General features: G+C 30.4%; 2 protein-coding genes and 1 long non-coding RNA gene across 5 annotated transcripts; 2 read left to right on the top strand and 1 right to left on the bottom strand.

Annotated features, from left to right (window-relative positions):
* Positions 1-8,717: 8,717 nt before the first annotated feature.
* LOC148197910 (uncharacterized) lies at positions 8,718-11,192 on the bottom strand. Its single transcript, XR_015786566.1, has 3 exons — positions 11,032-11,192; positions 10,834-10,897; positions 8,718-8,948 (listed from the first exon to the last, which is right to left on the bottom strand). It is a non-coding gene; the product is annotated as an uncharacterized LOC148197910 (long non-coding RNA).
* Positions 11,193-33,147: 21,955 nt separating this feature from the next.
* LOC124834499 (stomatal closure-related actin-binding protein 3-like) lies at positions 33,148-41,666 on the top strand. 3 transcript variants are annotated; one of them, XM_047309201.2, is made up of 13 exons: positions 33,148-33,225; positions 34,964-35,263; positions 35,581-35,709; positions 35,962-36,054; positions 36,623-36,763; positions 37,272-37,340; positions 38,086-38,169; positions 38,571-38,751; positions 39,264-39,377; positions 39,534-39,592; positions 40,203-40,337; positions 40,640-40,789; positions 41,314-41,666. In XM_047309201.2, the coding sequence occupies exons 1-13, from the start codon at positions 33,163-33,165 to the stop codon at positions 41,344-41,346; spliced, it is 1,551 nt and encodes a 516-aa protein (XP_047165157.1). In that variant the 5' UTR covers positions 33,148-33,162; the 3' UTR covers positions 41,347-41,666. The 3 variants fall into 3 exon arrangements, with proteins under 3 accessions (XP_047165157.1, XP_047165158.1, XP_047165159.1); XM_047309202.2 differs by lacking the exon at positions 33,148-33,225 and adding an exon at positions 33,232-33,443; XM_047309203.2 differs by lacking the exon at positions 33,148-33,225 and adding an exon at positions 33,625-33,662.
* Positions 41,667-43,751: 2,085 nt separating this feature from the next.
* Positions 43,752-68,832, top strand: LOC124834503 (G2/mitotic-specific cyclin S13-6-like). Its single transcript, XM_088115675.1, has 15 exons — positions 43,752-44,098; positions 46,228-46,368; positions 46,522-46,677; positions 46,770-46,908; positions 47,152-47,212; positions 47,554-47,714; positions 55,786-55,807; positions 66,737-66,866; positions 66,953-67,028; positions 67,107-67,340; positions 67,424-67,549; positions 67,641-67,892; positions 67,994-68,146; positions 68,254-68,432; positions 68,539-68,832. Exons 1-15 carry the CDS (start codon positions 43,752-43,754, stop codon positions 68,699-68,701), a joined length of 2,340 nt encoding a protein of 779 aa, XP_087971801.1. The 3' UTR covers positions 68,702-68,832.
* Positions 68,833-72,089: the final 3,257 nt, after the last annotated feature.

Below are 72,089 nucleotides of genomic sequence, written 5' to 3'. Positions count from 1 at the left end.
TTGGCTGCAACATTAAAATCCGTACGAAACAAAGTGCTTTTACAGTACTGTTGGTTGGTAAATATTTAATTAGGTTGTTTACAAAAATTTTCTATGAATCCTTTTTAAATATGTTTTGTATTTATCTATACAACTTTTACGAAAGTGACTCGGCCTCTTTTGTTGACACATGAATAAATTAGACCATTTTAGTCTTTCATATTACAATTTTCAAAACTAATTCTGTCTCTTTTTTGACTCCGGTTAAAAGTAAGTGTATTTTGAACTTTCATTATCAACTTGAATTGCGGAAACTACTTTATTTTTGTGCAGAAGAAAAATAAAAGACCAAAGAAGGAATATACAAGCTTTGCGGGTAGAAGAAAAGGGTAGAAAACTAATATACTCGCACGTTTTTTTCTCAAAATATCTCTCTTGACTAGTATTGTCGTCTCAATTTTTATAAAGGTTTCCGGGTTAAAAAAAAAGGTATTTGGCCTCGATTATGCTCATAACGAGGTCAAATCCCCTGTCAAGCCAAATTTACTTTATGTTTCAGTTGTGCAGAGAAACCTAATGTAATTTTAAAAAAAAATTCTGAAATTGTATTTGGCTTTAGTTATAACCTTAATCGAAGTTGAATATTCTTTTCTGCTTCGATTTTGGTTATAATTGAAGCCTAATATGGCATTTTTTTAAAATATAATTTTTTTGTTTCATTCTATATATTAAATCTATACAAAATATTCACCATAGATACATAAAAGAAACAAACCAATTTATATATTCATCACATCTAGTCAGAATTTATATGCAAGTAAATGTGTTAAATGTTATCCTTATATTTGTGCTAAATCCTTAAGAATATGTTATTCTTATAACAAGTAAATGTGTTAAATATTATTGTATTATATATTTTGCACAAGCTTTCCTTAAATAATGGATGAACTTATCGCACTAGTACAAAAATCGCATACAACGTCGAATATTTTGGGCTTCTAACAACGAAATTTGCGAACGACGTCATATAAAGAGATGTTAAATTGACGTCGAATTTTGTCAATATACGATGTTAACTTAACGTCAAATCTTGTTAATATACGACGTTAATCATTTTTTTAATTGATTGTGATCCTTTTTTACAACTCTATGAGACCTAAAAAGCAGAAAAACAAAAAAATTAAGTTTTTGGTATTTTATAAAGCAAGAACTATGAACGTAGTATCAACAACAAACAACAATAACCAACAAAAAACAAGTTCAACCAAACAACAACAAACAAGTTCAACAAAAAAACAAAAAACAAGTTCAACAAAAAAATAAAAAACAAGTTCAACAAATAAGTTCTTCAAAACGAAAACGAAAACTAACATTCAAAAGGGGGGTTTTTCGGAATAAAGTGTCGTCACCGGTGACAGAGAAAGCAGAATGCGCCTATGAAGGACAAAAGCACGAAAATAATCGGTTAAAACAAACGAAAATCATACATAAAATGCATTTGTATCAAATGAAAGAAAGATTACATGTTATGGTCGTCAAACTTCGTTCGAGAAAAGTTTGAGAAGAGAAGAGGGTCTCGCGCTAAGTTAAAGTGAATGAATTTTCAATCTTCTGCTCAATTTTTTTATTAAATTCACTAACTTTTTGACGTCTAACACTGGGGTATTCAACGCTTTATATACTTTTACGTCGAATTACAATTCTAAACGATGTTTAATAATTGCATTTATTTACAAAAATGCTACCAGTTATTTTTAACGTTGTCTATTCAGTGTTGGACGTTGAACGTGTGACATTATACGTTATTTTTGTACTAGTGTCGGGAATTGGTGCATGACTCTTGAATTTATGCACAAAAGACAATAATTTCAATTAGTATATAAAATGACAAAGTTGCAAAGTATTTGATTAAATGCAACTATTACCGTTTCTCAACTAATTGTAATACGAGCATAAACAACGATTGTCATCCAATGCATTACATAGTAATTATACTCATATGAGTCAATTTTTTTGTTACACTATAACATATCTACACAGTTATAAATAATTGAGGAAGAAAAGAAATCAAACTATTATAAATATATGGACCAAAATATCAAACATTGAGGGACATCTGTAAAGAAAACCACAAGTAGTTGTAAATGATACCTGAATTGAAAATAACTTTATTGTTATATCTTAAAATGATGAATTATACTTATAAGTCAACAAACTACACTTCTGCAACAGTATAAGGAACAAAATATATTTGCTCCCCCCATGCAAAGTAGTTTATTGCATATGCTTGGATGTCATCAAATTTATTGCCTTCATGAGTGAATAGGGGACCTATGAAACTATATATATAATTTAATCTCGTATCGTTACTTACATCAAACATATACCTAAACATAAAACATTTATTTGATATAAGTAACTAGACAAATCAATTTAATATAAAGAATGGATCAGAGGCTTACATCATCCATAACTAAATAAGGGTAATATTCAAATCTTCTTTCCTTGACGTAAACTCTAAGATATCTTGTTTATACAAGTACAATTGGATGTTAGTGTCTCTCCTAAATACACTAGAATCTTATGGAATCGGCATCAGCTCATCAATTATTATGTCAGCAAGTTGGTGTAATGCACCAAGAGGATCGTCTACAAATAGAAAATTATTTAAGTATGAACATAAATAACATGTAAACTTAAAAATTGAGAAGTGTATGAGGGGTTTGGGAGTTTGTCCCAGGGTTCAAAAAATAGAACCAACCAAATCTCTAGGTTAGGCGAGGAAAAATTGAAATGCATGTGCCACAATATATACCTCATCTATTGGCACAAGAACTAAATCATCTAGTACAAGAATTTCCTCTTTCATAACCTTAATCTCATTGTCTGATAGCTTCAAACCATGAAGAATTGTGGTTGCCTCAAATACTATTCCATGGGCCACTAGTGTCGTCCTTGTATCATCCAAAACATATAACTAGCATGGACGAGTGTCGTTTATGTCATCCCCTGGTACGGGTAGACCTAAACAACTACCCTTTCTACTTCTACCTATTAGAGGCAATGTTAATGTTATATTATTAAAAAAAATCATTCAATTCATAACTTAACACAAAATGATTGTTAATTTTACCCGTGGCACAAAAGGTTTTGATGGATAGATACTTGCGGACATATTTCATAACTATCGAATTGTTGTTGGAATTGACACATAACCTTTTCAGTCAATTGCTTAATGACTTCATCATAGAGCTGTGCTATGATCTTCTTAATGATTTTCCACATCACCCTTTCTTCACACTCAACATTGTATGTGTATGGAGTCTAACGGGAGGAGCTTCCAAAATAATATTGAATGCCAACTCCTGATCCAACATGCACATGTTTAGGGTGCTTAGGCCATCCAATTACGGTAGCAAGAATGTCATGATGACCTTCTGGATTGAAGTTACCTTGGGAACTCTATTTAACCAAAGAGTCTTGTAACATAACAATAAAAATTTAACATCTAATATATATAAAACAATATTATTATTTAAAAAGAAAAGGTATATCTTACAATTCTTTTTAAGAATTTTTGTGCGATGTAATTAAGAAGTGTAGGAGCCCGATGATCGTAGACAAGATAACTTCCACAATAGGATGGTGGTGAAGGACGTTGTAGACAATCACCATCAAAAGGTGGTGACATGCTTCTGCCTTTTCCTTTATGATCTTCTCTTCAAGCTTTCTATACCTCCAAAAGATAATAAGTGTAGATTTTTATTTTGAGCACTTATCCCTTTTGCTTTTGTCTCTTTTCCTATAACATATAATGAATTGGTTCATATCATATAAAATTCAGTTAATGAATTAAGTTAACATGTACACAATTATCATTGGTGAAATGGATGATTTTAAATAAACTAACTTTCCATCCCTAGAATGTACGAATCTCAACAAATTGATGTAAGGTCTTTCATCAATTGCCTTGTATTTGATACATGAATTTTTATTCCTTTTTGTTCCAAAGATATATCTAAACGTTAATTTTGTCTTAAAATCACGAAATTTCTCGACGACCGAAAATAAACTTTTATTTCTAAGCGTTGTCACATTTGGAATATCAAATATCATTTATAATAAAAAAAAAATACACACCAATAATATTTAGAAAATTATTAATATAATCAAACTATAAATTATCTAATAGACGATCAAATGGAAAAAAAGATGAATAAAATCATTCACATGTTTTTCACTTTATAAACTTAATTTTTAGATAGTTTAATTATGTGAATGAACCAAGTTATTCTCTCTGTTTTTTTTGTTTTCTGTTGACAGAAGTGGCACTTAGCTAGGAAATAGGAACATGTGTTAACAAAAGTAACTTAATTGCATTTGTATTGTCTCTATCGAAATTCCTTGGGAGAGCACCATGAATTCATTAGGAAAAAGAGAAGAAAAACTAATGGGTAGGTAGATAAATAAACAAGACTGATTGAGGTGTGTCTACTAACCACCCATCTTTCCGTCTCGGTCAAACATTATTTTCAGAGAAGATCTTAACAATCAAATTACAATAAGGAACCACACTTAAAAAAAATGTGAACTTAATTCTTTTTTTTTCTTTGGTGATAAGCTATAGATGTATTTATTAATCATTTCACTTTTGTCAATGTTATGATTGTTGTTTTCTATTTTTCTATCTAACTAATAAAGTCATTCTTTTTTTTTAATTGTTCTTAATTTGTTGATTCAGTTCACTTTCTCATTGGAAAAAGGAGATTAAATAATTAAGAAGGAAGTCGATGAATTGGTTGATAAGGTAAATATAGAAAAAAAAAACGATCATATCATTCTATTAATAACAAAATCAAATATAAAGTAGTTAGATGAAAATAAATAAATATTTTTTAAAATGATTTTTTTTTAATAAAACTTCAATTAAAAATATAAATATTTATAAACTACTTAAAACTTAAACATATCTATTTAAAATATAGACTAAAAGGTTAATTTGATTAAAATTATCTTTCTCATTAGCTTGGCCTTGGCCTTTTCTAACGCACTTCATCCAAAACAAATGCCTTTATAATCACTTTTTCAGATTTAGTAATTAAAATTAACATCATTTCCTTACACCCACCCGATTGGCCACATATATGCCTAATACTTATTTGGAAAATGTTATTTGGACAACAAAAGTTTGACACAATTTTGACAACGGCGACGTGGCAGCTGTGCATTGGCTCAGTGAACCGGGGTGAGGGGTATTTTGGGTTTTTTCTGGTTTGTTTTCAATTCACTGAGCCAATGCACAGCTGCCACGTCGCCGTTGTCAAAATTGTGTCAAACTTTTGTTGTCCAAATAACATTTTCCTACTTATTTTATACATATTTAGGTTAATGAAAATGGATTAAATTATTTATTATATAATGAGGCAACAGATCCAACATCCTGACCTTGTGGGTTGCATGTGGGCCTAAGCATGGAACCACTTACTCTTCTGAAAAGACACTCCAATGACAGACACAACACTACAAGACATTATCATGTAGTTTCACTGTTTTATACACGCATTATGAAAAATAATTAAAATATTATTTTTACTTTTGTGTTTAATTTATTTCAGATTATCCTCAGAACATTCATTCTATTAATCAGACAATTAGTGATTAATTTTATTTATTTTATAAGAAAATGTTAAAGTGGAAAAAAATTGTAAATTAGTAAAATTAATGTTTTTAAAATTACTTTATCATTCTAGATTCAGATTCAATATAGTTAATGAAATTGTGGAGATTTTGTATAAAATCAAAGATATGTTTATGGATCAAATATGGTATAAATCTCACTGTCGAAATTGTATGAATTACAAATGATTTTTAATGCTATTGTTGTTGTGGCATTGCATTTGCCTTAAGTATTATGCTAAGGTGGATTGGTGTTGATTATGCCTTTTGTAGAAACATATTGTAGGGTCTCAGAAGTTCTTACTTTTTCCTTTAATGAACTCTAATTAGAAATCTTAAAAGGTATTATTAATTTAAATTTAGCATAATGACAACAAGATGTAAAACTTCTTATCTAAAGATTCTCTCTTAATTCTGTAGTCAATAACGTTATAAAAGTTATCTGAACATCTTTTTAGCATGAGAAAAAGATAAGTCTACAAACACCAAATTAGTACATATTTTGTTATTAATGAAAAATTTAGTATGATTGAGAGAAATTATAAATGTTGATTAAGAGTCTAAGAATAAAAAAGTAACAATATAAATGATTTTACTGTATTTAATTAGTAAATTTTCATCTCTTTTAACCTATTTATCTCGCACATTTTTGTTAACATATTCACATGATATTCAAATTTCTCAATTTTTACTATTGCTTCACACTACAGCTATAGGTTCATCCATCTAATTCTTTGTTTATGTTATAATATATTTATACAATTATTGTATTAAACCAAACACAAACAATAAAGTTGATAATACGTTTCATATCAATAAAGTTATAAAAATTGATAATACGTTTCATATCATATCAATAAAGTTGCAATAAGATATAAATCATTCAACTAATTTTGAAGACGTATATATATGATATTGATATTCTTGTAAAGTTTTACACATGTCATAATTTCTTTTACAGTAAATTTAATCATCAACAACAATTCTCATCATCACAATTAGTATGAGAACTTGATAGAGTCAAGATGACTTCATACCGGAATCCCAACACCAATGTATACAAATATGAGCATTTCTTCTTAAAAATATTCATATTCATATAATTCATCCAAAATATATCAATTCAATAATTCTAGGTATTTCTCAGTCACACAACACATTTTAATTTCAAAAACAACTAATTTATATCTTATTTTCCAAAAACAAAAAGTGTTATTTAGGTATTACGCTTTTTAGAGTTCGTCTATTAATCTTTACTTTGAGTTATCTCTTTCACCTAACAGTTTTAGAACTTCTAAATTATATTATTTTGATTCTTCAAACTAAGACTAAAAGTTTTAGTTTTGAGTTAAAATTAGGTTTAATGTCTCAATAGGTCCCTATTTTTGTTCAGAATTTGAAATAGGTCCCTTTATTTTTTGGCGTCTCAATTAGGTCCTTATTTTTGTTAATTTGATGCAAATAAATCCTTTCCGTCAATTTCATCAAACGACGTTAATGAATGTGTGACGTGGCCTTACACGTGTCAATATTGTCCTCAGGCCACGTCACATATTCATTAACGCCGTTTGATGAAATTGACGGAAAGGATTTATTTGCATCAAATTAACAAAAATAAGGACCTAATTGAGACGCCAAAAAATAAAGGGACCTATTTCAAATTCTGAACAAAAATAGGGACCTATTGAGACATTAAACCTTAAAATTATTATCACTAGGAACATAACATGCGGTGTTGTTGCATGTTATCTTTGCGAAGGGCAATTACAAGGAATAAGCTTAAAAAGTCTCGCATCAATTTAAAAGATTTTTCACTTTTCTAGCCAGGGTATTGCTCCCTCCACCACCCCATGTGCTCCCAACACCTCTCCACTTTTTTTTATTCCAAAAATATTCTACACCTCTCCACAATCTTATTGCAACGAGTTTCTTTCACTTCCATTTTTCCTCAACAATCTCTCTCTTTCTCTCTCCGCATTAGAGCATTCACATGGCAAGTATACTCGTTGAAATCAACAATGTCTTTGTCACCCTAAATTATAGTCTTTTATCTCTTGGAAAATTTCCAAATTATAACGCAATGATATCTGTCTAAAAATTTGTTTAATGTGCAAAATATCAAATAATCTCTGTTAACAACATAATTATAGAATTTGTCCTCTTAATTATATTTTTCATATCCATATTAGTTAGCACTTATTAAGGTTTTACTGTTAAAGAATCCACCACGAAAAGATTTTATACAAAAGTTTCAGAGAGCATGTTGCATAGCATTGGGTTTGGAGATATTTCCAAAGTCCTTAACTACTTTAAAAACACATATTAAGGTTTGGAGATAGCTCTTGATGCAGTATCTAGCAACTATGTTGCCTCTGCATCACATGCCACTAAAAAAGTTTTGAAAAATTCGATATTCATGCACGGACATTGATATGCGTGCACGGATGTTGATATCCGTTATTTGAAGGACAAAAATGAAATAGGGAGGTGTAGCGAGCAGTGGTGGTGGAGGAAGTAACTCTAGCCAATATACTAGTTATCCTTTTAACTCATTTTTATGGATGAACAAAATTCATTTTATGTACAAACACATCACATGAACACCTCATTAAATAAATAAATTTAAATAAAATAAAAATTACGCTAACAACATCTTACTAAATAAATAAATATAAAAAAAATAAATATAACTAAAAGTGAAGTTGTGCACACCTCACCAATAAAATAAATATGCAAATAAATTTAAAATTGCGGTTATAAACACTTACCAATTAAAATAAATATAAATAATAAAGACAAATAAATAAATAAAATAGATTATAAACACCCACTAAATAAAATAAATATAAATAATAAAGACAAGTAAATAAAAAAAATAAGGTTAAAAATATTTATTAAATAAAATAAATATTCAAATAAATGTAAATTAAAATGGAGATTTAAACATCTCACTAAATATGACATCCCAAAATATATAGCAATGTATATATGTAGAATGCATCGATTATAATAATAGAAAGCAGTTAAGAGTACACAATAGATAGGATTAAGGAGTACAATTATCTAAGTCTGGCTGGAAAGTTTTAAAACTTAAGTACAAGTTCATAATTCTCCAAAATACATGATTGAATAAAGGTTCAATGGTTTCCAAAATACAGATCATGATAAAATGAAGGCTAGAAGTCTTTCAAAATAAAGAGCTATTTAAATTAAGAGCTAGTAGAAATCCTAAGCATTAGGGGCTGGGTCTTCCTCAACTTCCAAAGCTTGCTCCAAAGGTACATCATCACCTACTGCTCACATCCAAAGGATTGGATGATCATCACAAAGGGGAAAGCAAACACATGAAACACATACAAATGCAAGGATGAGCTAGGTCTCAAACAATCATACAATTCATTTTCAATCAATCTAGCATTTCCCAGAATATCCATACACACATATACACCTTAGTCATCATAAACATAAGCATTTATTTCATAAAACTCATCAAGATAATCATCCTATCATGTTAAGACTCTAGACACGTCCGGACTTGGAATGAATGTAGAGCTGGGGCGGGTTGTGCACTTGTGGTGGCCCCTACTGCATTGCAAAGCCATTGCCGAGGGGTTTCACCCGACCACACACAAGGCTAGTCCGTTACCTCGGAATAGACCTTCAGTGATAGCGTCTACCCTAAGACCTCCCACTACTCTCACCACACGCGTCAATCCTCTCTAAGTGAGAATGAGAGACCGTTAGAGTGTTAGGGATAACCCCCATATGAAAGCCTCTTACATTCATTCAATACACTAAATGATCTCACCTAGAGATCTTACTTTCATATTCAATCCGACCACTTTAAATCATAGGATATACCTCTTGAATCAATAATTCCTCTCAAAGTTTCACACCAATCAAGACTTTTGATCATTTCATAATTCCTTTGAACCAAAATCAAACCAAAATATACACGCTAAAGTTGCCACCAAGTAATATAGTTCTACAATCCCAAAATAAATAATAGTTCATCATTTCTCTATGAATGCCTAAGGCTACATTACAACCATTTATACTTCTATCATTAATCAGCAAGGATGACCCTAGTACAATAATATGTCTAATAGCTTCTTCCTTTCAATATTTAAAGTTAATAAAATTAACAAAAAGTGAAACTATCTACATGCTCACACTAAAATATTTAAAGTCATACGTCAATAAAATTAAAAGGCCTCTGGAATGTAATTTCTAATACACCAAAAATATATTTTCTTAAACCATCATGGCTTAAATAAAATATGTTAATTAAATTTTTATGATTTAAGTTTACGTAAACAATTTCCAACAAAGAAGACTAACGTATTAAAGTAACTAAATTTGATATTTAACAAATTATTATTAAAAACAAATACCCTCACGACCCTCCCATATCCTTCTTTTTATAACTTATCCAATTCTTTAAAACCACCAATTTATACTTACGAGAATGCTACAGAGATCTCATTTCCAATCATTTATAAACAAAAATATAAGGTTGTCTACCACTAGCTTCTTATTTTCGTACCTAGTGAAAATTTCCTGTACTCACTATTTTACTCTAAATTCTATACCACTTAACTTTATCTCTATCTCTACCTTTTCTAAAAGTAATAAACCATATTCATGCTTATGCAACTATTCAAAAATTCCGAAATAAATCTCTTAGTCAATACATCTTCTATAGGCAAATAAACTAGATGAAAACCACACATTACTTATTACATCCAGGTTCAACCAGCATTTATTTTTAAAGAGAAACAACATCTTCAAAAGTGAAAATACAGTACCAAGACTGCTGCAATCAGAATATTCAAGCTTAAACTAATTGCTTTTTAGTAAGATTCAACAACATTTTCTGGTGCAGAAATTTTAAGACAGCAACATTTTTTTTCTGCAGAATTTTAATTTAACATAGCAAGAAGTTTGCAGAATTTATAACAGCTAACAACATGCCTTTTTGACAGCAATAAGAAATGATTTAGGTGCAATACAACATCCAAACAGCAAGGTTTTCTTGTGCAGAAACAATAATTAAAATAATGTGGAAGAAAGAAATAATTAAACATAGGCATTCTTTCACAATTTCTACAAAATCCATCTCATGCATACAAGGATTTCACAAGGCATAAATAAAAAGAAAAACTCAGCTCCCTTTACCTTAAATTTCCAGCATTTAAACTCAAGAGGAAATCCAAAGACACTTTAGAAAAATTGACAGCACCTATATTTCACCAAATGGTGATAGAAATTAGTCTCTAAAATAAGCTTAGGGTTAAGATTTTGGGGAAAAATCACAAGTGAACTACATGCAGCAAAATTTGCTACATGATCACAGTTCAAAAAGGGGAACGTTACTTATCCTACGAAATCGCAAATGCAATCGGTGAAAATTGGAGCCCTTGATGCAAAGATCGCCTAGACGTCTGCGGAATGGGAATCCAGTGACTCAATGGAGGGGAAATCTAGAGAGAAGAATGTGTTTTGGAGAGGACAATGTTAGAGAGATGTTTGAAGGAGAGAAAATGAAATCTAAGTTTCTGAAAATGTCTTCAGAAACTGTTTTTAAATTTTATTTATTTATTATTTTTTTTAAGGTTATTACACTAAATAAAATAAAAATTAATAAAGATAAATTAAAAATAGGTTAAAAACATTTCACCAAATAAAATAAATATACAAATAAATGTAAATAAAAAAAAAGTTATAAAAACCTCCCTAAATAAAATAAGTAAACTAATAAATGTAAATAAAATGATGTTATACATACCTCATTAAATAAAATACATATAGATAATAATGACTCATAAATAGAAAATATAGTGAAGAAGATCTTACTAATTAAAATAAACAACAAAATAAATATAATTGAATAATCTAAAAATAGTAATAATTTTATATATGTTTTCCTTATCCCAAAACAATTTGTCCAAACAAAACTAGATTAAATAATTTCTTCAAACTACTTAAAATATTGACCAATAATTATTTTTTTAATTAAAAAAAATAAAAATGAAAAAAATAAAGAAGAAAGATTGATAATACAACTTCAAAACTTTCTTATTTCACTTTTAGTCTTATCATTATATAAAAAATTTATATTATTATAATATTTTTTTCATATAAATTCACAAACATATAATAGTAAACTCTTATTTTTTAATTTTAATATTTATTCATAGTATTTTAGATTAATCACTAGTAATTTTTTTTATTTCATAGCAATTTTATTAGCATTTAAATTTTTGTTGTCACGAAAGACATATATAATTGTATCAGTTATTTTAATTGTCAGAAATTTCATTTTTGACCCGCTAAAATTACAATTTTAACTCTCATAAATACAAGATTTTTTTAATGTCGAGCATGATTTCTCATTTAATTTAATAAATGATAAAATTTTAATCTTTAAATAAGTTTTTATTTAATGAATTTTTAAACTAAAAATTAATTATTTAGTTTTATAAGGGAAATTTTATTATAGGACATAGAAAAACAGCATTCAACTTCTTATTTATAATATAACTATATATTTATAACTATGTATAAAAGAATTTCATTGTTACATTTTATTTCCAAATATAAAACTATTTTAATTATTTTCTTTTACCTCATGGCCTTTTAGTTAAAACATCCATTCCCACCCTTCATATTAATTTCAAATTTTTTCATCCTAAATTTAAGTCTCTTAAATAATATCTAAAATCTAAACAAGCCAACACAAAAATGAATAAATTATTAAGAAAAATTTGTATAATAAAATTATCATACACATTACTACGTAAAATAATTAAATTCAAACTCGATAAAATAGTATGATAAAAATTCAGATTGACAAACATATTAAGGATTATGTTTTTGTCAGTAAAGAGAATTTTGGAATCATATGTCATAGGTGACATTTTGTGGTATTATTTTGAAAAATAATAATTTTGAAATTCTTTATTCACTTGAATGGATTTAGAGGAAAGTGATGAAATAAATTTAAAAAGATTTGAAAATAAATTTTTTGTTGTTTATTTGAGTAGATTTGGAAGTCAGAGTTAATTTGGAAGTAAAATTTGTCAGAATTCCAAATTAACTCTGACTTTTAAATCTACTCAAATAAACAATAAAAAAATTTATTTTTAAATACTCTCAAATTCATTCTATCATTATTTTCTATATTTGTTTAAATGAACAAAGTGTAAAAGATAACATAAATTAGTGTCACAAACCACTTACTATTAAGAGCAATTTTATCTTGGATATGGTTGCTTATTTTTGTCTCATCGTGTCCCACTTTTCAAGCTTAAAGTCAGAGAAGAAGTTGGTGGAGACATTGCCCCCTCTCTTTTAATGATATGACACTTCGGAATAAGTTTTCTTGCAAGTTTTGTCAAAAAGACATAAAAGGGATAAATTCATTTTTTATAAGATAAAATAATCAAGTTAAATAAATTTATGTTAATAAGAAGATACATATTACCTAATTGCAACCCGTTTATTAAAAAAAATACTATATCAATTCCGACAATGGTAGCCATCAATAATCACATAATGGTAATGACAAACCAAAAAATTAAAGGCCTATATTTTATAAAAATAAAGAGAAATGAAAACAAAATGAAATATATTTGTTGAATTTGTCAACAATTAATCATTATTGAAAATATGATCACAAAGCGTTTCTTCTTTCAACTACAACTTTTTGAAATATTAATCTCATGATTTAAAAATTTATAAAAATAGAAAAACGAAGCTAATTATAAAAAAATTTCAGATGATTTAAACATTTGTGTCTATATATAACTGCATTAAATACACATACGTAGAAACTTTTCAATCATATTATATACATTTGTATTTTTTAAGAGAGAACTCTCTCAGTTTTTAAACTAGAACTCTGATTTTTATTAAATATTAACATATTTGTAGTGAATTTTTACTTTAACTTATCAATCTCTGAGATCGTAAAAAGATAACCTTACCTCTGTTTTACGTGTACCATAGCTAAGTTGAATTGGTGTAATGGAGAATTAAAATTGGTGTTGAGAAATAATTGCTATGAGTTTGAGTAATTTGATATGCGTAAGGATTAATGGAATTCGTTATGAAATGTATTGAGTAGTAGATTATATTATGGGCTTAGAGGTTTATGGATATATGTGGTGTTGAAGTATTTTGACTTGACATGGTCGGATACCATATTCCTCAAGAAACTTAGAGAAGGGGGCAGCATGGGGCAATCCACTACCCACCAAAACCACTTCTTACATTTACGCCATAAGACACGGAGGTGGTTATCCAGTCGTCTGATCATGGGCTGGATAACACCCTGATTGGCACCACAAAAGAGGAACATTCATCCTATATAAGATAATGATTCCCACATATAAAGGGACAGAAAACATATACAGAATTTAGGCAAAAGAGAGACAATAAAATGTTAAAAATTAAGTGTCTCTAGTCTAATAAGAGGATAAATTCGTATCATATACATTTTATAAAATTTATTCTGAAAATTTTGTTTTGAAAAGCTCATTTTAAAACTCCTATTCTAAATATCTTAAAAAACTTGTTTCACAAAGGTAAAATGATATTTTGGATCTTTAATTAGAAATAAGCTATTTTAATATTTTAAAAAAACAAACTTTTGGTTGAACTGAAGGGTTTGAAGCCGAGTAGTTCAAATATGTTTAGAGGTCCAACTTCTAAGCCTATACCTGAAAGTTGACGTATACAATTAATGATATAAGTTAATACTTCATAAATATAATAAAAGTTATATGATGTGTTATTATTTATTCAAAAATCATTATTTTTATAAATAAAATTATTGGAGTATCGTTGAGACAAGTTTTTCTATAATTTGTAAAGAAAATAAGATGAACATGTGTTGGCAAGCCCAAGTGTAAAATCATAACCCAATCCTTATCATATCTTTGAGTTTTCCTTTTGTAAGTTTTCTTCCTGCACCCCTGTACTTTTAAAATCCTAAAAATACAGCTGTTCCAATGTTATAAAATATGAGAGTATGATATATACTTAGGGTTTTGGATCGGTGGTATTCGTTGTTGTCATACAAAATCCATAACGAGTTAGTGATCATTTTCGTGATGCATTTAAAATCCGAAATACATACGCACCACCTATTCTTCCCCGCACAAACATATTACTCATATATTTGTTTCCTTGACAAGGATCTTAACACATTTTTAATTTTCTTTTTTATTTATATACTTTTTCCTACTATATACATAAAAGTTATTTTACCTTTTTTATCTATTTATTTTATTTTTAAACTAATTTACCATAAAATGAAAATATATTTCTATACTATTTTTTATTCTTAATTTTATCTTTTTATAATTTATAAATAATTAGAAATTTAATAAATTATTGAACTATTTAAAGTATTACTTTTTCTATTCTACGTTTTCATTTTTCATTTTATCCTTTTATAATTTCTAATTATTTGGTCAATTGAGAAAATTAAGTTTTAAGAAATATATTTTAATTTTTTCCTAAAAGAATATTATTTTAAAAATAAAATATATTTAATAATTGTTTACACTGTCATATGAAAAATCGTTTTCCAACATAATTATTTTACTTTTTTATCCATTTGATTTGTTTTTAAACTGATTTATCCTAAAAATAGAAATATATTTTAAATCTATCATTTAATATATAATAAATTATTATTTTAGTTCTTAAATAACACTATCAATTTCTTAAATTTAAAATTTTCATATCAATCTTCAAAACGTTAATTATTACTTGATCCTTTAATAAAATTAAATGTAGAAAAATATAGTTTATTTTTATTGCTTTAAAAATATTATTTAAAATATATATTTATTAATGATATAAATTGTTTACACTGTCATATAAAAATTGTCTCTAAAAAGTTATTTTAATATTTCTTTCTTAACTGATTTATCACAAAAATAAAAATATATTTTAAATTTATCATTTAATATCTGACCAATTATTCTTTTAATTCATAAATAGTACTATTAGTTTCTCCGATTTAAAATTTTTATATTAATTTCTAATACTTATTTTAATTCTTAATTTCTATTGAATTATCTTTTACTATTTTTAACTTTAAATTATGAAATTTTTTGACTTTAAAAAGATTGAAGGAAAAAATAAAAACTAACAAATTAATTATATTAAAATACACTACTAATATATTTTTATTATCATTATAATAGTCTAGAATAATATATTAGATGTATATTGATTAGACAAGTTTAAATATATAGAGAAGTATAACAAAAAAAATATTAGACAAAATAATTACTTTTTTTAATTTGTAGCCTTAAACACATTTTAGCCATCACTAACGATTTTCTTTTCTAATGTATTTTTAATATAATTGTTATTAAAACATAACTTATATTTAAAATATTAATTTGTTTTTTCTAAACTATTTTGCATCCTTTATTTTATCATTTTATAATTTTTAATATTATGATCATTTAATAAATTATTAAATCATAACCTATATTTAAAGTAATAATTATTTTTTTATACTATTTTTTCAATTTTAGTTTTAACCTTTAATGATTTCTAATTACTTTATAATTTAATAGAAATAAATTTAAAAAAATATATTTTACTTTTATTTCTTAAAACAATATTATTTAAAAAATAATATATATTTAGTAATAGTACAAATTGATTACTCTATGATATATAAAACTATCATGTAATAACTTTATCTCACAAAAATTTGTCAATAGAAAATATAATAATCATTTTTATATCATATTATTATATAACTATTTTTATTGTTTAATATTTTTCATATTTTTATTATATAAAAATTAAACTAATATTATTTTATAAAAATTAGCATAAATTTTATATATATATATATATATATATATATATATATATGTATATATAATTTTATATAAATTTTTAAGTAATTATATTTGCAACAAAATTAATTAAAAGAGTGTACTTAATGGTTATATTATATGAGTCATTCTATACATTGATTATATGAGTATAAGAATATACATTCGATGAATAAGTCCATACATTGATCATATGAGTCTTGTAACACAGGTTAGATGAGTTTTCTACATATTGATTATACGAGTATAGCAATACGTTAAACGAGTTTGTTCATAAACATATCAGATGAGTTTATTAATATACACTAGATAACTCTATTCATTCTCTAATTAGACGATGCTTGCATTACACATTAGACAATTTTATCCATATTTTGATTAGACGAGTCTAATAATACACATTAAACAATTGTATCCATATATTGATTAGACGAGTTTAACGATGCATATTAGACAAATTTGTCAATGCACTAATTAGATGAATCTAGCACTACACATTAGAAGAGTCTGTTTATACAGTGATTTATATTTTTAATGAGTATACTCTATATATCTCTTCACATCCTTTATATTTGTAGATAGTCTACTGTATATTTTTGTACATGTCTTATCCTTTATATTCTTTTACAAAACTTACTATTCATATTTCTTTAAAAATATTGATATTCTAAACATATAATTATTTTTCACGTTGATCATATTCAAAACTTAATTATAAATTTAAAAGTGTTTTTCTTTCACCACCTTAAATCTCTTTTGATAAACATACAAACAAACACCAATCTATGTATAGGCATGAGTTTAAAACTAATTTCTAAAGAAAATATGATGAAACTGAGCATGTATGTTGGCAAGCACAAGCTTAAAATCATAACCCTACGTTACCATAAAGTCCAATATCACATTTTGTTAAAACTATAAAATTTGGTTTAACTTTTTGTTATCTATTTCTTCTTGCATTCCCCGTATTTTCTTCTTCCACCCCTATATTTTTTTAAATTCCAAAAATATCCCTGCTCCAAAGTTATACAATATAAGAGTGTGATGAATAGTTAGGGTTTTGGACAAGTGGTATTATTGTTGTGAGTTCATCGTGCACAGGTGATTGTGGTGCTTCCTTGTAGTTATTGGATTTGGATGGTGTTTGGTAGGTGGTTGGGGTGGCCATTGTATGTGGAAGTGTTGGTCATTGTTGTCATACGTTTGTGTAAGATTTATTTCATTTTTTGTTAAGTTTTGGATTATGTAATCTATAACATTTAGGAATGATACAATTCACAAGTAATTAATGATAATTATATACATACCGAATTAAAAGATCTAGAAGGTGAATTGAGATTATATATTATACAATTTGTAATGTATACTCACATACCGAATTATCCATATCTATCGTAAATTGAGAATACAATCTAATGTCATTTCGGATTTGAAAATACATTACAAACTGCATATCTAGTAAACTAAATCAAAACACATTACAGATTTGATAATCCATAATGCACTCAAAATTTGAAACACCTTTCCACCAGACACCCATTCCTCCACAAGCAAACAAACAACAATTGAAATATAAATCTTTCTTCTTTATGTTGCCAATGCTCTTCAAAGGCTACCACCAAATGGAGATTTGACGCCTTTAATGATGAAGGTGTGATGGAGCTTTTATAGCAAATGGAGGTACTAAGAGTCACAACTTCCACTAATGAAGGTGCAGTGCGTTACAAGCTTTCTACTGGTCGTGGAGATGAGCCCTTTTGGCAACAATGGAGGAATATATATGTATAGAGGTGTAAATGTGGTGTTTTTCTCATAAGATAGTAAGGAAGTTATGTTAAGGTTTCTATTATTTATTTAATCAAGGGTTATTTGGTCATTTTAATATAGGTATGGGGTGCAAGAAGTAATTATGTGGGTGCAAGAAGAAATAATCCCTTTTCTTTTTACTTTGGGCTTTTTATTCTCACCTTATTTTGTGAAGTTCACCCTAAAACCTTTTAGAAAAAATAATCTCATCATCGTAGTTTTGTTACATGTCATGAAATCAAACACCCTATAGATACATTTCTTACAACAAATATATTTTTATAAAACACTATTTTTTTAAAAATGGAATGTAAACAAATAATTTTAAAATTTGATGCGACGAAAAAATTAACATAACAGTGAAAAATCAATTAAAGAGTAATTAAAGTATCAATTAATGATTTCAGTTTCAGTCACAAAGTTTATTCATTAATACCCCAATTAAAACTAAAATAAGCAAAAATATCACGTGGTAAAATTTAATACATAGTACTAGACCTCTACTCTTAATGGGCCGGATGGTACATATGTTAACGGGCTTAACTTCTTGGGCTAGTTTGGTTTTGTACCAATCCATTAAGGGTGTTGCTCTCTCCACCCCCACACATCTCTTCCTCTACCTCCCCTTTACTATTTTGCCCCTTCCTCCACCTTTCCTTTACTATTTTGCCCCTCAGTAAAATTTTATTTTTAAAATTGTTGTTTTTTAATTTTATTCATTTATAACATATTTCACTGATAACCTACGTAGTTTCTTGTATGAGTAAAATATTTTTCTACAAAGCTTGGTGATCGTGAAAAGAATTATCAAACAATCTTCTTCTTGTTCTCGGTGCAGTACGTGGTGCAGTGCGTTTATGGTGTAGTGTCCTTGTCGTGGTTCCTCTCCAGGTACGTAGTCATAATCCTTCCAATAATCCTAAACCCTAAATCCTTCCCATACTTCCAATAATCCTTTTAATATCCAAGCCTATAATCCTTGCATGAGCCGCAAAACGTAGTAAAATAAAAACGAAACGTAAAAGGAACACTGCCTATGGACGGATGACATCCTTCAACGGATGTCAACATCCGTTTAAGGCAAAACGGATGTCGACATCCGTTTTGCCTTCAACGGATGTTGACATCCGTTGAAGGATGTCATCCGTCCAGAGGCAGTGTTCCTTTTACGTTTCGTTTTTATTTTATTTGTTTATTTTATTTACAGTAATTTATATTTAAATTTATAATTTTAAATGTTATATATGGTTAGTTTTTAAACGTAATAATTTTGTTAAAATATGAATTTGTTAAAATATGAATTTGTTATAGGTGGAGAAGAAGCTTAACGGAAGAGAGAAAGGTAAACGAAAATGGAAGAGAGGAAGAGGTACAGAGGGAAGTAAATAAGAAGTTTTAAATAAATTAAAATATTAAAATAATAAAAATAAAAAATTTTAACTTTTGAGATATAATTGTCATTTTAGAAGGATATAATTGGCATTTTAGAAAATTGGGGAGGTGGAGGAAGAGACGTGTGGGGGTGGAGGGAGTAACACCCATCCATTAAATGGTTATTGCCTTGGACCCAAACAAAAACTAACAATGGTAAAGTCTTTTCGAGTTTGAGAGATCGTAATTAAATGAGACCCAACATAATATATGACTTTTATATTGTGCTTAATTTAATTTTGAAAATAAAACAGTATAACAATACGAAGCTCAAATTGGTACATTCTTATTCTGTCAAATAAGGGTAATTAAAGAGAATAAAGAAGGTTTTTTATTACACTTCTGTAGTTTCAGTATCCTGTTACAGTTATTGTAGTAATTATTTTATAGTTATATGTAAAATTCGTAATATTATTTAATAACACGTTTTTTTTAGGTTTAATGTAATTTTGGTGCCTATTTTTACAATTTTTTTAATTTTTATTCTTAAAATTCCCCCAACAATTTTAGTCCCCAATTTTAATTGTTTTTTCTAATTTTGGTCGCAATTATAATCTCTTAATTTTTAGTTATGAGTAAACTTGCTCAATTTTAGGTTTAATCACATGTATTCTTTTTGTTATTTTGACATGACTAGGTGAAATGGGACAAAATACATACTTGTGACATTTTACTAGATTATAATACTCAAGAGATTTGCCACCAAATATAATACGATAGTGTTTAATGTATTTGTAAAATAAAAAATTGAATAAAATTACGGATGACAAAAATTAGAAAGCAAAATTACGTAAACAAAATTAAAGACCAAAATTACAGATAATCAAAAATTAATTTGGACTGAAACTACAGAAAAATGAAATTACAATTGTGTATTTTGTAAAATATAAAAGTAAATCTATGACAAAACATTTTACTTTTTAATTTTAAAAATACTTATATAAGAATGTTTTAATATATGTTATTGGTACCGAGACCTTATTTGGAGACGTGATTTTATTATCATTATAAAAATTAGTGAAAATATGACTTCGTACAAGTAAGAGATTGGAAATAGAATAGAAGTATCATGTTATAATATCATATCTAATCACATGTACTTGCAGACAACTCGATCACGTAAGAATGTGTATAAGTAAAGATGCTTTTGGATATTTAGTTTGGTGAACATTATTTTTAATTACCAAAGAAAATTTTATACATAAAATAGGATGTACCAACTTCTTTTACAAGATAATCTAAAAGTAGGTTACTAAAAATGTATGATTACAAATAATCTTATATCATTTAAAAATTGAGATTTAGATAATTTAAATATGTATTTGACCTTTAATTTTTTTCAAACGTGTTTTTTTAAGTACAATATCATAGTAGAGTTTTAGGCTCTAAAACAGACAAGTGATTAACTATGACAATATTATCTCAATAGACTTGAAGTCAAAACATTGAGTCTGACTATGAGAACAAAAATTTCCTTAATCTTCTATTCGGGGATGTACCCTCACTCCTTTTAGATTTCAACGAAAGATATGTTTTGCTATATATAATAGTCTCACATCGTTTAAAAGTTGTTGTCAAAGACAATTTAAATACGATAATTAATCTTAACAATATTATCTCAACATATTTGAGGTGAGTTATTAAGAAAATCTAATAGTTTTTCTGTGATTTTTTATTCTCCATTCACTTCTAATTATATCAAATTACTTCGATCTATTCATTTTTCCATATAACCTTCTCGAAGACATCTTATTCACTCTTCCACCTCTTACTATCTTCATGCAACATGTTCAGGATCAATTTGATACCATTTCATATGCCTTTGATGAAACAATTGCAGTGGTTATTCTGAAAAAAAAAATATTAAAAATGCCTTCGGGTTATGCATTATTTCTTAACTCGCCCAAGACACATTCTTTTCTTTTATCGTGACATCATGCGAAATTTCGTTGTAATTTCATTAATATATCTATCACCGTAGCGTCATGTTAAGAAAAAAGAAAAAAAAATTATAAAAAAGAGTATAATTCAAAGTTTATAAGACAAACCCTTGTAGCAAATTACTACACTTCATTTTCCATTTGGTTGGCTTTCTTAAAATTTTCTTAATAGTAGAAAGCTTGTATTACCTCAAAAGCATTTTTAAAAAAAAATCTTTTTATGACATACAATCATCATAATAGCGTCCACATATTACACAAGTTTAACAATCGCTCATTGGTTTCAATTGTAAAACTTGTATCCAATTGTAAAACTTGGAGTAGAATTTGCATATCTCCGTCGTTGTCATGAAAAATAATAACAAAATTACAAAATTATTTATAGAATGATTAAAGTACTCCACTCATAATTTAATTTGAATATATGTAATAATCACCTTAAACTTCAACGAAAGATTTTTTTAGAGCATACTTAAAACATGATTAACGTGTAATTTTTGAGTTCTACGCGTTACTTTCTCTTCAAAATGGCATGGTCGTCCCATTCTCTGAATATAGCCATTCATAGATTCTTAGCACGCAACCTCAATCCTTTTAAGTCCTTGTCTATGGCAGTTGGCTTTGACAATAAGTTCTTGTTCTAATTTCTTTTGCTATTTTCTTCATTTGGGATATTCCGAATCATACGCATTTATTTTTTTCTATTTCTTTTAAGTTTTAGTATGAGACAATGCATATGTAATTTGCTTGTTATTTAATGGTCGTGTAATTCTTTTTAATGAAAATGTGCAAATATTTCCAAAAAAAAAAACTTCAGTGATGTATGGATTTCAACTAGGGCGAATGAACCGGTAGCCTCGAATACAAACAACTTTGTTAATAATATAAACTCAGATATAACTCAAAAATGTACTATGAAATTATGAAAGTCGCAAAAGACTTGTTCCTATGAATTACAAATGTTGTCGTATACTTTATAATCTTTCTCCTACACATGCGATGTAGTTATGAACTTTTGTTTTTGATAAAATAATCAGAGTTACGCATGTGCTTGCATGTTCCCTACCAAGAAATGAAATTGCATACAGTTGAATGGTGAATGAAAGTAAAATTTGGTGGGGAAGATTAAGTTTGTTGCAGAAATTATGGAAGATGAAATGAGCCCTACCAAAAGTGGTAAATGGGTTGTGTTTGGAGAAGCAGAGTGGTGTGTATATGATATAGTTAAAGAATCCAAAGACAATGGCCCCTACACTATAAACCCTAAAATATTGGACCCTACCATGTGCATGCCTTCAACGTATACATTTTAATATAAAGACTCGTGTCATAATCGCATGCATTAAAATAAAGACGTACAACTAAAAAGCCACAAAAAGCTAGAGGAACAAGATAAGGGATTACGATATGTATTCGCAAATTGGATATTTATAAATTAATACAAACACGCGTGCCTGGGGAACATATGTATATATAGTTCTTCTAAGTAAATACTTGTTTCAATGTAAAAAATATTATATGGTCCTTTTAAATATAATAAAAAAAATTATAATTTTAATATAAAATATTAATTTGACTAAATTTTTTTAGTCATCAAAATAATTAAATAAATCTCTGGCTTTTATTAATAATTACATGTGTTTATTAAAAAAAATAACTAAAAAATATACCATAAAATTAATTGCATATTAATCTTTACTTTTTTAATAAATACATATAGTAATTATTAAATATCGTATTTAATTATACTGATCATTAACAGAGTTTAAACAAAACTAGTGTAATTGTTTTAATTTGTTGTATTAAATTTATTATTTACTTTAATTTTATTTATTTTAGATAAAAATAATCTACAATTTGATACTTCTCATACTTATTAATTGACTTTAAGCATTTTTCACCTAGCTCTATTAGAGCCAAACATCATAGGTGGTACTTTTTTTTTATATCTTTTAAAGGACTAAATATAAAGATAAAATAATTACTTTTAGAGGATATTACATATAATCTTTTACTAAAAATAAAACAAGAATGCTTTCCGAAAGCCAATGCCACCCCACATTTCAATAAAAGGAGTTGGCCCGCGTATCGTTCCCAATTACAGAGCACACTGCGTACCCCATTTCCTTCGTACTATATATATATATATATATATATATATATATATATATATATATATATATATATATATATATATATATATATATATATATATATATATATATATATATATACACACATACATACATTATGTGAGCTTGACCTTTCCCCAGCTTACTTTGGGAAGAAGCCAATACATAATTGATAAAAGTCATGAGAAAGGAAAAATTTTATTGGTGCAACAACTAAAATTTTATTTTATTTTCTATATTTTGACTAATAAGTTCCAATGAACTTGAAATTCATAAGAAACAAAAGTTTATTTAAAAGGTAGAACTTAAATTAATTAATAAATGTTTAATTAGTTAACAAATAATAATGCACTAATGTAAGGTCGGTGAAAGTTGACTTTAATTTCAAACTAAAATAAAATATTTAATAAAATTGAATTATTGGAGTTAGTCTGCGTAAATCTTATTTAATATTACAAAATTATGTTTATTTAAATTAATATTGTTTATTTTTTAAAGTTTATTTAAATTAATATTGGTTAAATTATCACTAATTTAATTATTTAATATTTATCAAAATTAAGTATTGATTTAACTAATTTTAATTTAATTTAATTTTTTAATATATATATTTATTTAAGTTATCTTTGACTGACCATGGTATACTTTATTTTTATATTTATTTTAATTAATAATATTTTCTTTTAATATTTATTAAATTTAATGTCAATGCAGTCGCTATTAATATTGTTTCTTTTAATACTTTGTATTTATTTAAATAATATTTATTAAGTTAACATTAATATTTTATTTATTTATTTATTTTAATTAGTATCAGTTTAATAAATATTATAATAAATTTTTAATATTTATTTAAATTTATGTTAGTTAAGTCGATAGTAACATTATAATTTGTGTACTTTTTAGACTTAAAATAAGGATTATAGATACATTTTAATCTAAGAATAGGAGTAACAATTTCAGGATGCTTGGCACAATTATATAGTTATATTTCATTATTTAAAATTATTCACCATTGCACTTATGAGTTTATTCAATATCACATAATAAATTTATCTATCACACCTCATATTCGAGTTTATGTCAAATTTTCTACTAAAAACGAACAAATCATACTTTAAAAGTTTGTACAAGAATGATTGAAATTATCTAACGGCCATAATTCGTCGGTAATGTATAAAATTCGTCGGTCATTAGCATTTACCGACGGTTTACCGACAACCAACATACCGTCGGTAAAAACGTTGTCGGTAAACTTTACCGATGGATCTTTCGTCCGCCGGTAATTACCGAAGGCTTTTAGCCGTCGATAAAGCCTTCAGTAATTACCGAAGGATCTAGGCTTTCGGTAAATCCGTCGGTAAATGTCGCGACCTGGTTCATCTTCTTCCCCTTCCTTCGTCGCTGTGTCAATTTTTTTTTTCATTTCCACGAACTCCGCCACCAAAACGGCATCATGCGAATAACCATAGGGAATCATGGAGAGTTGAGCTCGCCGGAAAAGTTTAGGACCGGTGATGTTGTGTCATTTTATCATAGAGAGTTGAGCTCGCCGGAAAAATTTAGGACCGGTGATGTTGTGTCATTTTATCATGCAGAGTTGAGCTCGCCGGAAAATTTTAGCACCGGTGATGTTGCACAAATAAACTCTACAACAGCCCACCAAAAAACTTGAGCTTGCTGGAAAAGTGGAGCTCGCCGGAAAAGTTGAGAGCATCACGTGATGGTGGAGACTATCCTGCGATGGTGGAGAGCAACCCGCAACGGTAGAGAGCTGAAGCCACAATACGGTAAGGAGAAATGAGTAGTGGTGGTGTGAAATTGAGTTGGTAAAGAAAATGAGGAGAAATGAGCGTCTGTGCCACATATATTGACACTGGAGCCAGAATTTGGCGGGAAAATTCCCGCTCTTTTTACCGACGGACATGGACCTTCGGTAAATCCGTCGGTAATGTCGATAAGTGAAATAATGGGCGGGAAAATTCCCGCTTTTTTTACGGATGGTCAAAAGCCTTCGGTAAATCCGTCGGTAAGTGACATTGACATTACCGACGGATTTATTGAAGGAACATGTCCGTCGGTAATGCGTATGTCAGTTACCGACGAATTTACCGAAGGTTTTTGACCGTCGATAAATAAAATTCAAAATCCGTCGGTAATGCCGTCGGTAATGAAAATTTACCGACGGAAATGTATCCATCGGTAAAAATCCGTCGATAATATTAATAATTTTTGTAGTGATATCCTCCCTGTATAATTAGACACCTTTGTGCCCTGTGAACTATATTATGCTACATATGGAAATGTATATTGTTTTGTTTCTTCATCCAGGGTAGGCAATGAATTATGTGTGAGTGTATATATGTATTGCTTATTCTATGAAGAGTTTTTTTTGTTCATGTTCTGAAATGTTATGCATCTCTTTTTTAAAAGGTTATTATGTATCTTTTGTAAGAGGGTTAGAGCACAACAATAAGTGTTCTACTATAATTATTTATCAATTGTTTGCTGACAGAAAAAAAAATTAAAATCACTATAAAAAAGAAGGGCATCACCGAAGGCCAGAAGCCCTCGAAAACACTATGTTGTGTGAGAGTGTGCCCTTTTCCTCCTCCTATGTGTGGCAATCACCACTTTCTTCTTCCATTTTCTCCATTCTTGATTCATTGTGTTAACTTGTTATGTGATGTTGGAAGACAAGTATCCTATGAGAATTAAGAGTAAGAAGAATAAGTGGATCTTGCTCATTAATCAAGGGTATTGGTTTCATTAGAAGCAAACCAGTGGACCTTTTGATAAAAGAGGAAAGATCATGAATGGCAAGTTCTTCATTGAAATGAAAGTGAATGCGTTGCACAACCCAGAAAAACTTTAACTTTGACACAATTTGGAATCGACTTATTATGATGCTAGAAAGAATTAGCCTTCAAAAGCAAACACTAGTGAAGGTGACCATGATTTTAGACTCCATTGCATGTGTGATGAAAAAAATTCAACATTATTTACATTGATTTTTGCTTGTAATGAGAATTAAATACCAATTTTTTTTAGTATAATAGACTTTTAAAATTGATTAACATGACTTTTTAGATTGGATATCGGGTGACAATCATAGTTAAGATAAATATATCATTTCCATAAGTTTTAACCAATAATAAAAATATGTTTTATAGATTAGTTATAACGGATTTTTATTAAAAAAACAATATTGTACAAATAAGGAAATTAAGGAAATAAATCTTTCAACAATTGAATGAGTGAGTACAAATGATGAGCAAATATGACTGATGAAGAATGGAAAAATTAATTAACAAGTCACTCAATAGATTTACTTGTTATTTAGTGAATGCATTTTTTTTATCATTGATAATTCTTAACAAAATCGTCAATTCATCTCTTGTTCTAACTTGTTTGTTTTAGTGTAAGTTTTTTCATTCAATTGAGAGAAAATACACCATATAAGTTGCAATTTGATCCAAAAATGAAAAAATAAAATTCGATAAAAATAATAATGGAACAAAAAAAAGGAAAAGATCAACAATACATAAAACAAAAACAAGATAATTTTTTATATCGTCAACTCATTTTTTATAATACTGAATTAGAAATGGATCAATGTTAATGCAACTAAATCACCTAGAAATATTCTATGAGAATGTTATGTAGCAAGTGCCTAATATTGTTGTTCCACCTACTCTAACTAAAATAAGGGCTTATTAATGCAATGGAATGAATCATAAATCCTTATACTTATCTATTTATATGCTATGAATTGTGTGTGACAAGATTCTATAAGAGGAGAAAAATCCATTTAGTTTTGAATATTTCCATTTTGGTAGAAAAAGTTAAACTTAGTTGTAACATCCAAATCAAAGCTTAACTAGTTCAAGTATTGTTTTAAAATAAAAGATCATTGGTTCAAATCTTGCCAAGTGCCCTAGGTAAGAATTGAACCCATAACATCTTTCTTTTAAAACAAATATCTAACCATCTAAACTACAACACTATTCAATTTTAAATTAACTTCATTCATATTAATAAGAACTTTTACCTATTGATTTATTCTTCTAAACTTAAAATTATCTTTCTTGGATCTTACATTCAAACGTAACATTGTTCTCTAATCTTTTAACAATTTACTTAATTTACCTTTAATATCATTGTTTTAAATGGAATGTTTTCTTTAAACAAAATCTTTATTTCTCAAACTTATAATCTATTAAAGTGTCCATAAATAAATGTTATCAAAATAATTCATTGTTTATGAAAACATCAAAAGCCTTATTATATTATTCTATAATATTTCTCAATATGACCCTCCATTAAGTCCCAACACATCTTCTTACAATTGTACATCATTACCAATATCTATAACAACATTTGTTCTCATATACATATATGAGCATTATAGTCAAACACACATGCATAGGTAAGCTAGCTGTCAAATATCATACTCAATAAATACATCAATAATAATATAACAACTCATCTAAGTCTTTCATAACCCTGGTGTTTTACAACATCATTCAATTTCATTGATTGTTTCACACAATCATTCACAAAGTCTCTTGTCTCACAAAATAATTGAAAACATATTCTCATAATCTCGAGGTCTCATAACATCATTCAATTTCATGGGTTGTCTCACAACCATTCACAAAGTTTGTTATCTTACACAATAGTTCAAAACATATCATCACAACAAATAATACAATCACCAACTATCTCAACATTAGGAACCAAGTTTCAACTATAACTCTCGCACATAACTTACCAACAATCACTCACTACTCGAGCAATCATCCTTCCTACTTCTCATAAGCCTTATAGACAAAGTCCACCTCCCTTGCTTACCAAGAGTCTTATATGAGTACACAAGTATCACTCCCATCATTCTCCTTGAGATATTCCTTGGCGGAGTACACATGTGTCACTTTTCATCACTCTCCTCGAGATCTTCCCTAGTGAAGTACGTAAAGTTTCACTTCTCATCACTTTTCTTGAGAGCTTCAACGGTGAAGTACACATGTGTCACTTCCAACCACTCTCCCCAAGAGCTTTCCCGATAAAGTTCACATTTGGTGCGCAACTACGTAGAGTTACCCTTTCCACTACTCTCCCAAAGAGATTTATCTCGTGAAGACCATTGTCCCCTACTCTTCCATGAGTCTTATGGTGCAGCATCAACACTTAAGCTCACCACTAGAGACTGACAAAATGGAACACTTTTCATTTAGTCACCACCACATTCCCAACGAGCATATATATCATCACAATCATGCTAAATATCAAATCCACAATTTCTACTCGTATAAAATAATACATCACACAAAATAGTGATAAGGTTTTTGATGTTTTAAAAAATAATGAATTATTTTTATTACTCTTATTTATGAAAACTTTAATGGATTATAAGTTTGAGAATTGTTTTTTTCTAAATTTCACTTTCTCTTTAAAATAGTGGCATCATGGGTAAATTAAGTAAATTGTTAAGAGGTTAGTGACATCCTAAAAGGTATTACACATGGCTTCCTCTTCCTTCTACTCACCTTCTTTTTTTTCTTTTTTTTTCTTCTTCTCATTCATTTTCATTTAATTTATAATAAATGAGAAATTGAAACGCAATAAAAGGAATGAAATAACTTAATAAAGAAAAAATTAAAATTAGGTGAAATGAACATATACTGAGTATGAAATTCCAATTTGGAAAATAATTTTATTTCTATTGAGCTATATAATATTATTTCTTATTTAATTGATTGGCTATAGTGAAGCATTAACAGCTACGTAAATTAATCTTTGGTAGGGTACCTCTAAAATGAAAGGACAAGGTAAGTGGCTGGGTGCCATCAGTTGCTGGTTGCTAAAGGTCCTAACAATGATTAAGGGCAGTAATTAAGTTAATTGCCACCAAATCCTCCCCCACCACAACTGAATGAAAGTGAAAGAATGTAGGTCCAAAACCCAGCCAACATAAACAAAATAGATGGCATTTTGCAAAAGTGTGACTCCAAAATGGCTGTTATCATAACCAAAGTATCATTTATCTAACACTGTAATCATTTCCATGATTCCTTCATCTAGACGCGCCTATATATAATATATGATATATGCACATAATATTAATAATGCAGAGTTAGGAGGAAGTGCAATATATAATCCAAGTGAGGTTGGATGTATTCACAGATTTTGGTGGAACCATATTCATACTCATCAATTCCGAGGCTGCAGATGACTTTGATGCCAAAAGTGCATGTGGGGCATGGAAGAACATTCAACCCTAATCCATTTTTTATGCTTCTTGATACTCCACTAAATTATCATATCATTATTAATAGTTTTACTTTGTCTACTTAATTATCATACCAGGAGTAGTTTTAGTCTTAGTTAAGGAACTCTTTCAGTATACTTTAATGGCAAAAATACACCCAAAGACATGCATCAAAATAATGATAGAGAGAGAATAATCACTTTTTATTAACTTTAGTTTTATGCGTTAGGATTACGAGTGAGTTTGGTCCTACTTTCAGAAGGAATAGGAAAAGATTCTTTGGTACCATTACTATTATTTCACAATCTATTATAGATAAAATGGTCCTAAAAAATGATTTTTTTTGCATTAAAAAAAATAGAATGAGTGATAGTAAAGGATAATATTAAATGAGAGTAAAAAAAATAGATATCAAAGTATTTGTTCGTGGAATAAGTTTAAATAACAGTACATATTAAAAAAAATATTCATATATACAATATTTCAAGATTTTAGATGTTTTTTTTTATATATAATGTTTATCACTCAGTGTCAAATATTCTTACTATTTCTCTCAGTGAAAATTGATGTATATTGAAAGTTTTCTGACTATATATGAAGGTTGAATCTTTTACGTGGTTATTTATTTTTAGAAATTAAGAAAAAGAAATTCAAAGATAATTCCTTCTTATCTTTCTCATTGTGTTTATTTTTTCATATTTAATTTTATCATAAATTTTAAGTGGTGTATATTAGTTATGTATACGACAAAAATGAGGTAATTTCTGAAAAATAATTTGAGTTTTAGCCAAAAGTTATTGAATTAAGACTATAGTGTAAAACAGTGTTAAATCTAAATAGAGGCTTAATATAAGAAATATGTTAGTATGATGACTTGACGAATATATCTCCATTTGGAATTAGAGTATTCCATAAGCATGATTTGAGAACATTACGTATTAGTGATTACATCTATCATTAAAATAACACCTATATCTCCAGCCTTTTACACACTGTTTGGTGCTCTTTCACCATCAAGACATGTCACAAAGAGAGAAAACTTTCCTTTTATAATATTATGAATTATGAATGCTAATCCCAAAATTTAAGGACATATAACAAAAGTAACAAAATGTTGAAAAATAGACAAAGCAACCAAACGCACTTATAGGCCCAGCTGGGTTCGTGATTGCATAGTTTCTCATCGCTCACATGCATGCTTTAATTTCCATGCACAGTCATCTCACCCACACAATCTCATATATAATCTTCGCATATTTTATTTTTTACATAAACAATTTCTTTATTTATATTCATAATATAATTTAATTTTAAGTTATAATCAACAATAACGTTGTTAATTTTATAATAATCATATCTATTTATAAATTAAACTTTTGAATATTTTTACGAAATTATTTTTCTTTTATATGTGCAAAAGACATAATAATAATCATCAAAGATATTGCACGTGAATCTACAACTCTATTATTAGATCTTGTTCTGTACAGGATTTTCATATATATCTATTTCCTTCCACACAAAAGTTGATATAAAAACTCCAAATATATTGAATAACATCCTCTTAAAATCGAAAACAAATTTATATACCAAATATTAAACACAAGCTCTAAAACAGCGAATTATTACACGAAAAATACGTAAACTAAAATTCCTTTTCATATTGGCAGAAGTGGTCCCACATATGAGGCTCAATTATAAATCTTACAATTGAAAAGGTATATATATGTTCATAGTTTGGAATATTTATCTTAAGAATTAATAATAATTGGAAAAGAAAAAGTTACTGGTGGATAAGGTCTTAAGACATCTCAATTTGATAGTTGGCTAACTAAACAAACCAACACTTTGTCTTTGTTTTTTTTCGTGTAGATGTTCTTTTATGCATATAGTGTTTTTTAAGGGCCACTTTCGAACTTTATTTTGACCTAGAAATCACCACGCCGTGAAAGAGTTGCTTTCGCTCGTTTTTTTTTTAATGTTTTAAAATTAATTTTAGATAAGCAAAATTAGTTTCAAGAAAAACAAAACCGTCTATCTTTTAAACCGAATGCATTCTTCTTTTTAATTCTGAAACTCATTTTCCTTTACTATTTAAATTAAATACTTTATTTTTGTATTTTCATTCTTGAATATAAATTCTTTTTTAAAAATCAATTCTATTATGCGCATCGGTTTGAATAATTAATTAAACTCACGATACACTTTAAAAAACAATTCTATTTTGTAGTTTGTAAATTCTAATGTCATTAATATTTAATTTTTTTATAAGAGAACCATTTTTATAAAGATGAGTGGTATCTAATTTTTTATTTTTTTTTTACTTATTGGTGTTCTAATACGGTAAGTCGTAATTTTTGTTTTTATCAATCTGAAATAAATTTACTTTGTAAGTTCTTTTTTATATGGATTAAGCTATTTCTTTACTTCATTTAAAAAAAAGAATTTAATTTCAGCATATTGTTAGTATAATTTCTTTATACTATTGACTAATTAAAATTTTGGATAGTGAAAATATAAAATTTATTTTACAATTTAAGTTTTCAGTACATATAATATTTATTTAAAAAATATCGAGGTAAATTCTTATTTAATTTAATATATGTTTAATTTTCCAAGAGATAAAATAAATCTGAATTTATTTATTAAAAACTATTTAAGTTACTTTTATTTTTCATGTAGAAATATAAATCCGAAACTTCTTATTATCAGACAAAATGTAAACTTAAAGAAAGTTGGGTTTGATGATTTTCTTAATGTTTTTTTTATGTATTATATTATCCACTGTCTCAGGTGGTGGCATATGCGTCAATAAGAGAAAGACGGAGGGCATTATGGGGTAAAAGGGAGTCAAAAGAACAACACCCGCCAAACAGCAGTCCCCGCTGTAAAACAACGTTAAAATAAAAAAGAAAAACCACGGTACGGTCCCATAATATGGCCAAGCGCGCGCACTCGCGCGTGTGCACGCCTTCCCGCTGTAGATGGGCACGGTGGAGGTGGGGACGGCGCGTGGGGCGTTGGAGGGTGGCCCCACCTAGAGGGAGGGCGTAACAATGATGCAGTTAGCGAAAAACAAATTGATTTCAAGTCGTTGGGAGGGGAGACAAATGAGTCAGGTTTGCAAGCTTTTCCTTTCACTCTTCTTTTCTTTCTTCTTTCTCTCTTTTTTAACCTTTTCATAAAGCAACGCTAATGGCCACCCTTTAGATTCTTCTTCTTCTTCTTCTCAACCCCCTCCCCTTATCCTTCTTCTGCTGTTCTTCTTGTAACTCTTCAACTTCAATCCTCTTTGTCTCTTTCACTTTTTGCTTACCAGCAACCGACTTCAGCAGTGGTAACTCTTTGTTTTAATCACTCTCTTTGTTGAGTTGTTCTTCTTTCTTATTTTTATTTTTTTTGGGTTTTTTGGAGTTTGTAAACTCTCTCTCTCTCTCTGGCATTTCCATTTGGGTGCATGCAACTCTTTGCTCTCCATTCACTCCCACTTTGCTTTTCATTTTTCGTTCTATTCTTTGCTTCAGTGGCCTTACTTACAAGTGTTGCTGAGTGAAAAGTAAGATTTTACCTTTTTATTTATTTCTGCATTTGTGGTTGAAGTAGGCCGAAAATTATGGAATGTGGGTTGGTTTGACGATGTTCAGGAATGCATTTTTAGATGTTGATGTAATTGACAAACAATCCTCTTGTTTGATCTCGAATTATCAATGCTTTTACTCTGTTTCTCTCGCTTTTATTCTTAATTCTTATTATTGATTTATCATGTATTAGGTGCCTGCGTCATTGTCAGCAGTTTTTCACTTTTGTTGTGTAGATCTATATGGTTTCATGGTTTTGCGTGTTTGATGGGGGTAGGAGAAAGAAACCTTGTTTTTTTAATCTGGCTTTTGTTTCTATATCAGGAACTGCTGCACTAACTTGAAACTTAATTTGATAATGTAGTTTGGTAAGTGAAGGCTTGTTGGCACGGTGACTACGCTTGATCTCTCTTTTTACTAAATATAGGAAATAAATCACTTTGATGTTTAGAGACTAATATTCAACCACAATATAGCTGTTAGTTTATGTTATTGCTTCTAATCTTTCCCTCTGACTATTACTACTAATGCTAGCTGCTACATAATTTTTCTTCTAATTAAATGCCGTACTAATTCTTCCATCCTTTTCTTTTTCCCTTTTTTAGTTGTATATGAATTAATTGACAATTGATGTATTCGGCCACTTTTTCTGCTCAAACTAAATGGAGTCAAATGAGATGGTTATTTTAGTCTGAACTCATCTAGCATCGTTTACAATCTAACCATCTTTGCCTCAAATTCTAATCTTTGTTGATAACACTTCAAGATTCTATCCTCCTTCAAAGTCTAATCTTTGGTAACAACACTCTTTTAAGTCTTTATATTCTCTTATCAGAATGAGGATGTTTGATTTACAATGTCATTCATAATTGGCAGTTGGCAGATCATCAGCTACCGTGATGAACTTATGTTGTTTATGTTTTGATTGTAGTTTCATCACCAAGTTGCATGAACATGAATTTGGAATTTCTTTCTCGCATAATCAAACATGATTGATGCTTCTTAAAGTTCATGAAGACATTTATTTACTATTGATTTGTCTCTTATGGTAAAAGGAGCTTTGAGTACTAGACAGATCCTAGAAGTTCAACCATACCTATTCCATCACGCTTTCTTATTTTTAGCATTCTTTCATGACTTTACCTTCTCTAAATTACTTGTCACGTGTCCTCAATACGTTTGTCTAAGCTGGATTTAATTGTAGTTGTGGATGAAGAAAGGAGTCTTCTGTACTTAAACTTTGTTTTTTGACTCTTCACTGCTATATGGTTTTTACCAGACTACAATTTTCCTCATGACAAAGATAAGTCCGGAAGTTGAAATCAAGATGCCAATGGAGGCATTTCCGCCAGTTTCAGCTGACGTGAGCTTTATTTATGATAGTTTTCCAAAGTACAAACTAGGAGCTGATAATCAAATTCTGGAAGAGCCAGTTGAGGAAAACCAAGGTCCTTCATTGAAGGATGTTATTGAACAAGAAGCTTCCAATTTGTCCGACCAACACAAACGGATCTCAGTTCGAGACCTTGCCAGTAAATTTGACAAGAACTTGGCTGCAGCTGCTAAATTGTCTAATGAGGTTTTTGTTTCAATTATTTGCTTATGGTCTACTATTTGATTATTTTCCTTTACTTAACATAAATGTCCAATATTTTTCAACATTCCCCTGTTCTGTCAAATACACATTAGTTCAAAGCAAAAGTAAAATAAAATAGCTGGTTCAAGTTACATCTCTTTTAGATTTTAGGCAATCAGGAGTGCCATTGTTGAAATCAAGTTTTGTTATTGACTTCAAATCGCAGTTCATCCGTGTTTTTTTTGGTTGTTAATCTGAGTCGTGTTCTTTTCTCAATTTCTGATGATTCTACCGTCCTCCATTCTGTGTGAAAAATTCAGGCAAAACTGAGAGACGTTGCATCTTTGGAGGGACATGTTCTTTTGAAAAAACTCAGAGATGCACTAGAATCTTTAAGAGGTCGTTTTGCAGGAAGAAACAAAGAGGATGTGGAGAAAGCTATATCTATGGTTCGTTATTTTATCTTATTTCATGTTGAGTACACTACATTGTTCAAAGTTGGAAATGTTATTTCATTCCAATTGGTTCACTATCTTTTTAAGTTTTCTGGCTTACTTTTGTGGAGGGTGTTTTCATTTCCTTTTCCTGAGCCCCACATATTTATGAGAAGCTGTTTCATAATGCATGAGGAAAATTATTTTAGCTCTTCAATTCATGTTAATGATGCTAAACATTCATACTTAACAATATATTCCTCACAGGTGGAAGCTTTAGCAGTTAAGTTGACTCAAAATGAAGGAGAATTGATCCAAGAGAAGTTTGAAGTGAAGAAGCTAGTAAACTTTCTCAAACAGGTCTTCTTCGATATCTGAATTTTTTGTTGCACAATCTCCTCCAAAACATTCTGCTAATTCATAATTTAATTTACTTGAACAATTTATGAATTTTCACTATTAATGCTTTGATCAAATTTCAAAATTCATTTGGGTATGTTTTTTTACAGATTTTAAAGCAATAATGAAGTCGTTGTTTGACATGTGTTTGTGTATTGTTTGCAAATAAACTGTTTCAAACTGTACTGTGGTAAAGATTTTGGCAAGTGTACTAAGACGAGGAGTAGTAAAGTGGATTTTTAAGTCCAAGTATTGAAATCCAAGAGACTCGCACAATATCAATTTGTTTGTTACTTTTGAAAAATTAAATATTTTTGTTTTAAATAAAGTAAAAATAAATAGTAAAAGATAAAGAAATAAAATAAAGATAAAAATAAGAAGATAAAGAATAAGAAATCAAACTTTGAAATGAAAAGGTTGTTGAACAATTGACTTAAAGATTGATAGGATGAGTTAAACTAAGATTGGTAGTTTTGATTTTCTAGTTCTTTGATTTAAATATGTTTTGACAAGAAAATTGGTTTTGTAGGCTTCTGAAGATGCTAAGAAGTTAGTTAATCAAGAGAAGTCTTTTGCTTGTGCTGAAATAGAAAGCGCAAGGTCAGTGGTGCTCAGAATTGGAGAGGCTCTTGAAGAACAAGAAAAAGCATCCCAAGCTTCAAAACCTCAGGTATTAAAGTGTTGTTTGATTACACAATTATATGTGTGTATAATTTTGCATTAATGAATTCTTAATGAAGCATTACTTTACACTATAATGATATTCAATGTACACATGAGAATCATACGTTTGGGTGTAGGCAAAAGATTACCAAATACTACAATTTTAGGATAGAAAAGAGGGGTATGATGGCCACATCTTGAAGATAACATTTCCTATAGAAATTGTATATCCTGAAGAATTCTTATGAACTTTATTTCCTCATCAACTAACTTGACATAGAAATTTTCATACTTTCATTCATGTGAAAAATTCAATGCATAAAAATACTCAGGCTGGAACTATAAAAAGGAAAATAAAAGGTTTGTTTTCTGAATACTCTGTAGTTCTTTGCTTGTAATTTACATAGTATCTTCATATCATGTTGTATCATCCTTCATTTTGCAATGTATATAAATATGGAAAATCTCTAAAGATGCGTTAGTGGTATATAATATCTACTGTCCCTCATTGCTAGGATGTGGATGGACTAATAGAAGAGGTTCAAGAGGCTAGAAGAATCAAACTGTTACATCAGCCAAGCAAGGTGAATTGCTTTCTTCTTCCTCAATACCGTTAGCGGGTAGTTTTTGCTTAATTTCACTGTACTTTATTTTATAATAATGATTATAATAGTAATAAAAATAATCCAGATGTTAACAAGAAGCATTAACACCAATTTTTCTATAATTTCGTAGTTACGTTGTTACACATATCATACACCATGCTTAGATACAACATTTTCACCTTAAACCTTTCAAAAGGACAAATTTTTTATTTGAAATGCATATAATTGTCATTAAATGCTGAAATTTGGTTTGAATTGTGTAAATTTGACCATACCATATCTGAAGAATTTTGGTATATTACATTTAATATTAACATTTTGAGTTTAATGGATATGTGTGTTCAGTGTGGAAAGATTTTACATTGTTAACCAAATAAAAATCAGCTTTAGTGTGACTTCTAGGGTGATTATTGTCAAAGTCAACAAACTTATATATGTTAGTTTGTGATTTGGATGACTTTGAAAAATACTTTACAATATCAACGCGTATCCTTTTTCATTCTTTTCTAATCCTTATGTGTGTGTCTACATATATTACTATTGTTTATTAATATACTCTGCTATGCCTGTATCCTAACTATACTTAAATTTCCATTTCTCTACGTCATATCATTCGGGATAACTTGAGCCATTACATGTGCAATCAGGCACATCTTAATCTAAGGACCCATTAACATTTTGAATATCTTCATAATGGTGAAATAGGACAATTCTATGATTTCAGGTGATGGCCATGGAATATGAATTACGTGCTCTTAGGGACCAAATTCGAGAGAAATCTATATTTTCAATTAAGCTTCAGAAAGAGGTTGGTTGATATCGTGTTTTACTTGCTCAAATTATCTATCAAAGCTATAATCAATTTTACTAGATTTGATTGGGAAGTCTTGTACTTAGCATGTGGTAGTAGGACAATAGTAGTTTATTCATATACTTTTTTTTCCCATTTGAATCAATCATAAATTGTTTGCTTCGATTATAGTAACCAAATTTTAACTCATAAATAACATGTTGGGCAAAATCTTGATTTGGTCGTGTTTGAACATGATTTTGGTTCTCAAACCATGTTTTGAATGGAACGAATAAAACCCTCATGTCTATCGGATAAAATTATGGTTTGCAAACTATAATTTATACATGTTATAAATACTAAGATTTAATGCACTCAAATCTACTTTTCTTGCAATAACTTCATTTCATCTATGCCAGCTTACCATGAGCAAGAGGGACGAGGAAAATAAATCTCGCCTATACATGTTAAATGGTTCTGAAGCTTTGGGTTCATATCTTCAAGTCCAGCCTTGCTCAGATGAAGTGCCACATGTATCTAAATGTTCGATTCAGTGGTATCGCTTGTCATCTGAAGGGAGCTGGAGGGAAGTTATTTCAGGTACCTCTCTTTTAGTTTATTTTCAATCGTGCTTCAGAATGCTCAGATCACAATATTGTATTGATATTTTTGAGTAACATCTATACTTGATTCTGTCAATTTGGCATTGGTCTGGAAGTTTTTGAATGACTATTGTATATTATACAAATTGGCCATTTTGCTTTCCATTTTAGATCTATGATTGAGATGTAAATGTCAAGAAAAGGTTTGATGCCTTTATTCATTCTTAGTCTTTCTATAAATAATTATTGGAGCATTTACATATGTATCCTCTTTAATAATGTATCCTATTTTTACAATCCAACAATTGTAACTTTTCAAATATACTTCTGCACCATTTAGCTCCAATCTGGTGGTGGAATCTATTTTTATTTGTAACCTTCATAATGAATAATGTTTTACATATCTTATTGACTTTGTTTATGCTGCGGTTTCTTTGACTGGGCTCCAACAACTAGTTGATCTTGATTGTTTTTAATAATGTTTGAAGTTGGTCTCCCTTCATTTCTCAGGTGCCATCAAATCAATATATGCTCCTGACCCCTCCGATGCAGGGAGAATCTTACAAGTAGATATTGTCTCCAATGGGAAAAAACTTACACTTACAACTAATCCCATTCAACCTGGTTAGTTTCTTAAGGGCCTTTACCTTTATCTTTTCCCAGAAAATAACTTCCGTTTTCAAGTGTGCATAGTTGAGGTTATCTTGTACCTGACATTAACTATTGATGCACCCTGAAGTAGATAACAAAGGCTAACAGCTACCTATCTGTGTGTAACAGTTTCAGGACTTGGAAGCCTTGTAGAGTCACTTCTACGAAAATCTAATGCTGATTTTAATGTATGTTTTCAACATCCTTTCTAGATTCAGTAGTTTAACTCCTGCCAGAAAAGGCTGTAGAGAAAGTGTCATTTAATTCAACAAATATTATAAAATATCTGTTTCTCTTCTGAGTAGTTTCTGAAGATGATGTTTAAAAGAAGAGTTAAATTCTGTTTGGTCCTATAATTCAACAAACATTATAAGCCTTACTTCTTGGTTGAGAAATTTGCTTGTAAGTTCTTGATACGGGATTCCAGGCCCTAAGATGGAACACCCCTTTCCTATTTCCACTCTCATCGTCGCCTCCCACCCTGTATTATAATTGTTGCAAACTTGCAAGCAAGTTTTGAGTATTGGGTGATAAAGATGGATGCTATATGTTTTAGTAATTTTTGTTGTAGCGTACAAAAGAGCCGTACATTTCTTGAACCATTGTGGTCTAATTGAGTAAATTTTGTACATGTTTTATATATAACTCAGCTTTACTGTTTCATTCTTTATATGTGCAGCTAACTATCTACTTCCACATTTTCACACACTCCTTTTATCTGCAAAAGAGAGGAAGTTTTGCTTTGGTAGTGGACATTTCTTGGGAGAATAATTCATGGTTTGTACTGGATTTTCACAGGTAGTTATTTCTCAAATGAATGGAAAAGATCACTCATCTCATTCTACTCATTCATTTAATGTGGGGAGGATGAGGATAAAGCTATGCAGAGGTTGGATTACAAAAGCTAGAGAGATTTACTCCCCATCAATGCAGGTACTATTTTCGCAATCAGTCCTTATTCTTGAGTCCAACACGTTAAACATGAACGTTAAAGGCTCTCCATCTGCCCCCGGACACATAAATTCACACATGGGGAATTGACACTTTCAGTTTCAATGTCTTCCCAGTACAGAATTATTCCTTTCTATTATTTATTTAACACAGACAACCTAGATAAAGAATAACATGTTTTTATCGAGGTGCAATGTTCCATTGGTGTACTGTTTTTTCATGGTTTATTATCTTTTAAGTGCTCAATTTGACTACCTTTTAACTAACATTTTTCTTAACTACAGCTATGTGGAGTTAGAAGTGATGTCAGTAACGCAGCGAAGGCATTGTTTTGGCAAGCTAGAAAAGGTCTCTCATTTGTATTAACCTTTGAATCAGAGAGAGAAAGAAATGTAGCCATCATGGTTGCCAGGAAATATGCTCTTGATTGCAATGTATGTACCCTTCTCACCTTACCTGTTACTGATTCATATGTTGACTTTCTTGTCTCATGGTTCAGATCCTACCTCTATCCAAAATGTTTGCATTTTTATTCGTACTTTGCTTCCAAATAAATTGCTGTCTATGTATTTGTAGGAGATTAAAGATAATGCATTTACTGAAAGAGTGAAGTTATTTTAGTAAAATTGTTTCAATAAGTTATATTTAATATTGTCATTAATTTGAGTGGGAAAAAACCTTAAACTACCACCATTTAGACACAGAAAGCAGTACTTCCTCTATCACAATCAGTGTGGTTTAAGGCTTGTGACACGGATCATGAACAGCAGCAAATATAGCTTTTTGAAACAATTTTGTTAAAGTACATCATTTTCTCAATAAATGACATTGAAAAAAATTTATTAGGAGACAAATTAATTATAAAAAATATACGCTTTAATGAAAAATTATGCATTTCCTTGTTGAAATTGATCCCTTTGATGCAAATTAAAAATGGGTATTTGTTTTGTAAATGCAGGTGGTGCTTGCTGGGCCAGATGATCTAGTGTAGAAGCAAAATTAACTGACTGAGTTCTTCCTACAAACGTGAGGTTTATCATATTCTTGGTGTGAGTATACATGTGTGGTTGTATTGTTAAAGAAAGATGTGATTTCATACTTGTGATTGGGTTTCCACTAATTGAGTTGCATTGTTTTAGGCATGTTTTTTTATTTGCCTAATCATGTTGTTCCTAGCTCAACCTTTTATAATTATTAGTTCATTTGTTCATTGTGGCTAATTTGCATGTGCTAGTTGTTTTGTAATGTAAAGCACATCCCAAACATGGTATATACCAAAATTTCTTAATGATCATTGCCAAGTAAATCTGCTATGTATGCCTCCTTTTATTGGGAAGGAAGTAGTGATTTACACTCAAGTGAGTATTGCTTAAGGATAAAAATAAACTTTTATCTTTAGATTTATTCTTTTCTTATTACTAAAACCAATTGAACTAATGAATTCCATTGTTGCTACAAATAATAAATTTGAAGTTTTAAGTAATGAAAATTTTGAGACAGTGAGAATCTAGAATCATTCTTAAAGTGATGTGTGCTTTCATCTTAATTCATTGTACTTTTCGTACTTGTAGAAGACCCACGAGAAAGAGAGAAAAAAAAATTCTAGATGATCGTTAACAATATCTCTTGGTGACTCATTAGTTACTACTAAGAGTAATTAGCACTGTATCATACGTGGATAAGTAAAATTTGTACACGTGTAGTGTTTGGTACATGAACACTACAAAATGAAACATCATGCTCTATTTTTGTTCTCCTTAATTTCTCAAACTTTTAACACTAAGATTAACGTAAATATTGTAATCAAATTATGTTTTTAAAATGTATCAAACTTATATAATAAAAAATGTTTATGCTTCATCTTGTTTGAACATTGGTACCTATTTTTGTGGTAACAGCGAGGGAAGATATTGATTGGGCAACGATAAAAACTGATTAACAATAACATTGGTGGATTATCGATCATTGATAATACTTATTTTCTTGATAAACTTGTAATTAGGATTTTGATCAATCAAAGAAAAATTAATTTAATCACTTTTTCCACATCCACTCGGTCATATATAAATTTCTTTACTTTTATGACAATTATCTTAAAAGTTATATGCATAATGATTTTCTACTAGTTGATAGTATAAAAAAACATAAATATTAAACTCTTAATCAAATATAAGAGATGTAAAATAAATAAGATTGTTAGCCACTAAAAGGTAATAATAACTATGACAAATAAATAAATTACTTATTGATGTTTCTGTTTTCTGTTAGGGACTTTTATGAATCTCGTTTCTCCTTTCTCCCCTCACTTGAACCTTATATATTTCTAGGATTTTTCTTCTTCTTTTTGTAACGTACACACAATACAATAATACAAATTTTATGAAATGTTAAAAGTTATTCCTACCTCTTGATGAAACTCTCTTCCCGATCGTTGCATTCTTCTTCTTCTAGACGTCGTGCTCCGTTACTGCCATGAAGTCTCCATGCATATTCTCTCATTTAGAGGCTAGCCAGCTGTGTTGTAATCCTCGAGACTTTTGATTCGAGAAGACTCTAACGAGACTTTTGTCTCATGCGTCATGGGCTTGTTTCTTTTGGGCCTTTGTTATTAGCAAACAGTGGTGTAACATCTCGATTTTTGGGATGTCTCGATTATGAGGAAAATTTTAAAATTTTTAAAATCATAATACCATCGTGGAAATCAACTTATATAATATCGAAATTAAAAAAAATCAAGAAGAAATAAAACAAACCTTATTACACTGTTTCTAAAATTTATAGCACAAAAGCTTTAAATAACCCAAGTCATCTTCTCACTCACGTGTCTCTATCATGCATCTGGAGCATCTGTAACATCCTCTGCTCCCGTATAACCAAATGTCACACGATCATCGCAAAACACACACACAACCATAACACAAACAAATATGGGTAAGCTACCATAGCACAACCAATGACAATAAAATTTGTACATAGGAAACAAGCACAACTTAATAATAAATCAATCATCTACAGCGCTATCCTACTAACATAATCATTTTTACACTCTTACTATCATCAGTATCCTCATTAACCCTATCATGATTATACCATCAACATTATCCTATCAACATCGTCTCCAAACACATCGTCACTATGAATCATCATCACATGTACCTCCATTAGATTTAACTTCATCATGAATCCTTCATCTTGAATAATACCATGATCCTCCACAATATCATAACTCCATAGTGAAAAGAATTAGTCACGCCTCTGTACCCTACCTCAAACAGTGGGCCTTGTTTTAATATGGTACCAGAGCAGGTCTTGTACCTGTTCTACCCCTACCTCCGATGTGCTTAATCTTCTTAGTTTCTTGGTGATTGGTTCTTTTTTCTAGTTTTTCTTGCCATCATGGAGAATGTTGATCAACTCAACAACCCTTCCAGTCCTTTTTATCTTCATCGTGGAGAAAACCCAAGTATCTCCCTCATTTTGCAGGTTTTAAATGAATCCAATTATACTTCCTGGAACAGAAGTATGAGAAGAGCTCTCCTCTCCAAGAACAAACTAAAGTTTATTGATGGAGGGATCAAGAAACCTCATAAAGACGAACCCCTTTTTGATTCCTGGGAAAAGGAACAACATGATGGCGTTGTTCTGGATAATCAAAACCCTTTCATCCCAAATAGTGGAGAGTGTTATATATGTGGAAGATGCTCAAGAGCTGTGGGAAGAATTAAAAGAAAGATTTTCCAAAGGTGATCACTTCAAGTTTTCATATTTGCTTCAAGAAATACACTCTATCAGACAAGGAGAAAGGAGTGTGAGTCAATATTTCACAGATATGAAAATCCCACGGGAAGAGCTAGAATTTCTTATACCCATTACGTGTTGTAGCTGCAAAGTTCCTTGCAGCTGTAATTTGTCTAAGGTTTCTCACAAATACAGAGAAATGGAACATGTCATTTGTTTCTTGAAAGGTCTAAATGAAAGCTATAACATTGTTAGAACCCAAATATTGTTAATGGAGCCTCTACCCAACATAAACCACATCTTTTCTCTTATTATGCAACAAGAAAGGCAGGGAAATCATGAGTTTGGCCCTATTAATCAAAATGAAATCAAGGTTTTGGCCAATACTATTGAAAGACAATGTCAATGGAAGAATGAGAAAAATTGCAAGGATCCTAGACGTGGTTCTGGTCCTCGTAGCCAAGGGAGAAGGAGAGGAAGAAATCCCAATTTTGGAAAACAATGTTCTTATTGACATAAAATGAACCACACAATTGATGAATGTTATTCTAAACATGGTTATCCACCATGGTATAAGAAGAATGACAGTAATAATCAGGAAAAGGTGGGACAAAGTGATTGGGGATCTGTCAGTGCCTACACGGCCTATACTGAAACACATATCAGCTAACAGAATAATGTCAATTTTGTTCAACATTCATTCACCCCATAACAAATGAAGAAAATGTTGCAAATAATAGAAAAAGTTGATAGCCTTGCTCATAACATTAGCCAAATACATAAAGACACTATTGAGGACAAACAAGATATGTTTTCTTGGATTAGATACAGGGGTCACTGATCATGTGACCCATGACAAAAGTCAGTTCATTACTTTTTATAAAATCAAGCCCATATCTGTAAAATTACTAAATAATTCCATTGTCACAACTCACTATGCAGGAACTATACAGTTTTCCAAACATTTCACTATCTTAATGTTCTGTATATTCTTGATTTTACTTTCAATATCATATTTGTTCAAAGTCTGACCAGAGATATAGATTGCATTCTAACTTTTTCCTCTAAGATGTGTCAAATTCAGGACAACTCCACATTGAAGATGATTGGATGTGCTAATGTCTACAAGGGGCTTTACTACCTACAATCTTTTGGAAGAAATCTCCCACCTTGCTTTGCTTTTTCTTATGAGCATGTAAATATAAATTTGTGGCATTATAGGTTAGGCCATCCTGGACATAAAACTGTTGTGAGAATATGCAAAATTTTTCCTTATATTCAAACTAATTCTAATAATGCTTGTGATATCTGCCACTATGCCAAGCAACACATATTGCCTTTTCCTAAAAATAATTTTGTATCTTCTAATTGCTTTGATATCATACACTATGATATATGGGGACCTATCTCCATTCCTTATGTCCATGGGCATAAGTATTTCCTCACTATTGTTGATGATTATAGTAGACATACTTGGATTTTTCTTAAGCATAATAAAAGTCAAACTAGAGAGTTACGTCAGACTTTTATTATAAAAATTAAGACTCAATTTAATAAGAATGTTAAGATCATTAGAACTGATAATGGGCCAGAATTTAATTGTTCCAACATATATAACTCTTATGGGATTGAGCATCAAAGAAGTTGTGTTGAAACCCCGCAACAAAATTCTATTGTGGAACGTAAGCATCAACATATATTAAATGTTACCCGTAGCTTACTTTTTCAATCTGATATTCCCTATGCTTATTGGTCCTATGCTTTATCTCATGCTATATACCTAACAAATAGGTTTCCCTCTCCTGTTATTAAAGATAGAACTCCTTATGAGGTTTTGCCCAATAATCCACCCACTTATCTGAACCTAAAGATCTTTGGTTGCTTGTGTTTCGCTTCTACTTTTGAAAATAATAGGAATAAGCTTGACTCTAGAGCTAGAAAAGAGTATTTTTCTAGGCTACAAAAACGGTGTAAAGGGTTACATCATTCTTGACATCAATACTAGAGAAATTTTTATTTGTAGAAATGTTGTTTATTATGAAGATGTTTTTCCTTACAGAAATGAACAAAACAATAAGGTTAATTGCAATGACAATGAAGACATTATGTTTTTTCTTAATGATTTATCCTGCAGCTATGAGAAGAGTTTGGTTGAGAACATTAATGTCAATGTTGATAATGCTGATCTCATAGAAGAGAAAGATCTTCACAATCAGAGGAGGTCAAACAGAAGAACTCTTGAATACTTAAAGGACTACATACATGAAGCTGACCAGTCCTCATCTGCTTCCCTATGCATAAAAAATGGTTTGAAAACTCCTTATCCTATCACTAATGTCCTATCTTATGAATCCTTATCTGATAAACACTTAAAATACACCCTAGCTATAACTGCTAGCAAATAACCTAACTCCTATGATGAGGCTAGAAACAGTCTTGAATGGACAAATGCTACGCAGAAGGAAATCAAGGTTTTGCAGGATAATGATACTTGGTTTCTGACCCAAATCCCTCCTGGAAAGAAACTCATTGGGTGTAGATGGGTTTACAAGGTCAAATATAAGGTTGATGGTACTGTAGAAAGGTACAAGGCCAGATAGGTTGCCAAAGGCTACACCCAACAAGAGGGAATAAATTTTTTGGATTTTTTCCTGTTGCTAAACTTACTTTTGTCAGATTACTTCTTGCTCTTGTTGCTTCAAGGAAGTGGTTTCTGCATCAACTTGATGTGGATAATGTTTTCTTACATGGGGACCTAAATAAAGATGTTTACATGGATCCTCCTCCTAGCTTGAATACTAACACTAAGGGACATGTTTGCAAATTAATCAAATCTCTCTGTGGCCTAAAACAGACCAGGAAGCAATGATTTGACAAATTATCTACTTTTCTTATTTCTGCTGGTTATGTTCAATCTAGCTCTGACCATTCTCTTTTTATCAAGAAAACTTCTACAAACTTCACAGCCTTACTGGTTTATGTAGATGAAATTGTTTTAACAGAAAATTTTATGGGTGAGATTAATCACATAAAGACTTTGTTGCATCATCAATTTTAGATAAAAGATCTGGGAGAACTCAAATACTTTCTAGGATTTGAGGTTGCTAGGTCTAAAAAAGGTATACACCTTTGTCAAAGAAAGTATGCCCTGGATATCCTTGAGGAAACAAGAATGATGGGAAGCAAGCCATGCTCTACACCATTTCTAAGTAACACCAGTTCCCTATACAAGGCTGAGTATTACATGGATAATCCAACTGCATATCGCAGATAGATAGGGGAGCTCTTCTATCTTATTAATACTAGACCTGATTTGTGTTTTACTTTAATCTTTTAAGTCAATTTATGTAGAAACCTACTAACTATCATTATCAAGCTTTGCAGCACATCCTTAGATATGCTAAATCTAGTCCCTTATAAGGGCTTTTCTTTGTTGTCAATTCTGATATTCAAATCAAAGGCTTCAGTGATTCGGATTGGGCCACTTGCCCTAACACAAGGAGATCTACCACTGGGTACTGCATATTTTTGGGTTCCTCCCTTGTGTCATGGAGATCAAAGAAGAAAAACACTGTCTCCAGGTCCTTTACAAAAGCAGAGTATCGTGCCCTAACTGCCACTGTCTGTGAAATACAATGACTTCACTATCTTCTTTAGGATTTTCAAGTTCAACCTACTGCTACCGCTGCCCTCTATTGTGACAACAACTCGGCCAGGAAAATCGCTCACAACCAGAGTTTCCATGAGCAGACCAAGCACATCGAGTTGGATTGTCATGTGGTGCGTGAGAAGATTCAAGCTAAACTTTTGCGTATTCTTCCCATTCGTTTCGAAGAACAACTCATCGATGTCTTCACCATGTTTCCTCACCGCACTCGTTTTAGATCTATCATTCCCAAGCTTGGATTAGTGAATATTCACCATCCAGCTTGACGGGTGGGTATTGATGTTTCTGTTTTATGGTAGTTTGTACACACAATACAATAATACATATTTTATGAGATGTTAAAAGCTATTCTTACCTCTTAATGAAACTCTCTTCCCGATCGGTGCATTCTTCTTCTTCCAGACGTCGTGCTCCGCTATTGCCATGAAATCTCCACGCATGTTCTCTCATTCGGAGGCTAGCCAGCGTGTTGCAATTCTCGAGACTTTTGATTCAAAAAGACTCTAGCGAGACTTTTGTCTCATGCGCGTTGTGGGTTTGTTTCTTTTGGACCTTTGTTATTAGCGAACAATGAGCTTTGTTTTAATATTACTTTTTAAATTTTACTATAATCTTTTTGTTTAATTTTTAATTTTTAATTTTTATATGATAGATTGATAAGTCAATTTCTTTTTTAACTCATTCAAATTTTAAATCACACAAGTTTTTTTCGTTTGTGTAACCAACCATTATTGGTATTAGTAAATCAATTTATTTAAATAATAAATATTTAAAGAATAATTAAAAATAAAAATAAAATAGAAAAGGTATTTTTTTTAAACAAGAATAAAGAAATGAAAGGTAAGACAATGATAGCAGGAATTGTAAAAGAATAAGAATTAAATTTATATAAATATTTCGTAAGAAAAAAAACAATGTTTTCCCAATATCACATCGGAGAACTTGTATGAGTTTATTAGTTTAATGACGAGAATTTTAGAAATCGAAAATGAAAGAGGAACTGTAGTTCCTGTGAAAGGAGTGTTACCACTAGCAAACGATCTTGTGCCTGAAGGTTTTGCCTCCATGTAAAAGTTAATGAAGTATTTAAAATTTTAATCTATATAAAAAATTAATTTATATAACAAATTTAATCCACATAAAAATTATATCATTTTCAACTAAACTTAAAATTTTAAAATAATATATTTATGAGTTTATATTGTTAATATATGTTAATCTACATTTTCATTTTTATCTTATGAAAGGTAGATACGAATTCAGAACAAACTAAGATATAAAATTTCTAAGTTTCCTTCTATGGTCACGAAGTGCTTCCAGATGCAGTTTTGTAAGTTCATTGTTAAACGATAACATCTCGACTAAACCATAATTCTAAAATATCGTGAAACAAATATTTAGAAATTGGATAGAGTCAAAAACCTTGTTACATAGTGCAACTTTGTTAAAAATAACATTTCCTGTTAAACATGTAATTATTATAATACATTGAAACAACAATTTTGACATATCATGGTGAGATTTTACCAACATATATGAAACCTTTTTCAATTCCGAGATAAGCCTTCTGAAATGATGAAATCAATTTGAAATTAAAAATTGATCTTTGAACAATAATGAAATTTTAATCTAATAAATCGTATAATAAAATATTTGAAAAACATGATTTAAAAATAGTGTAATTCAATTATTTTAATATTAAATGATTTTAATATAAATAGTTTGATCATAAATGAGTTTTATAATTTTAAAACACACTATCTTCTATAAACCATTTTTTAGAGTTCTTTGATTTCTTTAAGGGTTCTCGCTCTCTATTCGTCTGTTTAAAGATCATAAAATGCGTGATCGATCCTTGCAACAAGATCTTTAAGTTTAACCAATCAATTTCTCAGATATAATAAGTTGATTTTATGATCCTTTCTTTAGTTAATTTCATTTTTTTTTCATGTTAGCTCTCCTTGTGTTTGCATGTGAAGTGAGAGTCTTCTATAAGACTCTCTGATGATCAATGGTTCTAACGGTGTACCTAATCATATTTCTGTTATTCGTAGGAGTAGTAGGGCTTCCTATACTTGTGGAATTGTTTTAGGCCTTTTATAGCACTTTGATTTTCTATAAGGTAAGGGAAGCTAACTACCACTTTTTGATATTGATAATGTTTAGATCAATTGTGTTGCATTCTTGATTTGGTTTGAAATTGATGAATTGGTATATGGAATTGTTGAATGTGAGCTTGCTGAAATTCCTTTGTTCTGATTGCATGAAATTGGGGTGAATATGTGATATATGATATTAAAAGGACCTTGTAGTAATTGCTTGTTGAATGTACCTATTTTTGGTTGCTTGAATGTGGGATTGATGATATTATGAATTGGAAAGTGTTGCTGAATTGTAGTGTGGTGGAATGGTAGAGTTATAATTGGTTTTTCGTTTGAAATTTGGGATTTTGACAAGTCATATTCTAAAGGAATTATTTTAGGAATGAACTTGATGTTTGGGGTTTGTTATTAGGTCATTTAGGACTTGATTACGTTTTATTTGCCAAAAATCCTTTATATATAAATTAAGTGTAATATAATTTTATTTGTTAAAGGAGGAGAACGTGTATTTTAACACAAGGGATACTCAAGGAGGTAGCTAACTTTGAGACATGATAGGTAAAATATATTTTTTTAAAAGAATTTAACAAAACTTTAATATATTTGATATTTGAAAGGAGAGAGGAGTCCACCTTTTAAATAATAAAAAAAAACACCACAACATACTTAGAGAGTGTTTTCAGAATGAAAAAAGCTTTTTGACAACAAATTTTTGTCAACTTTTTGATAACTACATGTGGCGCTTGTTGATTGGTTCGTTTAATATCATTTTTGAAAAAAGGGTGAAATTTGTTGTTGAGGGTCGTTTTGGAAGAAAAAAAAAAGCTTTTCACACTTTTATTTTGAGAGAACCATGCACGTTTCTCTTAGTCTCGTGAAAAGCACCATTGCTTCACCCTCTCTTCACTATTTCTCAATGTCTTCCACCGAAATCCTTAGTCTCTCTCCGTCTCGCTCTTCCTCTCTCCATCGGTGGCGAAGTTAGTCCGATAAGCACGATTGTGGCTAACATTTCCTCCTTTCTTCCTTTGTATCTGTTGTTGTTGGCGGCATTCTTCCTTCCCCAACGTTGCATCCTCTCTGCCCCTGTCTCGCATCCATCAACGACTAAAGGTGTGTCCTTTCTCCAAGGTTTGGGGTTTTCACATTGTGGAGGTTGGTAGCACCATGAAGTAAAGGTTTTTACTTTACTGATAATGCTTTTGTTAATGTCAGGGTTGTGTAAAGAAAATGACTTTCATGAAATGAGTATGGATTAATCACTAAATTGTGGTGTTGTGTTAATTTCTAAACTGTGATGTGTTGATTATATGAGGAGTTGCTCGGATTTAGGCAAAAATATGTATGTGACTGGATTCTAGACAACAACAACGTGCGAAGATTCCAAGTGCTGCAAGAATTAGGATTATTATAGGATTTGAATTGTATGTTTTCTAGAGATTTTGATTGTATGAGCCTTGTATAGCTTGCCTTGTAACTTTTTAGTATACAAAAGGTCATGTTGGGTAATATGTACTTGTGAGACATTATTTGAATAAAACTCCAGTTTTGATGAATAAAATTTAAAATTTGATTTACTTTGCCTGTCTTTTTGGATGACTTTTTGAAGTTTTGGTGATGGATGATTAAGTTTATAAGTCATGGTTGGTGTTTACTTCATCAATGAACACGTTCATGCCTTAAATTATTGAGTAAAATGGCCATTTAAGTGCTTTGGGCGAACTGAGGTCAGTCAATGACCATTGATGCCTTTTTGATACCTTAGTAATTTATTACAAGGGTCTCGTAATTGATTACTAGTGGCCTGAGGGCTATTTGTACAAAAAGTTCAACGTGACTCCCCAATTAGAACAACACTTTCCATGATGGTTTTTGTTAATTTTTTCATTTTTTGAGATGGGTGAGTGAGTTCAATGTTATTGGGTGTGTTTCCTACACCAATGATCATGTTAGGCCATTGATTTCTTCAAAAAAATATCCATTTAGGTGGTTTGCTCCAACTAAGGTGAGGTGCATGACCATTGTTCCCTTTCTGAAGGCCTGATAATCAATTACAAGGGTCATGTAATCGATTACCAGGGATTTGAGGGTTATTTGTACAGAAAGCTCAATGTGACTCCCCAATTGGAACAACAACACTCTGCATGATGGTTTTTGGTCTGTTTTGGGTTAATTTTTCCATTTTTTGAGAGGGTGAGTGAGTTCAATGTGAATGGCTGGTGTTTAAGTGCAATGATGGTTTTATTACCCATTTTTCCATCTTTTGGACTTCATCTATCTTGCTCCTATTACCCATATGGCCTTTTTCCTCCACATTGAAATGGAATAAGATGTTGTTCATGCACTCAAAATTCTTGTTCCCACAAGAAATTAAACAGAGAAAGACGAGAGCTTCAACGAGTCAAGGGAGAGAACTTCAACAAGAAAAAGGAGAGACCTTCAACCTTGAACCAGAGAAAGGAGAGAGCTTGAATCACAACACAAAGAATGTGGTGAGAGAACGCGTTTTTGTTCGTGAGAGAGAAATGAGTTAGAATGATCTTAGGTTCGTGAGAGAGAAAGAAAAAGAAAGCATAATGGACTAAAGAAAAAAATGAAATTTTTTTCAAAAGAATAAAGTTATTTTGGGAACACTCTTTTTCACGTCAACCAGTACAATGTTTTTTATGAGGGTCCAATAACATTTTGTCACATGAACGTTATCAAAATATATGTTATTAAAATCTGGTTGTTAACACATTGAATCCTTTATAAAAGAAAATGTTTTTTCAGTTTCTGAAGTAGACTTTGATATGTTAACGACTTTTATTAACAATATTTTGATAACCCTTGTGTTATCACATTATTGAACTGTTTAAAATAAATTTTTTATTTGTTAAAGTTGACGTGAAAAGTTGTGTTAGGTTAGAGTTTGAATTTCAAAATTACCTTTACCATTTAAATTTTAAAAAAGGTATTTATTGTCTCTCCTCTCTCAGACCCTGCACTATTTTCCATTTCTGCTTTCTCTCTCCACTCTCTCTCCACTCTCTCTCCAACCTCTTTTTTTTCTCTGTTTTTAGGTCATCTTCTCCAACGAAGCAATCCGACGAGACACATATTTTTCTTTCTCTTTTCTCCTTTTCCCTTCGCGTTTTTTCCTTTTCCTCTTCGCCTTTTCTATTTTTCCTTTTCCATTTTGTCTGTACCTTTTCTCCTTTGCTCTTTTGTGTTCTTTTTGTAGTTAATTATTTTTTGGACTGTTGTGACGTAATAAATTTATTTTGATGCAGTGTGTGCCATTTTTTCAAAACCAAGTTCACTGGTACTTTGAATATTTTTCGAGTTCATAAAACCCCGTGAATATTTTCATTCCCCTTTTCTTATTCTTCATGTTTATTATTTTTTTTCTTGTTGGTGGTTTTATCTATAATCTTTGGGAGTTTCATTTGATTTATTCCTTTTTGGTATTGATTGATTCTCAAGATTGTTTCCTTTTTATTTTGTAGTGCTTGATAACTTAAGTAATGTACTTTACTCACTGTATTAGGTTCAGAAAAGGTAGTGAAATTGTTTGTATTTGACTGATAGTCCCTTCCCTTTTGTGTGCTGAAATTCCTAATAGTTAATGAATTGGAAGAAATGTAGAAGACCTAAATCCATTCTTAGTCATTAATGTGATTCTTACTGGTGTTGGTTTGTTCTCAAGATTGATTCACCAAATCTTATTTATTTTATTTTATGTCAACTTTTGCTTCACCAAATCAGCTCACAACCTGCTCATCTGCTCATAATATTAGTAGTTCACTTGATTATTTATGCCCATGACTGGTGATGCAGTACCAATTCATTTCTACGTGCATGTGTTTCAATGATTGCATATTTGTTGAATGCCTCATTTTCAATTTACACACCTGTACATTATTGCAGTATTGATAATTTTTTTCTTAATTTTAAATAAAAGGTAAGGAAATATTGAAATTCTTTTCAAAGTCTATAATGATTCTCTGCCTCTGTTGTTTCTCTGCTTCACACGAACTTAGTAGTTGATGGCTGAAGATTTTTCAATGTTCGTATTGCTGCTTGGAATTAATCTTCTTTGGAATAGTGTAGTTGACTTGAACAAAGAAGGAAAGCCAAATATCGAAGTTCATAATATTCTCTCTGATATGGAAGTTTTAAGCCAACAGAAAAACAATAACTTGACTTTTCCAATTGCTTGCTTTCTGATTTACAGGGAAGTTTATTCTTTTCTATTTGTTCCGGAGTTTGGTTTGTTAGATGGTGGCTACTGTTACATGTAATTGGAACTTAAAAGTCGGCTTGAATAAGAAAAGTGGAAAAGAAGGCAAAGATAGTTGAAAAGGTGGCTGAAGTGTAAAAGACTAAGGGTATTCACTCGAGGAGAAAGAGGGCAAAGATACTAGAAGACTTGTATGCTCGTTTGCACCAACGTCATTCTCAAGCCAAGCCAAAGAGTAGAAGAGACTTTTTTATTTTATGGAATTATTGGAAGTCCGGATAACATCAATTCATAGAATATAAATGACTACAAATCTTATTTTATAAAGTTATTATGGAAGATTGAGTTAAGTTTTAAAATTCATTTTTAAAAAAAAAAGTAACTTGTTTAATTTCTACAATGTTTTAACTCATCAAAATCATGAATTATGTAGGGCAATAATACCTCTGACGACGAAATATGGATAGACAACGTTTCCTTACAACCATTCACAGATAAAGAATGGAGTTCTCATCAAGGTATATTTTCACATTTTTCAGTCTTATATTAAAATATGTTCTAAGTCCTTTTGCTGATAGTTTAACCATCTTGACAAGTCCTATCATTGAATCAATCTCGTAGTTTAGAAGATGAATCTTATTAATTTTATTAGTTTCTATTTAATAAATGTGATTGTCTTTAGAATATTGATTCAATGAAAGTGATGTACATCAGTAAAGAGAGAAGTTTTGTAAAATTATAAAGTGATGTATAAACGCATATAATAAATTTCTATTACTTTAATGAGTTAAGTGTAGAATCATTCTATTAATTTCTTAAAACTATTAATTGTATTTCTTTTTTTCTTTCAAATCAGCTATTTAAAACTTAGTCTGTTTTTTTTTACTAAATGAGATTCTAAATCGTCATTGCTACTGTAATCTTGATTTGTTGTGGTACTTAATATTATTTTGAAATCATGGCTATGTAAACATTACAAAAAATTAAATATAAGTATACACTGTTGTTCTTATTACAAATTCATTATGAAGAAAAATATCTTAACAATGCAGCTAAAACTTGCTAACCATTTTTTCAAAACATTCTGTGAAATATACCATTACTGATTTGAGATGCTTTTTGACATTTTTATAGATTTGTTTCTCTAGTATTTTTGTGCCTCAATACATATGCTTTCTGCCTTAATATATCTGCTTTCTGCCTTAATACATCTACTTTTGACACGATAGATGTGACATGAGTAAATGATAGATGTGACACTGTGCCACTTGCCTACTATGAAACCTTCGTAAATGGCCAAATTTAGCTATAAGATAGTGACACCACAATGTTTAGATTTCGAAATGTAGCTAAATTTTCTCTCTAGATTTTTCATATTATTTCCTTTAGCCTTCTGGGTAAGATATTTCTTTAACAATTACATTCCACCAATTAATTCTATAATTAATATAGTTTATGTATTTCAACTTAGTAATTGAAAGTTTGATATCGGTGGTCACTTTTTATCAAATAAATTATGTTAGAAATATTTCTTTGGTAATATTTACTCAACTGAGATTTTTTGCATACGTCTTTCTGCTAAACCATCTCTTGACAGTTGCAGATCATGTTCCTTGTCAATGCTACTATGACTCTTTTTATAAGCATTCCACCGTTTTCCTTACTATCCCCTGCCCAAAGCAGGTGAAAGATTCCCAGTAGCAAATCCAAATTTGGCTCCAAGGTACTGAATCCATTCTGCTTTATTTGTTTATTTATAATGTTGTTTGACTCTCAGTGCATGATCATGTTAATGTTTTATTGAAATAAAGTCTGTTGTGACGAGTCTATATATATCATGGTTAATTTGTGAAAACTCAAGGGTAGCGGTGCAGCAGTGCTTTCTTGGAACACTTTGTGTATGGTATTAATTATTGTGGTGTAAATAATTTGGTCGTACATGCTTGAGTATTTTGATCGAGAAATACATGTATTAGTGATGGAGTCTGTTCTTGTTTATATTAAGTGTTAATGTATGCAAATTGTTTTAAAATTTTGGACTTTAAAATGTTTACTTTAGATCCAATTAGTATATGTTTAAGATGGCTGGTGTGTTTTTTGAATTACCAGCAATAACCAACAATAAAGTTACTACTTTTAGATCTCAAGTGAATAATTATCTTATATTAGGAAGTTTAAGTAATAATTCTCGCGTTTATATTTTCCCCTTACTTGACAATGATGTTTATATAATATATATATATATATATATATATATATATATATATATATATATATATATATTTTAAATGTGAAATGCTTCCTATGGTGTTGAATGAAAGCTATTGTGGTGGATGGTTGCGTGTGTATATTACACATCTATGTTGTGGTATGTGTAGCGTTAAACGAAACACCTTTTTAAAACTGTTAGCAGCATTACATACAAATTTTTTTCATATGTAATTATATACCGTTTTCGTATGTAATTACTTACAAATTTTTCATATGCAATTATTTGCGAATTTTTTGTATATAATTATTTACGAATTTTTTCGTATAACGTGAATTTTTTTCATTTTTTGTGTCCTTTAACGTGAATTTTTTTCATTTTTTGTGTCCTTTAACGTGAATTTTTTTCATTTTTTGGCATGAACGACTCATTTTCGTCATTGTTTGTGGTAGTACATCAAAACATAGTTTGACCGACTCAATTGTGGAGAAAAAAGTCCATATAGGTCATTTAAATCATGATAGGTTAAGTTCATGACCATAGGTGGACAAGTCAAGCCTTGGTAATCAATTACAAGGTCCTTGTAATCGATTACCAAGGGCTTACTGTTGGTTTGTACATAAAGTTAACCGTGACTCCCAGCTAGGAGGACTAGACTTCCATAATGATTTTATGTGTCCCTGTATTTCTTTTTTCATTTTTTGGCATCGACAACTCAATTTCGTCATCATTTGTGGTGTCTAGTACATCAAAACATAGTTTGGCCACTCAATTGTGGAGGAAAAAACCCATATGGTGATTTGAACCAAGGAAGCAAGAAGCCCATGACCATTGATTGACAACTCAAACCCTGGTAATCGATTACCAAGGGCCTATTGCTAATTTGTACATAAAGTTCAACGTAACTCTTCAGTTAGAAGAATTGGACTCCTCAAAGCAATTTTCTGTGTCCTTCTTGGTGATTTCTTTTATTTTTTGACATGGATTACTTAGTTTTGTCATGAGTTGTGGTGTTTAGTACATCAAAATAAAATTTGTTGCACTCAATTGTGGAGGAAAAAGCCCATATAAGTGGTTTGAACCAAGGCACGTCAAGTCAGTCTTGGTAATCGATTACGGGATTCCTGCTTGTAATCAATTACAATGGACCTATTGTTGGTGTGTACCTAAAGCTTAACATGGGTCCCCAACTAGGACAACTGAACTCCCCAGAGTGATTTTGTGTGTTCCTTTAAGTGATTTATTTCACTTTTTGGCATGGATGACTCTGGTATTTTGGAAAGACACCACCTGTGATTTGCATTTGGGAAGATTTTTTGAATGACATTTGCCATTGTCCTGCATTGGTCGATTACAATACCTTAAGAAGCCTTGTTATGCATGCATCTAAGCCAACAACTAAATAGTCATACAAATGACGAAGTGTCATATGAAGAAAACAATCCACAACCAAGTAAAATAGATTGTCCATGATGATTTACTCTAATGAATGGTGCAAAAAACATGTCGTACTTATTTGTTAAGTACGTTGTGTCGAAGGAGACATCATTGAATTCCTCACAAGCAGCACGACTTCTAACATCAGCGTAAATAACACTACAATTTCATTTTTCTTCGTCCATTTCAATCTCGTAGAAGAAGTCGTTATTTAATTCTTTCATCTTTGAAAAGTGTTGTAAGAGTGTTTGACCACCACTGTCCTTACATAATGACCTTCTTTGCTGCCAATGTAATTGTGTGCATCTCGCTCGACAAATTGCATATTTTCAAATCTACCTGCATCGCCCACGATGCTAAGAAAACTTTTATTCATCCGTACGCCGACATCATCATTTACCTCCAATGTGTGTTTTGCTTGCAACATGTTCAACTTTTTGTTACCATGGATTAGGTTTGAGGTGTTGGGACACAGTTCATGACTGTGGTCTAGAACAACAATTCTTATAAACTATTTTCCTTCTTTTCTTGCAATTGTTAATCCAGCTGGACATTCTTTTGTTTGACTTAACAGTGTTTTCAGCTCCGATGTAATGTAAGTGATGTACTTTCCTTCCTTTGAATAAGCTAATTTCAAGTAATTCAATTCCTTATTCTCATCTTTCATAGAAGTCTTTATTCGGACACTGAAAGCATACCTTATCCCTTAGTCGGTATAAAATTTCTTGCCTTCTTTCATTGTATCAAAACACATATACATTGCTTGCACCAATTCCATAGAATTTTCATCCTTGTCATTAATTCAATCATTAAATTTGGGCACGATAGTATCCACATCTGTGTGAAGTTCACATGACAATATTGTATATCATGGTTATGGTGCACAAAAAATAACTATACTTAAAGTTGATCAAGGAAATATTAGACCATGATTTCATATTGTTTCATTTAATGTAAAACTTCTAAGTTTAAGGCATAAATAATAGGAAAAGAAATTTGGATATCAACATAAAAGAATATGGAATATGCATACTAAAATAAAAAATAAAAACAATAAATAAAAGAGTAATGGTGACCATAGTGGTCACTCTGGTGCACACGTTAAAGGAAACAACTATATCTATAAGTGAAGACCTCAAAGTTAAAAGGAATGTAATAACTGTGGAAATAAATGAAGGACTGCACCTCACCAATCTCCAAACAAGGACATTAATATGGAGTTTAATGCAGGCGAACGAACAAAATGAAGGTTGAAGTGAACAAAACGCATTTCCCTTTGTAGGGGTTCTTTAATGCAACAAGGATGGAAAAGAAAGCTCATTTCATTTGTTAATATAGGGGCAATAATTGTATTGTGATATTTCCTTCCCTTCATTAAATGTTGGTAGGTGAGATGTGCCAAAAAGTAGTCGTAGATAGTGAGCTAACCTTTCCTTCATTAAATGCACCTTAAAGAAAGCTAAAACAATCATTTTATATTAGAAAAATATAATATAATATGTTATCTCTTTATATATGGGAGGTGTGACGTGTTACATTGACACTTTGGAAATCAGTGCATTGTGAAGTACAGAGCTTGTGAATGATGGATATCCCAATGAAATTTCGACCATGGTGTTGTATGAACATTTCTGCCCATTTCTAGGAATTGGATTTGAAATCACGGTTTAATATTGCTTTAGCAACATCCTGAACAAGTGCTTTAGTGGTTTGGGGTTCATCACTGACCTTGTTCATTAACATAGCTTGAACATTTCCTACAGGACCAGGTATAAGTGTGGATGTAGCATTATACCTCTTCAGGAAAGCTTAAAATAGATATTGTCATCAATAACAAGACCCTCCCACCATCTATAATTGGAGTATCTAAAAAGATAAATTTTATGTAACATAACCTTTGTATCAAAAGGGGATACAAATTTTTCACCATGCAAAAAATTATAATAGTTGGGGAAAATGAGAATGGTGATGTTTGTTCAGGAAAACGAGAGTGGTAATGATGAACTGGAATATAATGATTTCCCAAGTGTCATTCATAGTAAACACTTCACACACCTCTCATGTATAAAGAGGTAACAATTATTATATTTTATTCTAATATAAAATTATTACTTTATCTTTCTTTAAGGTGTATTTAATAACGGAAGGTAAGTTGACTTCTTACGGTTACTTTTTGACACATCTCTTCTACCAACATTTAATAAAGGGAAGGAAATTTCACAGCATAATTAATGCCCCTACATTAACCAGTGAAATGAGTTTTCTTTTCCACCATTGTTGCATTAAAGAACCTTTACAAAGGGAAATGAGTTTTGTTCACTTTAACCTTCATTTTCTTCGTTCTCCTACATTTAACTTCATATTAATGTCCTTGTTTGAGGGTTGATGAGGTGCAGTCCTTCATTTATTTTCGCAGTTATTAATTCCTTTTAACTTTGAGGTCTTCACTTCGAGATATAGTTGTTTCCTTTAATGTGTGCACTAGAGTGATCACCACGGTCACCATTACTCTTTTATTTGTTATTTTTATTTTTTATTTTAGTATGCATATTCCATATTCTTTTATGATGATACCTAAATTTCTTTTTCTATTATGTCTGGCTTAAACTTAGAAGTTTTAGTTACCTTAAACAATATGAAATCATGGTCTAATTTTTCCTTGTTCAACTTTAAGTATAGTTATTTTTTGTGCACCATAACCATGGTATACAACATTATCATGCCCAAATTAATGACGAGAATGAGAATTATTCGGAGTTGGTGCTAATAGTGCATGTGTTTTGATGCAATGGAAGAAGCCAAAAAATTTTACACCAACTACGGGATAAGGTCTGACATCGATGTCCGAATAAGGGTTTCTAAGAAAGATGAGAAAAAGGAATTGAATTACTTGAAATTAGTTTGTTTAAGGGAAAGAAAGTATGTCTCTCCCATTAGACCGGGCTGAAAACGCTGCCAAGTCAAACAAAAGAATGTCCGTCTAGAGTAACGGTTGCAAGAAAAAAAAGGAAATGGTTTATAAGAACTGTTGTTCTAATCACAGTCATCAGTTATGTCCCAACACCTCAAACCTAATTTGTGGTAATAGAAAGTTGAACATGCAAGCAAAACACACATTAGAGGTAAGTGATGATGGTGACGTACGAATGAATAAAAGTTTCCTTAGCGTCGTGGGCGATACAGATGGATTATATTCAATTTGTCGAGCGAGATGTACACAACTACATTGAGCAGCAAAGAATATCGTTATGTAAGGATGGTGATGGTCAGACACTCTTCCGACACTTTTCAAAGATGAGAGAAATAAATAACGACTTCTTCTACAAGATTAAAATGGACGAAGAAAATCAAATTTGTAGTGTTATTTGGGCTGATGCTAGAAGCCATGTTTCTTGCGAGTAATTCAGTGATGCTGTTTCCTTCGACACAACGTACTTAACAAACAAGTTCGACATGTATTTTGCAACATTCCTTATGGTAAATCATCATGGACATTCTATTTTTAGAGGACACTTCATCATTTGTATGACTATTCAGTATTTGGCTTAGATGCATGCGTAACAAGACCCCTAGGGTATTGTAACCGACCATTATAGGACAATAGCAAATGTCATTCAAGAAATCTTTCCAAATACAAATCACAAGTGGTGTCTTTGACACATTATAAAAATAAATATCAGAAAAATTACAAGGATATAAAAATTATGTTGCTATCAAGAGTGAGCTTAAAGTTGTTGCTTATGAGTTCTCTTACCACAACAATAAAGTTTAAGATGACTAATGTGTTTTTTAAATTACCAACAATAAAGCTTCTACATTTATATCTCAAGTGAGTAATTGTCTTATATTAGGAAGTTTCAGTAATAATTCTAGCTTTTTTACCTTTCTCTTATTTGATAATATATATATATATATATATATATATATATATATATATATATATATATATATATATATATATGTTCTATAATTTTACAGGCAGTAAAGCTTGGACGGGTTGTCCATGTTGATGAGGTATTTACACTAATTCATCTTCGAAAGGGCACTGACGCATATGTTGGTGAGAGGTCTTCCAATACTATTATAAGTCAACTTTTCAACAATATTCAATCTTCTATTATTTATTTCTTTCATACTTTGAATTTCATGTTATTAACCCTTTGTATATTATATAACAAGAAGATTTCTCCCTTAGACTCTCATAGGCCAAATCTGAGATAGAATCTGTCCACCCCATCATTTTTCCAGCAACAATGCCCACCAATGCAGCCCACCCCAATGTCGTCATTTGTTTAACAATAACTGCCTCCCCAACATTTGCCTCTATAAGAAGAAGATTTTGATGATTATGATGACTATTAGGAGTTGATGAACTTTTTAAAACATTTATGTATTGCTTTTTATTTTAAAACTTAGTTGTTTTATCTGTTGCTTGAATTATACAATCATATAATAACTATTTGTTTCAATATTGAGCAAATTGTCTGAATTGATAATTCTGAGTACATTAATTGCTTACTTGGTAGGTATATATTGTGGTGGGTAAGAAATATTAATAATAGCACTTGAAATTGTTTTGGTCAATACCGACAGACTTATCAACGAATATCCCTCAGTAATGCAAAACATATTGATTGCATTACCAGCGAATCTTGATCGTCAGTAATGTCCGCATGTTTCATATTTCATTGCCAACGACCCATAACCCTCGGTAATTATCGACGACCATTAACTTTTAGTAATGTTTTTGGATAAGGTATTTATCGATGAATTTTTGACCATTGAAAATTCGTCGATAACCATGCATTACCAATGAATATTTCACATTACCAACAAATTTTTTCTATCGATAAATCTTGTTTCCTTTTTTAGTGTTGTAACAAATTTTTGGATTAATAATGTTCATGTTTTTAAATTATGATGAAAAAATATGTTTAGTTTATAAATTAAATTACAAAGTATTTTGTTCTCAAACTTCATGAAGATAATGTAAACCTATTTCTCCAAGATATATATATATATATATATATATATATATATATATATATATATATATATATATATATATATATATATATATATATATATATATATATATATAGTTTATATTTTCGTTTATTATTACTTAAAAAAAACAGTTTACTATTATTTGTTAATATTTAGAGGAATTAAACACTTTATAATTTAATTTAGGGTTAGATATGCTTTTTGTCATTCAACTATCAAGCGTTTTGTTTTAATCTCTTTTTTAAAATTTGGTATACTTTGATTCTTATCCTCGGAGAAACTCTAATTTTTCATTTTCCAAAACTAACGTCATTAGAAATAAGCTAGGCTGGCTAACTGTGTGTCAAATCATATTTTCTTTTTTTTGACTCGTCAATCTTTCCTTGCTTCTCTCCCTCCCTCTCCCTTCGTCTCCTTCCTTACATTTTCACGCCCATTTTCTCTTCCTCCTTCCACTCTTCTTGTTCATCAGTTCGTGAACGATCCCCAATTCACAGTTTGTATCATTTATGATGGGACAAGGTCAATCATCCCCTCCTTCCACTCTTCGCCATTGTACAGTGCTGATTTTTTTGAAGTGAAGAGCCTCAGAGCCGCCAAAGGTATGAGTTTTTTTTCTTAGGTTTCCCACGTTGACACTCCTGTCCTTCCCCTTTGTTAGGTTTTCAGGTTTTCTTCCTTGAAGCTGAGTGTTTTTCTTCTCTCCTGAAGGGTTTTAAGATGATGAGATATTTCTGGATCTGGTTTTGTGTTGTGTTGAAATTATGTTCTTGATTTAACTGTTAAATGAATTTCGATATATGAATTTAGGTATAGTACTGGATTTTGTTTTGGAGGCCACTTGTCGTCCTCATCGCAATAATGTTAATTTGTTAACGTTGTTGTAAATCGGAGACTATGTGATTGTGGTAATTACAAGAGTTTAATTTTGAGAAGTTCGTTGTTAAATTCTGTCATCATCTTCGTTTCAGATTCTGGAACAGTTTTTGGAATGACAGGAATTTATAGTCTTTACATCATCAATGAGTCCTAGCCATGGCTCAGCAAATCGTGAAGAGCCTCAAAGCCGCAAAAGAAGATCGCGAAGACTTACTTCTGATCTTCTCCACCTTCGATAACCGACTATCCAACATCTCCGACCTAATAAATGGTGACAATTCTAAATCCTGTGATGAGGAAGAACTTGACCACTTTGAAGCCACGGAGAAAGTGATTCTTGCCGACGCATCCCTCTCCGACGAGCCTTCCCGCCAATCTACTTCTCTCTTCAACCCTCCTAACAATCTCGAGTATTTTTCCTCGATTGACGAGATCATCCATTAGATGGAGCAGTTTTCGATCGCGCCACCCTCCTCCGTCGTGGGACGCACAGGGCCTGTCATCGTGGACCGGGAAGAAAACGCGATTCAACTTGCGATGTCGCGACTGGAGGACGACATACGGCACATGCTGATTTGCAACACGATCCCACTCGACACCGTGAGCCATTACGGTTCGATCATGAGGGTCACTCTCGTTCGGCTTGCACGACGACAACTCTGGTTATGATAGTGTCTTAAGGTTTACAGCAGTGTCCGCGACGCTCTGGATGAGTGTTTAGTCATTATGAGTGTTGAGCGGCTGAGTAATGAAGAGATTCAAAGGGAGAGAAGCAGGGGAAAAGATTGACTTAGAAAAAAAAAATGATGTCGCTGACCACCGTTAGCCACCTTAGCTTATTTTTAAAGTTGATTTTGGAGGACGAAAAATTATAATTTTTTTAAAGAAAATGATCAAAGTGTATCAAAGTTTGAAAGAGGAAGGAAAAATAAAATCGCTTGATAGTTAAAAGACTAAAACCATATTTAACCATTTAATTTATATATGAAATATAATTTTTTATGATAATTTAAGAACGAAAAATATATTAACTAAATTTTTAAGAAAAATAAACGAATGTGTATATTAAAAAATGATGAGAAAGGTTTTCTTCAAAATAAATCCTTACAACATATATAAATACCCTCACTTTTTTTTATATCATATATTAGAAAACTGTTGTTATGGTTAACTTTAAAATGCATTCGGAGTTAATGCGCTAATCTACGTCTACTAAAATTAAGAGAAATGCTAGCAAAAAAAACTCTTATTTAACCTTATTTACGTAATTAGATTAAATGTATATTGTTAAAGAAAGGAGACAGAAGGAGAAGAAAGATAGAATGTTTTTTTAAAAAATAAATAAGTTTTAAGTATTTAATATATGATTAATTTTTGGTTCAATAACTTAATATTAAAAAAAGGGAATTGAGTGTCTATTGTATTCAATAGTTCTTGTAATTTCTAAATAAAATATTTATATAGTTATTTTGTATATATATTGAAGCTTTGTTCACATTGAAATACAATTGAAAAACCTAATTCTTCCTATTAGACCGGTCGAAGATCAGAACCGTATAACTATAATAAATATTAAAATACAATGCCAACGAAGATTGTTAGAACTTAATAAACTTTTTTTTAGCTTTTCTTTTATTGAAGCTATTTTCCCTGAGTAAATGGATGATAATAACACCAAATCTCAAATCACTTTTATTAAGACAAAGATTATTGAGATCACGAATGCATAATTATACAAAAAATGTAAATAATTAAGAATGAAGACTTGTTTTTTATAATAATCAAGGTCAAAAGAGACGAGTTAAATTGCCATCCATTAGCAGACCTGACTTGCTAGAGTATCACTTTATATATTTTATAAGTTTATGAGTATGACATTATTATTTTCACATCCAACAAATTTTTCCACATCTACTATTTTATCATTTAATTTTTTTTCCTTTTTTACAAATATAAAATTTATTTTTTTTAATAATCAAAATATTTTTAAAAGTAGGACGTGAACTCTGTGAATAGTGTCAAAAAAGTATTTTCTTTATAAATATTCTCTTACTTATATTTTTTTTTTTCCTTATTCATATGTTTTTCTACATATCACGAGTAATTTTGACACAGATTATATTCATTTGACAAAATATGGATAAAATTGTCATACGAAAATAAACTTTGATATTTTATAAAGAAAAAAATAAGTGAGGGATAAAGAAGGATGATATTAACTCCCAATGTTCTTTTTTATATATTAAATTAATATATAATTTTAAATATTTTTTTAAATATAAATATGTTTTATATATTCGGTATCTAAAATTTTTATATTCGCAACTGAAATATTTGTTGTATTGAATGAGTACAAAAAATAAAATTGCATTGAGAGTATGATCACTCACGTATGCATGTGTACGTTATGCCTTTGTATTTCTCTAGCGTATTACATGTTTTGTTTTACACAAAGTTGGAATTTCCTTCCAACCCGATATTATTATTTTCCTTGGGAGTTCATTACACCCTTTTCTCCTCGTTTCCCATTAATTATTATTGATTATTTTTAAATATTCAACGGCTATATAATATGTGTATATATATCATATGAAATGCAAAACCAAACGCTTAAGAAGTGGTTAAAAAAAATTGACCGTTGAAGGCAAAGTGTCCTCTCTCGTATCATTGACAGTGATCATAGAGAAAGGGAGAGAGGGCCAAATATTCTACCCTACAGGAGATTATACTTCTTTGTCTCAACTTAAGAAAAAAAAGAGTTTTCCGAATGGCATCAAGAATCACCGTTAAACAACAGGGCGCAGGTATGTTTGTATTTGTCCTTTTTTAATATTGCATGTACACTCTTTGATCGTACGATGATGCTGCCCTGCTGGTTTCTTTGGGTTGTTTCTTGTTCTTGTCAAAATAAGATTGATTGAATCTTTTCTGTCTCATCCTCAGGGGTCTTGGTGCAAATTTTGTTTTTAGTTGGATCTTGGGGTTTCAGGGTTGGTTTCTTTTCCGTTGGATGAAAACATGAAAGGGTTTATCTTTCTGTTCTTGGAATTATCTTAAGTTTTGCATGTTAGTCTGTGTTTCGATTCAAAGCTACGTGAATGAGTTTTTTTTAATCCATAGATGAAGCAGTAGTGAAAGGAGGGAAACAGCAGTGTGCAGCGAAAAGAAGGAACCGCAAGGCGTTAGGTGATATTGGGAATTTGGCCAATGTAGGAGAAGTTGAAGTCAAACCTAATCGACCCATCACTAGGTGATTTTTTTCATCTTCTTCTTCTTCTCTCTCTCTCTCTCTCTGGCGTACTCATTATTAAGGTGACATTGTTATGATAATTGCAGGAGTTTTGGAGCCCTTCTACATGCCAAAGCACAAGCAGAAGCAGCAGCAGCCGCAGCTACTGATAAGAATAACAAGGTGAAATACTCTTTACATTACTTGTTTAATTATCCTATAAGGTTGTGACTAAGTGTTGTTTTGGAATTGAAGAAACAGGTTTCTGCCAATGTGGCTGGACTTCCACCTGTTTCTAATGCAGTTGCACCGACCAAAAGAGTGGTCCAAAAACGGGGCCAGAGAAAAGTCACTGTAAAACCAAAACCTGAGAAACCCATCGACAAGGAAGCTATCCCAGATAAGAAGATTCGGAAAGACAAAACAAGGGAAGGAGATGACAACTCTAAGAAGAATTCACAAGCTTTTACTTCAGTGCTCACGGCTCGAAGCAAGGTATAAGTTGAGAAAATCAAAGTAAAAATAAAATGAACATAAATTAAGAACCTTGACAAGAAGTTCTTATGAAACTATTGCAGGCAGCAAGCGGCATAACAAACAAACCGAAGGAGCAGATTATTGACATTGATGCTGGTGATGTTGACAATGAGCTAGCTGCTGTGGAGTATATTGATGACCTTTACAGGTTCTATAAGCTCGTTGAGGTAACAAACGCGATTCCCTTGATCCATTTCGTATGCTGTGTTTGAAGTGAGATAAATTTAATATATGTAAACGTGCTTTTGATACATGAAGAATGAGAACCGCCCTCATGACTACATAGACTCACAACCTGAGATAAATGAGAGGTCGAGAGCTATACTGGTTAATTGGCTGATCGAAGTCAACACCAAATATAACCTTTCACTTGAGACCCTTTACTTGACAATCAATATCATTGATCGGTTCCTATCAGTTAAGAGTATTCCAAGGAGTGGGGAACTGCAATTGGTTGGCATCAGTGCCATGCTGATGGCATCCAAGTATGAAGAAATCTGGGCGCCTGAGGTGTGTATTTATATGTGTGTGTACATATACATTTTTTACTACGTTGATGTGTTTACCTTTTCAATGAATATCAAGGGAATAACACTTTTCTTGAACTGCAGGTTAAAGATATTGTCTGCCTTACAACTTACACTCATGAACAGATACTGGTCATGGAGAAAACCATACTGTATCAGCTGGAATGGACTTTGACTGTGCCAACACCTCTTGTTTTCCTGGTTCGTTTTATCAAGGCAGCAGTCCCAGATCAGGAGGTGAGTTAGTATGTCTGGCCTTTTTTTTTTCAAATCTCTTGAACTATAATTCTTGCTATTGAATTTCTGCCTTGTCTGAATTTCCTGCTCAATGTCTGCATTTTTAGTTGGAAAACATGGCTCATTTTCTGTCTGAGCTGGGATTGGTGCACTATGCCACCATAATGTATTGCCCGTCAATGATTGCTGCCTCAGCAGTCTTCGCAGCTAGATGCACTCTGAATAAGACTCCCCTTTGGAATGAGACACTTAAGTTGCACACTGGTTACTTACAAGAACAACTTATGTAAGTGAATTGGACATACCAACTTTTTTTGGATTGTATTACTAAAATCGTTCTATATATTGTTTCTTTAATTTTAATCCTATTTGGTTTTGTCTGTTGCAAACAGGGAATGTTCTAGATTATTGGTGAGTTTCCACTCCATGGTTGGGGATGAAGAAGAGCTGAAGGTAGTGCACAGAAAGTATTCTGATCCTCAGAAAAGAGCTGTTGCTATGCTCCCACCAGCTAAAAATCTTCTGCCCGAAGGTTCTGTCTCTCAACAGAGTTAACGAAACTGAAGAAGCAGGCAAAAAGAAAAACTCCTTTAGTTTTTTCACAGTCAATTCCTTCGTCGCCTTATGAAATTCACTAAGTGCAACAAGGTGCAATTTGACAGTGTCTTTTCTAAGGAACTTCTCGAACTGCTAACTGTTATTAATAATGTTAAAACAACATCTTTTGAAATTGCTTAGTGTGCTTTCTACGTACGTCACTGAATAGAGTTCACAGTTAAAAAATATACTTAGAAAACCTATTGCTATCGTATGTTGCTGACTTACTTTTTAACCAACGTGTGTGTTTTGGTAAAACATTTTCAGATTGCTATAACATATTTAGTAACGGGAAATCATTTTAAGTAATCTGTATTTCATTTAATTCTAATCTATTCGATTTAAAAAATTGAAATTATTATCTACTATTCCATTTTAGGGTTTTCTGGGCACATAAATCTCCGGCATGTTTAGTTTTAGAGCAGTGATACTTTGATAACAAATTAGGTTGACACGGTTAAATAATAATATTTTTATTATAATTATATTTTTTTTAATTTAAAATCATAATATATATTATTATATTATTAAAAGTAGTGTCAAATAATTTTTTTAATCCGTGTCAAACAAACTGTTTTTCTTAGTTTTAATAACTATTAGATCATCAATTCAAACCTTTAAAAGATTGGTGAAGAAAAAAGTAAAAACAAATATTTTTATCGTCTGCAAGAAAATAAAATGAAAATATTTTTTTAACACATGACAACCTTTAAAACCTTTAAAAGTATTTTGATCATTAAAAAAATAATTTTTATATTTATATAAGAAAGATATTTAAAAAGTATCTTTCTAAAAATAAAATTGGTTGAATATCAAAATAATATTATCCAAAATAAAATTCAAACCCGCTACACACATCTGGGAAAGGATTGAACTGGTATTTTCTAAAAATGTAGGCAAATTTGTACTGTGTATGGTAAAAATGCGCTGTATATATTCTTTTATTAAGACATTTTTTTATTCCACTTAAATTTATATATAAATAAAATTAAGGTACTTTTTTATGTACATGAATAAATTTTAAAAGATTTAGAGAAATATACAAGTCACGCAGCTTTCACACAGTTTTATATTAAAACAAATTGTATATACTTCAAAGATGACTTAACTTTTTTTTTCTATATGAAAAATTGAAGTTGTCATGTCCCCAACTTTAATGCAAAGTAATCGATTATAACTTGTGGTATGAAATGTGATAATTAATTATGTTATGTTGAAATCATTGGGGTGAAACACAACTTTCAATTTCTTTAGGTAAAGTCGAATGGAGGTATGAGACTTCAAGCTAGAAGTCGTTTAGGAGTATAAAAACTTTTATCTTAAAGTCCTGGAGGATATAAAACTTTAAGGTAAGAGATTTCGTAATTGATTTAAATCGTGGGGATACGACAATTTCAATTTTTCAGATATGACAGAAATGAAGTTGTCTTGAGAATGCACAATCTCTTTATACGGAAGTCGTAGAGATACGATGACTCTAACTTTTCAAATATGAGAGTGGTAAAGTCGTCTTAGGAATGTATAACCTCTGTAAAGTCGGGTAAAAATTAATGTTAAATTTTGTATGAATAATGGTATTATTACACAATTTTACATTTCTTTTATACAGAGTATAAAGGTAAAATGGAAACTTTTATATTTTTTCAAAATAAAAATAAAGTAAAAAATAAATAAAGATAATGTTAAATGAATGTAAAAAATTTAGGTATGTGAAAAAATCATTTTCCATTTTGTATGTTAAAGTGTTTGCATGAACGCACATTTACCCTCCTCTCCTTTTTTTCCTCTTTTACATCTCTCACCTCGTCTTCCTCTTTCATTTGGCCCTCATTTCCCTTCTTTCTCTGCTCCAACGATGACATGGGTCTTCTTCCTTCTTTATCTCCCATTGGCACATTTCTTTCCTTTCTTCCTTTACCTCCCCTCCTCCTATCTCCTCTATTCTTACAAGATTATTTGACACACCTAAATATTTTACATTTATTTGACATTATCCTTATTCACTTTTTATTTTTTTCTTTCTTAAAACAATACAAAAGTTTACACTTTTTTGGTCATTTAATCCTTGTAACCTGTGTCAAATGAATGTAAAAACGTGTCATGTATCATTACTCTTTTTACACTGACGAAGTGACTGTCACTTTATTTATTATTTTGTATGATTCAAAATATATTTTTTATTTTATATTTCAGAATAAATAATTTCAAATACACATTATATATTTTGTATGTTGAATGTACGTTGTAAACTTGAACCAAATTTATCTTTATCTAGATGAAAACAATAGTTGAATTTTATTTCGTTTTAAAAGTGTTGACAATTTTATTTTGTTAAATTAATTTGATACAAAGTCGTATAGGTCTTTAGTTTTATATTTTTTTTCCTTAAACGACCTCTCACCTAGGGATGGCAACGGATCGGGTCGAGCACGGATAGTGCCTACCCGCAACCCGACCCGACAAAAAAAAAATCCACCCGCTATCCGACCCGCTACCTGCATGGATACCTACTTAAAAGAAAACCCGCGGATACCCGCAAATATTAAAAAAAAATATTTTAATAAATTATTAAAATAAAATTTCAATAGAATTACAAAAAATATATAAAATATAATATAAATTAAATTAAATATAAATTTAAATTCAATTTTAATTAAATTTAATCTTGTAAAATACAAATTAATGTTAATTTTAATTAAATTTAACTTAATAAAATATAAATTAAATTTTTTTTTTATTTTTTGCGGGTAGCAGGTATCCGCGAGTACGGATAGTATAATACCCGCACCCGACCTGTTTATAAGCGGGTATTAAAATATCCGCTACCCGCAGGTTGCGGGTAGTAAATATCCGCGGTTATCAACTATCCGTCGCGGATTTTATCCGCGGATATCCGCGGGTGCGGATTTTTTTGTCATCCCTACTCTCACCTAAGTGAAATGCAACCACTAAATTTAGAATGATTTTCATTTAAATACCACTTTTTCAATGGAAAGAGGTTTGATGTAACTTAAATTTCACTCAAATAAAGGAATTTTCACTCAAATAAAAAAATTTCAAGAAGAAAGGTTTTATGAACTAATAAAGTTCATTGTCTTTTGATGAACATGTTTATGGTAATATAGTTTATTATTATTATTATTTTATGAAAGTGTTTAAGTTGTTTTTTTTCTGTGGTTTGTATATATGATTATCGTATTTTTATAAAAAAAGAAAAAGAAATGATGTGAGAGAAAAAAAAAAAGAAATGATGTGAGAGACACGAAGTTATACCCATTGTTGAAAGATTTAACATTTCTATGGGATTAAATCCCGAATTTTTTTTTAGAAATTTAAGAGAAATAGA

This window comes from Vigna umbellata, chromosome 5, assembly GCF_029865625.1.
Source record: "Vigna umbellata cultivar VRB3 chromosome 5, Vumbellata_1.0, whole genome shotgun sequence".
In the NCBI taxonomy this organism is placed as follows: domain Eukaryota; kingdom Viridiplantae; phylum Streptophyta; class Magnoliopsida; order Fabales; family Fabaceae; genus Vigna; species Vigna umbellata.
This window is presented reverse-complemented; position numbering and strand designations above follow the sequence as displayed.

What these genes read in the sequence shown, in the direction of transcription:
- LOC124834499 (XM_047309201.2), top strand. Translation starts at nt 33,163, where the DNA reads ATGATGCAGTTAGCGAAAAACAAATTGATTTCAAGTCGTTGGGAGGGG. An exon ending in CTGGAGGGAAGTTATTTCAG is followed by an intron (nt 38,752 to 39,263) that starts GTACCTCTCTTT and finishes TTCATTTCTCAG; the next exon opens with GTGCCATCAAATCAATATAT. An exon ending in AACTAATCCCATTCAACCTG is followed by an intron (nt 39,378 to 39,533) that starts GTTAGTTTCTTA and finishes TGTGTGTAACAG; the next exon opens with TTTCAGGACTTGGAAGCCTT.
- LOC124834503 (XM_088115675.1), top strand. Translation starts at nt 43,752, where the DNA reads ATGGAGAATGTTGATCAACTCAACAACCCTTCCAGTCCTTTTTATCTT. An exon ending in GGTTGCTAGGTCTAAAAAAG is followed by an intron (nt 47,213 to 47,553) that starts GTATACACCTTT and finishes TTCAAATCAAAG; the next exon opens with GCTTCAGTGATTCGGATTGG. An exon ending in ATCGTGCCCTAACTGCCACT is followed by an intron (nt 47,715 to 55,785) that starts GTCTGTGAAATA and finishes GATTCCCAGTAG; the next exon opens with CAAATCCAAATTTGGCTCCA.